At 30.4% G+C, this 72089-nt stretch overlaps 1 protein-coding gene across 1 annotated transcript; it reads left to right on the top strand.

Moving 5' to 3' along the window:
- The first annotated feature begins 13985 nt into the window (after positions 1 to 13985).
- On the top strand, positions 13986 to 68917 carry LOC107439993 (Na(+)/H(+) exchanger beta). The gene is made up of 24 exons (XM_071186107.1): positions 13986 to 14434; positions 17681 to 17956; positions 23372 to 23417; positions 25088 to 25129; positions 26936 to 27004; positions 31280 to 31361; positions 32411 to 32438; positions 32566 to 32675; positions 34490 to 34565; positions 34886 to 34956; positions 36974 to 37085; positions 38203 to 38284; positions 39818 to 39913; positions 41291 to 41412; positions 42444 to 42520; positions 43007 to 43129; positions 51340 to 51432; positions 52890 to 52955; positions 53942 to 54042; positions 55766 to 55834; positions 58758 to 58951; positions 61025 to 61057; positions 64010 to 64152; positions 65548 to 68917. Exons 1-24 carry the CDS (start codon positions 14296 to 14298, stop codon positions 66013 to 66015), a joined length of 2718 nt encoding a protein of 905 aa, XP_071042208.1. The 5' UTR covers positions 13986 to 14295; the 3' UTR covers positions 66016 to 68917.
- Positions 68918 to 72089: the final 3172 nt, after the last annotated feature.

Raw genomic sequence — 72089 nt, 5'->3', positions numbered from 1 at the left:
TGCAATAAATTTTCTCTAGAGTGTAATTAATTTTGTAAGCATTGCAAGTATAAGAAAACATTACTACCAGTAAATAAAACAAAAGAATTTTATCAGATTTTCTATTTTTGATAGTTCATAATATGCAAATAATTTGCCATCGTTTGATAACGCTCAAGCGTCCTACTTAGTAGTTATGACGCTTGAGTTGCGTGTTAAGAAAAGGCTCATTTTCAAGAGAATGTTGTCTTTAGATCTATCTTAATAACCACAACAGTAGAGATGGGCAAAACTGCTACTCTTCAGTCACTGTTACTTCTGCTACTGGGATCCAAAAGTAACAGTGACAAATAGCAGTGACTGTTATTATTTCGATATATAATTAATCGATATCTTTTATCGATTAATCGTTTTTATTAATCAAAACTTTATATAAATTAATCGATTAGATATTTTAATTAATAATCGNACACAGAGATGCAAACTGCTTCTCTTTTAACCCTTTGACGGTTAATGAAATGACCAGTTTTCGTTTCATTAATTCGCGCAGTATTACGAGCAAACAGTAGTCGAAAGAGGCAGCTGTTTCCCCCCGCCGTTCTTTCGAAAATATCACCCTTCTCAGGGAATGCCAACTGCTCCGCTTTCTGGAATTGCTGTAAAGTGGTAGCAAATTAGGCAGTAAAATTCGTTGGAGAAGGACAGTTACGCCTACTTTTAAATAGAGTAAGCTGTAGACTGTTGCTTTAACGTTGCATTTTAAATGATACTTATAATATTTGATATTTAGTGGTAAAAATATTACTTAAAAGAAAAAATACTAAACTGAAAGTAACTTGAATCTCGCTACCACTTGAAAATACTATTTTACAAAACAGAGCCAGTTGGTATCGCCTTTATAAATACAACTTATGTAAAACTTTATGAAGCATTAAAATACAGTAATTACTTAAATACTCAGAGCAAAGTCTTCTTCAGACTCGAAACTTTATAAGCTTTCTGTATCATAATCATCATCATAATTATCTAACTTTCGCTTTTTAGCCATTTTACTTTACAAACACCCTAAAAAACGCGCCAAAATACATCTAAAAGGAGCAAGGTAAAAAAATAAATTCCAGTTTCATTCTAAGAAGAAATTCTTGGAACTCGTACTGTCATCTGTAGTAGTAAAACTAACTACGTTTCGCGAGTAGGATTCGTTTTTAACATAGTCAATGCAGAATAATAATGGCGAACGAGCTCAGTTCGTCAGCGCGCATTGGGAAGAAATTTCACTACGCGAGTAGTGCTCGTTACCATGCTCGTTACTAACCATTACGGTCGAAATCTTGCTCCCGAGCTGAACTCGTTTGCGCGCATTATGAAGCGCGATTCGATTGCGAGGCGAACTCGTTCATAATCGTCAAAGGGTTAATGGAACACATTAAATGGAAAATATGTAAGAATAATTACGCCCACCCTTTAAAAGAGTAATCGTGAAATAAATGCATTACAGTTGCATTTTATATGATGCTTTACGTCTTTGATATGATTTTTGAGGAAAAAATATTCAAAATGAAAAATACTTCACTAAAAATGGCATAAATTTCGTTACAATAAGAAAAGATGTTCTTACAAAACAGAGCAAGTTGACATTTCTGGGAATAGTAGATTTGTGTAAAAGATAGCGTTTCACTGTTAATGTATTAAATATAAGGAATCAAAATGTTGTCCATTTAAATCATTCAACAGAGTTCAATGAAAACAATTTTCATATTTTATTTTAATCATGATCCGAACATAGCATCAACTGCATGTTTAATATATAGTCAAACATTCCCAAAAAATTTTTCATTGCTCACAGCATTTTCTTTAGTGGAATAATGAATAGAGACTTTTTTATTCGATGTCCTAAGATTTTTAAACCATTTAAGTACAAAAAATGCAGTTTTTTTTCTTAAATGTGAACTACTTCTTAAGAAGAGCATCATATTATATTCAATTTCAAACCACATTTTTTAAAAATTCTTTCGAGTGAATGCTAAATGTCTCCATTTCTGTTGTACGCAGGGTGGGTAAGGAAGAAATTGATAATATATTTCAATTATAGACGCGATATTTTAACGTCATATGTTTTTAAATATCCAACCAAAAAGCTAAACAAAAAATAATTTTGATATACATGTGTATTTTCCCGAACGAAATTAGTGTTAAATTTACTATACACACAAACGAAATAGAAAAGATAAAGTAATTTGTATGTAAATGAAAAAGGAAGAAAAAAACATATCCTGATAATTTTCTATATTTATTTAAGTTCAAGCACAAATCCTTTTTTGTTGTAATTAAAGGGACTTAGTCAAAATGCAAGATCTCTAAAAATATTTCAATAATCTCAAAAGAAGAATAATTTATTTTATATTATTTTAAACTATATTTTACTCTGAAAATAAATCCCTCTAAATATTAATCTTCTTTTATGAGGTAAACAGTGTGCGTGAAAATTACACAGTCCTATTGTCTTTTTAAAATTGAANCAAATTGAATAAAACTATTTTTAGGGAAATTAACTCTGTATTTACGTTAATTAGGGTGGAAAATCATGAAAACTGTCCACACTTAACCGTACGATAACAGAACTCTAATATTTTAATTTTGAAACGTTTTAAATAAGATACGATAACAGAGCTGTAATATTTTAACTTTAATTTTGTAGCGTTTAAAATAAGATTTAACAGTTAAAATTAAAGTATGGTCTTGTTGTGGATATATTTTATTTTGTTTTCAAAGCGTTCTATTGCGTTTTTTCATCTAATTTCTCCTAATTTATTAAGATTTGCACAATAGTGAAACTTAAAATTCCCAACTTAGTGATGTGAGCTTAAATTATTTAAAAACTGAATAGAAAAAAAGTATTGAAAGAACGATGATTGCTTTATGAAAGTTTTTATACCGAGAATTTAAGTAACCATATAATTGTAGGGCTCTCTATACATCCTGAATATTAACTAATGAAGATTAACCATCTCTCTTAAAAAATCATCTTTGAATAAATCTTCAACAATCATGGTTGAATAATTCTGATATTGTTGATTCAGAATTTTCTTTCTTTTTATTTATACGAAGAATTTCTAAAAGTATTATAATATAAAAGTTAAGGATTCTCTATAAAATTCAATTTAGTTTTTTAAAAAATACGTCAGCTTTGAGAAAACCTTGGTCTATCTTAGGTGCTATAAAACTAAAGTAATTCAAGCTTTAAAGTTTTTTAATAGTTTGATAGAAGTTTTACTTATTTGTTGAATAGAAGTAATGAGCATTTAAATTTTAACAGAAAATCGATATGGTACATTTGTCGTTCTTATTGATAAATTCTGCATTTTTGTAATAATTGTAAATTTAACCCACGCAAGGCAACTCCTAGCACACGTTCGATTTCGTGAAAAACTAAAAGTATTAAGAAAGTTAAGGATTCTCTGTAAAACTTAACTGAGTATTTCTTTAAAAAAGTACGTCAGCTTTGAGAAAATTTTAATGCGAAGAATGTTAGTGGAGTGGGGGAGAAACAGGATGTCCAGTTACCCATGGAGATAAGAGTTTTGACCTTTTAACCTTTCTTCTTTAGAACTCTTCCCTACCCCACATTCCAAGAACTGTAGTTTGCAATGCAAAGGGGAATCAAATAATTTTGAAGAAATAAGAAAAGCTATCGTATCTTGGTGAAAGTTTCTAATGAATTTCTCCAGTAACAGTAATTAGAAAACAAAATCCCTTATATTATATTTGGAAAGAAAAATGTACATGTTAAAATTGAAACAAAGCTTACATTACTAAAATTTTTGTGCATCAGATACGTTTATTTCACGCGTAAATAAAAAACAAAAATAAAATTTTGTACATGAAGAAATATGAAAAGAAAATTCGCAACAAAAGTAATTTGAAAAATAAGTGTTGAAAATCATAAATGAATGGAAACAAAATATATACATTAAATCTTGTGCAATTAAAAGAAAGAATCTTTATTAAAGATATTTCCGAAGTACTCACCAAATTGTAACAATAGGCTACAATTTGAATGAAATTAACTAAATTATAGACATTTATAATAAAATGTAAGAATACTTTTTATATTTAAGCTATAATAAACCTCTATTTTAAAAGTAATATTTATTGTATTATTGAATAGTTGCGTTTTATGGAATATGTATTGTATTTCTTATAACAGATTATTTTAATGAGTTTTCGGGAATAGTTTTTAAGGATGAATAAGAGACATTTTTAAGGATGAATAAGAGATAATTTAGTTTTGTTTTCTGAAAGATATCTTTTAGCAACTAAAAAAAAAAAAAAAAAATCTGTAAAAATGTTATTGATTATTCGATACACGCAAAGAAACGTAGAATCACAGTTAGGTTCACCAAAATTTTGAATACAACGTCAGCAAAAGGGGAAAAAAAACGGAAATAAAAGTCTTAAACCTATACGATATGATTTGAGCCCGTGAGCCTGAATAAATGCAATTGAATATCCACCTAAATGTTATCAGATAATTTTTAACAAAAATAGATTAATATTGAGTAATTTATTTGAAATTTTTTTTTTATATTTTAATCTGGCATTTCTCATATTGGCTTTATCTAATGAATATACGTTTTTGTTGTATAGTGATTCCTGTTCGTTCTTTTTTTTTTGTTTTTGTCTTGTCTCGTATTATTTAAAAATATTTGTTAAACTCTTAAATTTAAGAAATTCTTTCAACAAATGAGTATAACTTAGTAATTAAATTTACAGTGCAAAAAGACTTATATCTAGAATTAAAATGGATAAAGAAGGTGAAATACTGATATTCAGTATTGAGACATAGCAAAATGAGAATTTTCTTTCCCCCACCAAACGGGTTTAAATGATTTTTTTGTATTTCTTTTCTTTTACTTATTTTTGTTTACAGTGCGCCAAAAACAATTGACCACCTTGAATAACTTTTGATCTAATCATCGGATATTAGACTCAATCTTAATGAATCAAGGGGGTAACCTCACATATGCTATTTAACTCCTTTCGAGTCATATTTTAATTTACGAAATAGAAAAAATGTGAGAATGGAGCTGATTTTTCTTTTGCCTTGCTCTAAAAAGTATACTTGGTTATTTGATGGTACAATATCAAATTCAGTCTCTAAAAGAACTCTCAATCTGAAACAGTCAAGAAATGCAATTGTATGTTCAAACATTAAATTACATAGAATGAATAGATTTAACATTATTCTAAATTCTTTTCTATAATGCATGCATGCATTAAAAATGTGAATTAAAAACAGTTAATGTACTTATCAGCAGCGACTTTATTGTAATAATTAACATCTTTCAGCAAATATCGTTATTTCACTATGCATTATTAAATCACTTTCATGTGTGCGTGGGTGCATACGATGCAGTTGAAATTTTGACAGCTTTACGACTACATAGAGCTCTCATATCTCTACTGCAACTCTGTATCTGACTATTTTTATCCAAATTTATCATATTACCATCAGAATGAATTGACCATCAAACGAAATTCTCCACCTTTCAGACTAGCTAAAGCACCCAAATTTCAACTGCAGCTATTTCTGGAGTATAGTGCAAGTTTCTATCATTTCTTTACCACATCAAACAGATATTATCGCCACAGAGAATTTATTGTCATTTAAATTTCCGACCATTTTCTAACATTTTCTAACCATTTTCAAATTTTAACTGAAGCTACGCTCTGGATGATATCACAACTTGCAATCGCCTTTCCGCCGCTACTAGAAGAATTTATTGTCGTAATATTACAAAATATAGTTTATGATCAATAACAGTTTCAAATTATTTCTTGACAGCTATGAGCAGAATTTATGTCGCTATTTTATCACCAAATAAAATGTTTCGTTAATTGTTGTTTCAACCACTTTCTGACTGGATAGAGAGTCATGTCCTCAACTGCAGCTCCGATCGCGCTGACGATGTAAGTTTCAAGGTTAGAAAGTTACATGTAGTAACGTCGGAACTCACCGGAACGACGTTCCGGAGCTATAATCCGAATATTAAATGTATTTATTGTATTCATATAAGTCTTTATTTTCCTCCAAGGAAGGTTTATTCAGCTAAAGATCTAAGTAGTATTTGCTATATTTCTTCCCTCTAAATAGTTAAGTTCTAACTACACCATTCTAATTGAAACATGGGGAAGTCTTGAAACACCACTAAAATTATATTTTTTAATCATAATTTTAGTGATGTTTCAAGATTTCTTGATAGAATTGACGGAATCGTAAAATAAGTACTTCTAAAAAAATGACAAAAGGTATTGGTACTGGTCAAACAATATATAATTTAATAAGGTATTTATTTTCTCTAAGAAGTTCATCTTTTGTTTTCATAAAAAAAAATAATAAAAAAAAAGGAAATTTTTTCCCCAATAACTTCATAATTTGCCTACTTGAGGACAAATACTGAAAAAGATATATCCGTGGGTTGCTGTAATCACTGCCCTAAATATATACTTTTTGAATCATTGCCAAAAAAGAAATCAAAATTACAGTATATACTTACACAATTACAGAAAAAAAAAACATAATTTAAATCAAACAAATCACTATTTACAAAGACTGGATTGAAAACATCAAAATATGTCTGATTTGACTGATGAAACCGTAGGGATGCTTCTGATAATCTATTTAGATCCACTAGATATTATCCACTAGAGAAATACAGTTTTAAAAATATTTGATATTTATTATAAACTAGCTGAATATTCTTTCACCATAAAAGGGTGACAAAAAAAATCTATGTAAAAGTAAACAATTTTATCTTAATAATATAAAATCCTTCACAAAACTGAAAGACACATACCAATATAATTAATAAAGGTATAATTAATAGGTAATTAATAATTAAAATTTATTTTTCATTATTTTTTGCTCTTGTCTATAGTTTTACGATTAGATTAAAAAAAACACGTTTTTAGTAGTCTAAAGTTTAATTTTTATCAATGGAAAAGGTTGAAACGACGAAAAAATTCCTTTTTCCAAATAATTCTCCCGAACGATAGAATTAAAATTTGATCATTCGAAAATTTGCCCCTTTCATCAACAGTCCAAATTTCAGTACGATGGAACAGTCGGTACCGGAGTTATAAGAGAAATAGACCGAAACACACACAGACTAACTCTTCACTTAATTATTATAGTAGATGCAGTTTATACAGGGGAAAGCAGGCGAGAAAACTAATTCTTGCTCCGGGTTCAAAAAGGCTTAGATCTGTCTCTGTAAAATACTAATACATTATCACAAAACATATTAAATTTCTTTTTCTCAAGCTAGTAACAAAAATCTGATGCAAATAGAACCATAAATTGGGCAGAAATGAAAGATTCAAAGCGGGGAATTCCTATAAGCACAAAAAAGTTGTTTTATATTTTTGTTTTAATTATGTTTCATTATTTACCAGGTAACATAATAATTTGAAGCTAAATTTTAGATTAAATATTATTTAACGCGGGGGAAAGATGGGTTTCATTAGTGGAGGTTCACAAGAAATATATTACTATTTTAGTCAATATCAATTGTTATTAGTATTATTTTAACTTCTGCATACTGCTTCAATTTTTTCTACTTCGTCACTCTAATTTTTTTTTTTCATACTTATTCTTTTAGTCTTTAAACCTAAACAATCCTAAATAAACTGCAAAAGCAGCTCAGGATTTTGGCAAGCGTAGCGAAAAGCAGGGGTTAAAAATTCCTAGAAATTATAAAAATTTGAACTAAGTACTTGCAACTCCTAATCCATAGTGTATTCACTGAAACTTTAAAAATATTATTATCATTCTTCACATGAAATTGAATTTCTTAGATATGAGAATTTGCCTCATGTTTTGTGATGAATTAAACATGATTTTCTAAAAAATTTAAGAATTTAAGGTGCATCAGAAAAAGGTCAGGATTGTATTTTTTTTAACAGTTTCTTTACATCTTGATACACGAAAATTATCAAAATTAATGCGTTATTCTCAATTTTTTTAAAAGCTCAGATAATGCAGAATTGGAATAAGCTCTTAAGTATTAAAAAAAAAAAAAAAAAAAAAAAAAAAAAAAAAAAAAAAAAAAAAANTTTTTATTTTCCAGAAATAGTGGCTTTTCTTCATATTAACGTTTTGTGCCTTTTTTAGAATAAACATAGAGGATGCTGGCTGAAGATAAGTTAAATTTAAATGAACGTGACTGTTTACTGTTATGAGTGACTGTTGCAATTTTGCAGTTAGTTTCGAAAATAGCATATTATTTGCGAAGAGTTTACAGAGCTTTCGAAGAATCACAACGCTATCGAAATGTCTCAACGCCATCTATTGCCTAAGTTTACTTATACACAAAATAAATAAAAATTTTAGTTAGGTAGTGTCGTAGCGCCATCTATCGTCTGCATTTACATTTATAGGGGTTAAGCTTAAATTTACTTAGTTGTTTTCAAAGAGGCTAATTAATTTTTTTATTTGACATTTATTGATTGCAGTCTATATTCTCTTCACGATTTGTACAGTTCTTAAATAAAACAAAAATTAGGATAAAAAGTAAATGTCATCAGTCTATCTCACCCCGTTGTAGTAGAATTACAATAATTTAAATGAAAAAAAAAATGTTATGATAAAAATTACACAGAAATTAACTAACTATACACAGTTATTGGCTGAATTTCGGAAATTACATCTATTTTTTTATTTTTTTCAATTTTATAATATTCAAACAAACTTTTTTCCTCCAATAAAGTAGACATTTTAAAGGATTTCTTGAACCTGATATTTCATCATTTATTTTTTAAAAAATCATAAAATAATTTATTAAAAAAATATTTAAATTTAAATTTTATGTATGCAACTGATATTGACTTGTATTAAGTTGCTTGAATAAATTTAATAGAAAATATTAGCCGAAAAATTTTGATAAGTGTAAAACTATAAATAAAAATGTAAAATTAACACATGGTTACCCGAGGTATCGAACCTCAGACCTTCCATATGCCAGCTCGGCATTGTACCCACTATACACATTCTTTCCCGGTATAAGATAGCTTACAAAAAATTAAATTGTCATTGCGTACTTTTAAATATTTATAGATATTTCTTGAAATTTTTACTTATCATTGTTGACATTGTTGATAACTTGTACTAACTTTTCGATTTAAGGGGGAAAAAAGAAGATAAAATTTTTCCTTTTTTTTTTTCACGCCTTAAGATATAAATAAAAATGTTTGCTGTGTCTGGAAACTTGATGTAAAAAATCCTAGTCTTTAAATAATATTTGTTTCTTGGAACATATTTCATATCTATATACTTTTTTTAATTTTACTTTTTTATATGCTGCATAATTGATATTTATGACCGAAAATTCAGTTTCCTTTAAAGAAGAAAAATGAATAAAAATTATAATTTGTTTTAGATTTCAAGTGTGAATATAAACTAAGCTACGTTTGAATATATACAAAAATTTTATTTATTCGAATTATATCTTGTTCAAATATATAATATTGTATTAAGATTACTATTAAGATTTTTTTATTATCAAACAATTTATCTAACAGTAAATTATAAAAATTATCAAAATAAAAATAGAAATCATGGCTTTTTTTATTTCTTTTTTTTTCAAACTGAAATAGAGACTGAACTCTGTTATGATATTTGATCAAAAATAACAGCAACATTTGTCACAGTGGAGCAGCTTGAATTTAGAAGCAACGAAAATACTTCCATTTGCAGGGTACGAGCTGGAGCATCGGCCGGCATTATTCACTGGTATTTCAGTATGTTTTTTGGAGCAGTGAATATTCCCGTGGCATTTGGAACAGCTAGAGTAGCAGTGATAATTGTCACAGTGACAGTAGCAGTGAAATTTGTCACAGTGAAAGTAGCAGTGAAATTTGTCACTGTGACAGTAGCAGTGAAATCTGCCACAGTCACAGTAGCAGTGATTTTTGTCACAGTGACAGTAGCAGTGACTTGTCACAGTGACTGGAGCAGTCACTGTGACAACTTTTTGGTTGGAACAGGCTGTCACAGTGACTGCTCCAGTCACTGTGACAAGTCACTGTTACGTTACTTTTGACCCATCTCTATTTCGAAGGAGTTGTTTGGAATTCTTCTCTGAAAGAGGAGCGTAGTCCCAGTAGTACAGTAGGTAGCACTTTCGTCCACTGAGGATTATTATGGCACTTGATGCTGTTTTTCAGAGTTCGATGCCATCGCTTTATAAACCCATTGCAAGACCCATTGCATAGACCCATTGCAAGCAGGATTGTAAGATGTAGTTCGCCTTCGCTTAATTCCTAAAGAGATAGGCAAGTTCGGTGAAAAGAGACGACTCGAACTGACTTCCTTGATCTGTAATTATTATTGACGGTGTTCCAAAGCGAGAAATCCAACCACCATCAATTGCTTCTGCAACGGTGTTAGCTTTAATATCAGGCACCGGTATGGCTTCTCGCCAACGAGTAAACCTGTCCATTAGGGTTACACAATATCTTTGTCCTTCGGAAGTTATTAAAGATCCAAATATGTCCAGATAAATTTCGTCAAATCTTTTTGAAGTTGGTACATACTCCCCAACCGGTTTATGTGCAATCTTAATCAATCCTTTTGTGAATATTGAAACAGCAGAGGTTCAGATTCAGGAGGAATTGGTCTAACTTTCAACTAAAGTATCTTTGAAATGGTGATCGTCTCACAGAGCTTTGGCTTCAAGATAACATCAGTCGCCTCTACACTGCACTGAGGATCTTCAAAAAATTTATAATTGGCATTTTTTTGACAATTAGATTTTTTTTTTTTTGGATAGAAATTAAATTTCTGTAACTACCGGTATTTTTTTTTACAATTTTAGCATATATAAAAAATTGCTCTTTTTTCTAATAATAAAGTTTGAAAAAGGAATGGATTTACTCATCCCGAAAAACTAGTTAAAACTGAAATGAAAACACTACAACTTTTTCCTCTTATCCGTCTCGCTATATCCCATGAGATGACTTTTTGTTCACTCGTAATTCCTACTTGCTTGTTTTTTTTATTTTTTAAAAAGATGAATTTTGGGTAAAACAAAGACTTTCTTGAGCACCAAAATATATTAATTATTTCTGAAGCTTTGACCTGTACATAATTTTGATCTAAAGTTAATCAAATGCAGTATTTTTTTTTAAACTAAAATGGTGATCCCATTAGACATTATTAACTTAGCATCGCTGATTACCAACCATTTTTTCTTGAAAAGAAGAGGCACTTATCTTATTACTACTAAGTGCAGGGTTGCTAACTTTCCATGCGTTTGGGGAAAATTTCTTCCAGTAGTAGTTAAGTTTGGGTTTTATTGTAGGATTCTTTGTTTACGACCAGCCCTGCGAAGTGTTGTCAAAGCAATGTCAATGGGTGATGTACTAGCATTACCAAATATGAAAGCTTGCTTAGTTTAGAGCGTAAATTTTTTCTAGTAAGGACAAAACTTTTGCCACCATTGCGTTAAAATAGTTTAAATAAAAAGTGTCACCACTGCTTTAAAATAGTTCAAAGGCTCAAACAAAACTTTAAATGCTGTATAAAATTCTCCTCTCAAAAGCGAAACTTGGTAAATATGTGTATATTTACCAATAATATGAATATGAATACCATGAATATGTAAGGTCGTTAAGGGCCTATGTTTCATAACATAGGCCCTTAATGACTTTAGACTAGCTATTTCTTTTCACAAAAGCTTTATTTTGTTTCATCATCATCATTATTCAAATTGGGGCACCAGTATTTCTATTTAGAAAGGGTTTATAAACCTCCCTTTATCCTACTTCAAAAAAAAAATATTACCAGCTCGTAAATGCATTGGTACCCCATTACTTAAACCGTCACAACAACAACCACATCCCACCTTGCTTTGATTTCAGGAGTATTTATGGTGAACGAGTATTGTCGTTCAATCAAATGCTTTTAAGCTCAGAGGTAGCGGGTTCGATTACCACCGCAGCCGTGTATCTATCTTTGTGATACCTTATATATATTGTTTACTATAAATACTTCCCAATAAAAAGGTATATAAACTGTTCAAGAAGTCTGAAGATTTGTGCAGAAACCGAATATCAAATTTAATACATTAAAAGAAATATCAGATATTTGAATCTAAAATTGAATGCTCACTTGATATTCATGTTAAGGCACTGGGGTTCTTCAATATCTTTTGTAAATAAGCCTACCTTCGTGTTGAGTAATTAAGACTACAAATTTATGAATGTTGTTGTTGTCTTGTCTATGGCGTTACGTTTTCGAAACCTCTATGCTAAATATTTCCATAACTTTGAAGAATGAGTTTTGTGAGTTCTGGCACCTGAAGACTTGACAGAGTGTCCTCTGGTGTTGAGACGAGTTCGAAAAAAAAGAAGAGAAAAAAAAACCCGGCTAGAAAGCTTGACAGTTGAAAATGTCTTCTGGTGTTAATTTGGTTTGAAGGCCAAGGGAAACACAGCGAATAAATGCCTCAAGAAATTAAACACTCTTTGTTAATTATGTATGCACAAATTGGGACTCAAGATCCTCTAAACTGAAAAGCGTGTACTGCAGCGTCATCGGGTCAGTACTAGATTACTCCTCCCCTATCTGGGCATCTGTTTCAGAAACAGTTTTGACCAAGCTTGATTCTATTCAATCTAGAACATCTAAAATTATTATAGACTCTGTTTTTTTTTTTTTTTTTTTTTTTTTTTTTTTTTTTTTTTTTTTTTTTTTTACAAACAAAACTCCGGGCTGAACTAGAAAGTAGTATTCCTGTTGAAAGCAGACGCAGTTGCCACTGTAAGATTTACTAAAAAATTTACGAATAAATTGGATGAAAGATTTTTTTGAGCAAGCAATGCTGCAGATATGCACACTATCTTTTCAGCTATTGATTTACTTTATTAATGGTTTATTACTTTATATTTTATTTTATAACAGTCGTTGGACAGCCGACCCAATTTTGGGTTTACGACTACTAATGTTCAACTCCGTAACCTTGTAAATTTGAACAAAATCCAGAAGACAAGGAAACTCCTGCATCAGTATCCCATGAGGTTATGATTTGTTATGGGAACATGAAGGACTTTGTGACTCGACATTTATTGTGATTTAACTTGCATCAGTCACAATTTACTGCACAATTTACTTCGGTCGGCGGGGATCGAAACCACGACCTCTTGGACATGAGCCCAGTGCCCTACCAACCAAGCTATCCTGACCTTAATTACTTTATTATAAATTTTTATAATAAAATATAGTTAATTAATAATTTATTTAGTTATTTGGATATATATATATATATATATATATATATATATATATATATAAGGGCTTTTGGGCTCAATAAAAACAACGGCCTATAAACCTTTCTCAGAATGAAGATCATGTTTCAAAAATAGGTAAAGGAAACTCCAAGATATATCTAGAATTGGGTGGGATTTGAACCCCATACCTCTATGTTTCATAACATTTGGTGGAATACGCTACTCAGCTTTTGAGTTTGAATCCATTCTTTTGTGTCCACGTAAGCCTACAAACGGGACAGAGGATGCGTGCTGTCTGTCATCATTAAACTGTTCTATCTTAAAGTGCTCGACTTTCACTCCCCAGGCAACCGAGCTACCAAAGCGGGGGAGTGATCCCCTCTGAGGATAACTGAAATTGGAATGACATGTCTTCAGATAATCTTCCAGGAAGGTTTTCAGAACGTCGCCAGTAGCCTACTGTGCAGATGTAGTATATAAAGTACTATTATTACTGTCAGCTGTTAAGTCTCCCTGGTCGAGCGATATCACCCGCCAAACGCTGTGTGAAGCGTGGAGGTGACGGGTTCGAATCCTGTCGTAAAACTGGATGTATTCTTTGTGATTTCCTTCTCTAAATTGTTCTATCTGTCCTTCTACTTGGCAAAGGTTTATAAGCCTAAATTGAGGAAACAAGCCTGCAAATGTATGTAATTTTAATAAAGCAATAAAGTAACCAATTAATTTCTATTAACTGTTATTGATTTCAGTGGTTTTTAATGTTTTAATGTGGTCTGTCTCGCTACTTAATGAAAAAAAAAAATTTATGATTTAGAGGAATTGGAATTCTCAATTATATACGTTTCTTTTATTCTGTTTTTAACCAGAATTATTTTATTTTAAGTGCGATAGTTTTGTGGTAGCTTGAAAAATCACATCAAAGTTGGAATTAAAGAACTTGTAATTTTTACATTGAGTTTCTTTTACAGAGCTGTGTTGGTACATTGAAATTTTAAAAGATCCCGTCCCATTACTATTAAACATCAACGGATGCAGCAGTGTTATATTTTGTTTTTAATTTTTTTAACGAGTCCAAGATGGTTGACAGTCGGAGCTACATCATCCCAAGAATTGAAGCCTTCCAGGATAGTCAAACGAAACAGTTTCCACACAGATGACATTTCTTCAGGTATGTGTTCAGCTATGCGTTCTTTGAAATTTATTTCTTTAATTTTTATTGTATCCATTGTGGAACTCACACTCACATTGTATTTACATTGTAGAACTCACTTACAGGCATTACTAATTAAAATAGCTATTAGAAAGAAATGAAGTATTTTGTTTGGATAGTGTGATAAATTTTATTATTATGAATTTTTTAGCGAGCAATTTTTTTGCATCATAACGAAGATGTTTTTATCGTATTTTTTTTTAAAGAAAATAGTTTTGTATGCTTGAAATTATATCAGAAAATAATAATAATAAGACATACAGTGACTACTAATTGTTAAAATGTATTAGATGTTTTTGATATATAAATATTAAAACGCTGTACTTAAACTTTACTTAGTTTGTAGAGTCACTTAAATTATCGTGAACAACGTTTTGAAAGCAAAAAAACTGCAGATGATGAAAATTATGTATAGAAATTAACCCTTTGACTCAGATTGGTCAGAGGTGTCCCTTTTATCTATTTTTTTATATATATATTTATTAGTATTTTTCAATTATAAAAAACAGTCTAAATGTTACAAAAGCAATTGTTATATTATCAGCATTTTATTTGTACTGAAATATAAAATCCAAAAATTAGTTTGAAATTTTTTTCTTCTTCCATATTTAAAAATTAATCAATAAATGATTTTGTAAATTAAATAAATTTCGATGATGAATATCTGTTTCTCTTAGATTTAAATAACTACAAATAAGTACAAATTTGAGAAATCTTTGTCTGTAAGTGAGCATTGTTTGAAAGGAAAGCAGAACTAGTGTTTCATGTTGTATTCCATAACCCTAAATTATTAAAAAGTTAAATATAACTCCATTCAGGTCAAAGGTTTATTTCTGTGCCAAAGGGTTATTTAAAACGAACTTTTGTAAAGCTTAATAAACAAGCTTTCTAAACATAATTAGAATTAAAAATCTAAACATAATTAGAATTGAAAATCTAAATATAATTAGAATTGAAAATCTAAATATAATAAGAATTGAAAATAACAGTTGAAATATTTCGAGCTCTGATAAATAAGCGCCCATTTTCAAAACTTACCAGACGTTAATGTGAAGAGACAGAAGTGATTTGAAATATAAAAAACGCTAAGTTGCCTACGAGAAAGGGAAACATAAAGGTAGGAAACAAAACTAGAAAAATGACAGTAGCCAAGAGAGATAAAAAGATTTTGAAAAAACAATAAATAAATAAAACACGATGGCCGAGAGGGATAAATCAGGGTAAAATGACTTTCCCCCTGCAACGAAGTGACAACTAATGTCGTTAACAAGGGGATCAGCATTCGTATGAATAAAGCAAGACTCCAGGTTCTTCCATTTTTCGTTGGCAACTTTACGATTTATATTTCAAAACACTTTTGTTTCTTTTTATTCATGTCTGGCAAGTCGTGAAAACGGGTGCTTATTTTAGAGCGCTTGAAACTTGTCTACTGTAATTTCCAATTTACATATTTTTGAAGTGAATGAAGTTTTTAATTAGGTAATATCCAACCGTTTAAGTTTCTTGGGAAAATTTATTTAATGCTATCTACTTATTTGTCGATATCCAGGGGTTCATAAATGATATATAATGGTTCATTAAGAAAAGTGACTTATAAAAATAAATTAAGGTGTTTTTACCAATTTGATATTTGATCATTAATGTTGATTTAGATAGATGATTAATAGAGTTTACTTACGATTTTTTTTTATGTTCAATGCAATATATTTGTATATTGCATGGCATTACATTATTCGATGCGGAAGAAAAAGATTACCTCCTATCTCATGATAAAAGCATATTTAACAGCACCGGAGCAATGTAATAAGTCACAATTTTTAGGAACGGGGACATTTTGGCATCAAACTGTTCCTTAGTATTGTTTGGAGATACAAGTTTTAAATTTTCTAAGAAAAAGCACAATAAATAGAAAAGTGTAATTTCCTACTAAGAAATCGCTATGTTTTCGCCGAAATCTGCAACTTAAACAATTTAAGCATGTGGCTTATTATATAGCTCTCAAGCTCTTCAGTTATTCATTAAATTTCATTATAAACTCCCCACCAACCCTTTGTCAATTCGTTCCTTAAATTTGAATAAGTGTATACTTTCAAAAAATAATACTCGTAGGATTATGATAAAACGATACCAATCAAACGTTCTCAAAGCAAACTAATAGGATTTGTCGAAATTTTAGGTATACGTTATCAAGCAAACTAATAGGATTTGACAAAATTTTAATTATACGTTCTCAAAGCAAACTAATAGGATTTGTCGAAATTTTAGGTATACGTTATCAAGCAAACTAATAGGATTTGACAAAATTTTACAGCTTTTTGCCGACTGATTTACAATTAATATCTTAGAATAATGGGGCTTTTTTCATTGCGTAAAGAAAAAGAGAAAAACAATGTTTAAAATTTATCCTGGTTTGCAGTAAAAAATATAAATAGATAAATAATTTGCATCTTAACTAAACTAAACTCAGCGGCGCGACAGCTCATAGAGGGCTAAGGCCTACTGTGCCCATCTCAGTTTTCTTGACCTTGGACTCTGGGGTGCAGNAAAGGCTGAGTCAACCTTGCCCGGCCAGAGAATCGAACCTAAAAGATAGATAGAATTGTTTTAAGGCATAAGCACCAAAAAAAAAAAAATTAGTTAGAGATTATCCATTATCTGTAAGGCATTTATTCAAAATTTAATAAGCTTAATATATAACTATTTTGAGCTTAATTATAATAAATAATAATTTAAAATAAGCTTAAATTAAGTGAGCAATGTCGGTCATCCGACTAGTGGTCTCTGGTTTTCAAGTGATTCGAAGTTCTAACTATTTTGGGATTCGCCCAATCAATTCTAAAAATGTACCCCTGTGTTTAGGCTTGAATTATCTATTTTTCCCATCAAAAATATAGTTATAATTTAAATCTAAAGTTTAAAGATTTGCATAGTTTTCTGGCCATTGTTGCATGTTCTCTCAAATCTTTTACCGCGGCCAGCGAGATAGCTAGTCTTCCATGACTATTCGCTTCGTTCCATTGCTGTATTTGTGAGTATTGTTATCGATTGAAATTGATTATTATTTTTTAGAGTAAAATAAGTTTAATAGGAATTTGCTTTTTATTTAAGTTTTAGCGATGCAGTGAACTTCTAGAGCAGAGGGTGGAACAAAGGACGCGCCATTGCTGTAATGAGAGTGTTAATTATGTGTTAATTATATTTCAGCCGACAGTGTCCACATACCAAATGAGTTAGAGCTAAATCAACGCCATCCTTTGCAGCCAAATACCAAGGCTGATGTGGAATTCATACAAAGTGACTATAAAACAGCAATTCCGGATGGAGTTTCGGCTCCACCATTCGGGAGTGAACTTCATTCGACGAATCGAACAGAATATGATGAACATTCAGCCATTCACGTAGCATCGTGGCAGTGGGAATATGTTAGGACACCTTTCATTTACACATCGGTTGTCATCGTCGCTGGACTGTGCAAGATCGGTAAGTTTTCTTTCCTTTTTATAAGTTTAAGAAGTAAAACGAGTAATCAGGTGCATTTCAATGCACTCGCTGCATTCACGAAAGACTTTTTTTTTTGTTTTTGTTTGTTTATACTAGAAGGCTCCTCCCTTAGTCGCCCTCCTCCCCAAACCCTGTTATTGCTCCTGACTCATTGTTTTCTTTTCTTAGCACTCAATATTTTCCTAGAAAAAAAAAAATTTGTTAAACTTGTAGCGTATCTACCAATACAAAATTACAACTACAATTCACTAGTATATAAGACATGTTAACTCGGCTGTATGTTGGGGCACCTTTTCATGAATAAAGGCATGGTCTATAATATAAGTTCTACAAACTATGCACTCATTACAGTTTTATGCAAGACCATATTGCCAATATGTAATTCTTAACGAAGTGACGGATTATTTGGATTTGAAAAATATTCTATGAAACATGAAGAAAAATTGTCTTATGGGGTACAAGTTGTGTGGCTTGATAAGAAATAAATAAGAGGCAATTCTACTCGTTAACGAGATTCACATACTGTTCAAATTGGGAATTGGGGTTTTTACTTAATTTTATTTAAAAAAAAATATTTATAAATGATTTATATCTGGCAACATGTAATCTGTTTTTTTTCAATTCCTACTATTAGTTCACACTCTCTCCATATCTTGTTCAAATTTTCAATCGCTAATGAAATTCTTTTTATTCATCCACTCAAGATCAAATAAATTTTCTTAAACTTGTAGTGGATGACAGTTTGTGGATGACTTGTAGTGGATGACAGATGTTAATACAGTTTTTTCAAATATTAATTCATTCATTAAATAGGGATGAGCGAGATGGGTTAAGTGTTAGTCATTGTTTTAAATTTTATTATAAGCGATTCAGTTTTTAACTTATTTTAAAAATAATATCAGCTATAATTTCTAACTTATAGCTCGTTTTGAGCACAAGAAAAAGTTTATTGCACGCATTTAAATATTTAATTATTTTATATTCGCTTCGTCAGACAAATTCAATAAGGAACATTATGCGGTAGCACATGTGGTCCACATCATCACCAAATTTGTACTTTTATATTTGTCTGATACAACACGCTTTTTTTTTTCAATTTCTGCTATTTGTTCACACTTTCCCTATATCTTGTTCAAATTTTCAATCCTTTTTCAATTTCTGCTATTAGTTCACACTTTCCCTATATCTTGTTCAAATTTTCAATCCTTTTTCAATTTCTGCTATTAGTTCACACTTTCCCTATATCTTGTTCAAATTTTCAATCCTTTTTCAATTTCATTTCTACAACATTGAATAAATAGTCAATATTTAAAGCAAAAAATTAAACAATAAAAAATGCTTGAAAAGGCAATAACTGAGAAACAAAATGGAATTTCAAAAAAAAAAAAAAAAAGGAATTTATAAACAAATAAGGCTTTTTCAGCTTTTCAAAATTTAATTCAACAGCTGCATTTCTGTAATCTGTATAGAGTGCAATGCATGTTTCTTTAATAGCTAATAAAACTTGAACTAATTTCTTATTTGACTGTATTTCTATAAACTTTTCTACGTAATTCCAAGTGCATGAATCTTGCGGTTTTTGAGCAGCAAACAATTCGATCAAAACCTTAATTAAAACCTAAATTAAATCAAAATCTTAAAAAAAACAACTTAATACTAAAAATATAATGGATAATTAGTTGGATACAAATCTATAACAGAATTTAAAAAAATCATTACTTTTTTAAAAATAGTCCAAACTCACGGAACCCCCGTGACTTTTCTACTGAATCCCAGGGCCCCAAGGAACTGGAAACCGCAGAACCAATGAAGAAATAGAAGAGTTCGCGCAAGATGATAGATAAAAGATTAAAATAAGATAGATAAAACAGAAAGAAGAATGAAACTGACACATAATTTAGAATAACTGCCATGAAAAGAAACTGGGATATGGACAACCAGCCATTTTTCCATTTTTGGACGTAGAGTTAACTGTTAACCGAGCGTTAAGTCAAAACTTAGATATAAGCTTCAACTTAGATCCAAATACCGAATTAGAACACTGCTTCTTTCTCTTTCACACAGAAACTAATAGGATTTGTCAAGCTAGACTCGTTACGTAACGAAATCAATATCTTTCTTGACTTCGAATTTCTATAAAAGTACAGGTGAATATTCACAGAAAATCTGAAGATAAAGGATGTGTAAAATAAAGCAACTAAAAATACTAAAACTTAAATTTTATTTTAAAAAAAATCTAAATTAGATACCAGTTTCTTAAAAATTATTAAATTTATTAATAATAATTAAAGTTTTATTGGTTGTCAAATGTTGGTTGTGTTCGACTGGATGTTAAAGAAATCGCTAATATATTTTAGCGTGTAATTAGAAACAAAACATTTCATTATGGGTATTTACTCTAGAAAAAGTGGTAGTTTGAGATTTCATCAAATTCCGTTTCAAAAAAATAAACATTGTTTTTTTTTGTTACTTAGATTTTTATTAATTTCTTTTTTTCACTCGCTCGTTGATAATGAATATGAATGACTATAAGAAATTTGTAAAGTACTTGATACCATTTCTGGTGTCTAGATATATTAAAATTTTTTGAAGAGCTTGGAGTCACATTTTTCATTTACTTTTTCGCCTCTACATTTCTTATTTTTATTTATTCATCTTTTGAGTATTTGTTAAACGACAACATATATTTTCACGTGCGTTAGAGTCAATTTAATAACTTCTTTGCAAAAACATTTCGTTATAAAAGTAAATTCTTAATAATATATCCGCACTAATTATTTCAAGCAATTGTTATTTTTTAAATTTTATATAATTTTTTGTACGCTAACTACAGTTCAGTACATAAAAATGTATTTGCTACTAAAAATATAAAATTGTTACAAACACAATCGCAAATATAAAGTTGTTACGAATGCTTTTTTAGGTACCGAACTGCAGTTATCGTGCAAAAAATTGTATAAAATTTACAAGATATAAATTGTTCAACAGGTTCACTAAAAATGTGCTTGTTTATTAAAAGAAATGTTTTTGCATCGAAACTATTAAATTGATTCTAATGTGGATGATGAAATGTGTTTATAAACAAACTCAGAAAAAATTAATAAATATAAAAAAACTGCAACAGTGAAAAAATAAATAAAACCAACTTCAAACGCTGTAAAATTTTTTTAATGTACCTCAGTACCAAAAAAGGTGGAATTACCTTGCCATCACTTTACTCCAAATCCGCCTTATTTCCCGATAGCATCGAATCTTCACATTTTGAGGCTCAAGAATCCAAACCAATCTTGAAAAATTAATTAGTTTAGACCCTTGAACCATTACGATATAATCAAAGGTTATTAAGATGTTCCGTTTTTTTATGCAGCACTTAGTAAGTACTAAGTGCTGAATAAAAAATATTTGTAGTTCTTTTTACATTTTGGGCATTTGTTTCACTCATTTTTCAGACTTTGCTCAACTTTACAGAATTGAATCAAGCAAAGAGCCATTTCTTTCTGAGAGCATCTTTTATCTGAAATTGAATAAAAGCAGCAAATGGGTACTTTTAAGCGATAAACGTCAAAACTTTCCTTTCATCTTATATCTTTTCTTTCAATTTTTTTCTTAAATGTGTTATCCCAAGGAGAAAAACTGCTAGTATAACTAACTAGCAAGAAATAATTTTTAATGAAAGAATCTATATTAAAAAGTATATCCTCTCTATATATATTTAAAACTACTTTGATTTTTTTTCCTACTCCGTTCTCGTAATTTAAGTCTGTTTTTAAATCATTTTATTTTGAAATTAAATTTTTCTCAATGGCTATATTACATGTAATCTATTAGACTGTTTCAGTTCACTAAGAACTGAACTAGCTTCATATGATTTAAGCAACTTAATATGATTTTCGTTAAAATGTAAGTTAGATGAAATTATAACCGAAATTTCACTCGATTCTTAGATAAATATCTCAGTTACAGAATTTTTTTTTATATTTTACTGGTGAGATAGACTAGGATTTTTGCTTCCTGTATTTACTTCCCATTTTGAATAGTTTTAAACCTAGTATTCTTTCTTCCTATTTTGACACCATTTGCACTTATTATCCCTTCACCATTATGAGCTTAGTGTTTCAACTTCCTATTTTGAATTAATTTACTCTGTTTTGGACCTTGTACTCTAATCTTCGTATTTTGAGTAAGCTTTCACCGTTGTACTTATTATTCTACCTATAAATACTAAGTAGGCTTACACCGTTTTGAACCTAGTGTTCTTTCCTCATCTATTGTGTAAACTTCACCGTTTTGAAAATAGAGTTCTTTCGTCTTATTTTGAGCAAGTTTACATCATTTCGTATCTAGTGTTCTTTCTTCCTACTTTGAGTAAGCTTACAACGTTGTACCTAGGTTTTTCTTCCTATTTTGAATCAAGTGTTCTTTCTTCAAATTTTGAGTAAGTTCTCACCATTTAGAGGCCGCACGCTCCTCACCCCTGGTCTAATGTTTAGAGAAATGCAAGTTGGATTATAAAAAAAAATTTAAGATAGCAAGAGTGGCTTATTTTCAAAATAAGCATTTAATGATACAAAGCATTAAACCTCAACCTCAAGATATGAAAGCAGAAAAACTCACTTTATTAAAAAGAAAATGGGCAGTTTTTTTGGAAAATACATAGATTTGAGGTTTTTCAGTTTGGATCACGCATAGATCATACAATTAAAATGGGGTACAAATCTATTAAAATTGAGATTTCGAGAAATGTAAATAGAAAGAATAAAAATAGATTTGCTTGGTATTTTGAAGGGAGGAAAACCTTTAAAAATGACACCAAACTGGACACCAACTCCTTGGAAGTACACAAAGCCTCAAAGTAGAGATCAAATTTTGTATCTGTAGATAATTGTTTCAAATTATTAAGCGGGTCAAGTTTTATTTTTTTTCCAATCCGACATGTATTTTTTGAACTATAAGCAATTTGCACCCCATTTCAATTTCACGATTAGAGAGCCACCTAGTTGCCATAATTTCTAGAAATTGCATGTCAATTTGCGGTGGTTCTCCGGAGAATGTCAATCGTAAAGAAAAGTGGAGTTTTCATTTAAGATTTTGAAGTTGTTCCCACCCGTAGGGAGTAAGCTTGGTGTCTGAACGCCTGTTATGAAAATTTCTGCTTCACGTGTACTTTTATTTTTGATTCAATGCTTATTTCTTGGGATATTGGATGGTATATTTTAAAATTTATATTTTAACAGCTTCGCTCTTCTAGTAAGAATTTTCGAAAATTACTACTCACTTGTATTTGCAAATTTATTCTTTGTGTCATGTTAAAAATAATTTATCATTAAATAAATAATTTCAATTATGTTACTGCTTATTAATTGTTTTATACTCAAAAAATGCATTTTTTTGCAGGTTTCCATCATGCTGAATTCCTATCAACAATCTTGCCGGAATCTTGGTAAATATTTAAATTTGAACATTTAGAAATCTCTCTGTGATCTGTAAAATACCTATCGTTAAATTGGAATCATTCATTAATGACCAAATTCTAGATGCGTACAAAATTAGAGATTTTGCATGCTAATGTTGCACATGATTTATTTCATATTTATTAAACAAATAAAAAAAAGTTTTGTGCATAAACCTTGCACCAATCGGGATAAATCTTTCGATAAAAGCCTAGTTTTTTTTTTTTTGTATTTATTGCTAAATATAGATCATAAAAACTTATACGCTTTCATCGGCAACCTTTTTCAAAGCTGCAAAATTATTTATTTACAATGAAATAAATTGAGAAAAAAAAATTGAAAGCTTAAAATTTTGTTTAGAAACAAATTTGAAGTTGGAAGAGTAGAATTTTTACTCCCTAATTATTTTTTTGTTTCTTTATTTTTACGTGTTTGTCGGAATCATTTTAATTTACGGGAATTATATCATATTACTCGTCTGATTATATCATAATTATATCATTGAACTGACAATGGAATCATAAAACGAGAATTATATTTTAAAGTATTTTATTTTTCGAATGGCAGGCACTGAACTTTATTCGTTTCGCCTTAGAAGATGCCAGAGGTGTTACTCATTTCGCGTTACCCAGTGGGCACCTGTGAACCAAAATCACGGAGGAGACTAACAATTCCCACGCCACACTGCCGCACACCCGTTCATAGGATGGGCCACATTCACACATCGCACACAACAGAGGACAACAAGGGAGAGAGAAAAATCCATGCCCAGAGCGGGATTCGAACCCGCGGCCATTGGCTTCGCAGTCAGGCTCGCTAACCGCTCGGCCACCTGACCGGCATATTTTAAAGTATAAATTTGGTGGAAACCGAGAATTATGTTCAGCGAAACGCGTTAAGGATTACAAACCCCGCATTTCGTATATCCACTTTGCATTATTGTCAAGTTTTAAGAGAAAGTTCGAAAATGCGTCACACAAACATCAGTAAATATATTTTTTAGGCCAAAGAAATATATTTTTTAAGTATTTTTCTTTAGTGTTCTCGAGCAGTGCAACTTCAAATTATACTTTAAAAATTCATGTAAAGTTCATTTAAATTAAGTTGCTATTCACTAATAAATTGAAACTCCATATTATTATAACTCCATATTGTAACTCCATTATTGTTACTCCATATTAAATTAATTAAAAATCTTAATATATTATAATTTTCATTTTAGACATTAAAATTGTTAAATACAGGGATGCCACGTGTGCCTGAACTTGTTAAAAATGGTGTCCAACGAAAAACAGAAATCAAAAGAGATTAAAATAGTAATTTTTTCAAGTATATTTTTTCGTTTACTATTAAAATTGTTAATAAAGAATACTTCCGTTTTAAATGCAAAAAATTTTGCGATCTAAATGTAGATGGTAGTGACGATTGAATCATTATAGATTAAATAAATAAAAAAACCATTTATTACATTTTTAGGTGTACGCGGCATTTCTGTAATTATATAGAAAAAATATAGTCTTCGTAGTTTCTCTTACATTAATTGAAAATGCGAATTGTAGTTTAAACTTTTCTAGATAACGTGCAACTTCTATTTTTAAGTTTCCTATTATGTATATAAATATTCCTTTCATATTTATGAATATATTATCTTCTATTTCAGCATTTTGATTGTTCTAGGCATTATAGTAGGAACAATAGTTCAGTAAGTCTACTTTTTTAATGCAATTTTTATGAATTATAATTTACATTATCTTTGAAATATAAAAGATGTTCCGTAAAAACCGCCCTTAGTTTCCTGAAACGCAAGCTTTAAATAATTTCATTTTTTTCCATTTAAAAATAAGTAATTCAGAAGAAAACTTGATTAGCCTTGATTAATTGAAAGAATTTAATATTTTTTATTACCTTAATTACTACTAAGAAAGAATGAGAAATTTTTTTAGGTTTTAGCTTTTTTTACATATTTAACTTTTAATGATTTTTTTTCTTCACATTTTTGTTATGAAACAAAATCCACTACGATATATATTTCAGATAGAAATGTCCAAATGTTTACGTGACTCAAACATTTTGTCTTTCTTGTATTTTTTTTAAAATTACAATTAAAAATTTCGACTAACGAAAGTAAAACCAATTATATTTTTCCATAGACAATCGCTTTGTTAGGCATTCAAACACAGAAAAAAATCATGAAATATTACTTAAGTAATAAAATAATATTCAATATTGTCCAATATTGGATACTAGGTCTTCGGAGCTTAACATAAATCAAAATAATTCAAATAAATCTTGAAGAAAATTTTTATTTAAGAGATGAAAAAACAAAAAAATTTCATAGAAGTCTAACATCAAAATCTGTGGATGCCGAGGTTTGCAAAACATCAATACCTATTTAATTGCAGGTTAAAATTTGTAAAGAAATCTATTAATCGCATCTATTTTGGTCGTATTGAACAACAGTACAGCACAAAAGTGAAAGACAATTAATAAAGCTAAAATAATAAATTTTTTAAATTCAATATTACATTTTGGTATTCCCAGTGGATTTATGTTTTTATATTTTATAACGGCATTTAAACAGCCGACCAGATTCTGAGATTACAATTGCCAATGTTCAACACCGTTTGTAATTTTGTTCCCAACCCATAAAACAGGGGAACTCTTGTATCAAGCTTTGGGATAAACTAAACTTTGCGGAGGACTTTTTTGGTGGTATTAGCCCATATTTACGTTACATGGAGAGGAAAACCATGAAAACCCTCACTGTTAGCCCGACGACAAGACATTTTAATAGGTTTTGTAAATCACGCTTTAATAGTCATTCAATCTAAATAAAGATTAACTGTATTCAGAATCAACTGAAGCTGTTGTTCGCGGAAAACTCGTATTAGTCTTTTTCTATGGTACTTATTATTTTTTATTTCAATTACTGTTGATTTTAACTTATTTAGGAAAAGCGATTCGCGTTTTTAACGTAATTCTCCAATGCTATCATATTCTTATTGATCAAATTCTGATCATTGCCTTTATCTTACGTAACGAACAAAAAGTAAGTAAACATTAAAGAATGTGCAAAAAACCTTTTTTTTTAAATGAAAACTATAAGCTAGTGAAAAGTGATAAAATGTTGAAAATATTTGAAAGACAGAAAATCGTCTGCAGCAGTTTTATTTTTACCAATGGCAGCGAGCTCTAAGATGATGAAAAGAATTCTATTTTTCAAACCAAACAAAATAATTGAAAATTTCAAGCGAGTTTTAGAATCGGGGGCTAAATTTGTCAATTGCTGCAGTTGTGCAAAAAGTCGATGTCTATAAAAGATTAAAAAATTGTTAAACTAAAGCAAAAAAGTAAGAAAACTTAACCAAACAAATCTCGTCATCATCTCACACGATTATATCCGCAGAATAGTGCTTTCTAATACTGTACTAAGTACAAAAAGATATTTTATTTTTGATATTTTGTATTACTGAAATTACTGCATTGTTTAAAGATGTTTTTATTTTAGCTTCACCCAGTCCAGGGAATTTCTTCCACAGTTTACTCCAAAGGCCTTTTTCCTCTTTTTACTGCCACCGTAAGAATAATTTTCGTTATTAATATTATCAAACATTTGTGTGTTTCCCCTATTATAAGTTCCTTAAGCCCGATGCAAAATTATAATATACAATCTTTTTATTAGGAAATATCTCGGTATCATATCATGTAATTATGCTTGAATATTTAAACGAAAAATATTAAACTTTATTTACAAATCACATGATTCCTCTGTCTCAGTGGAAATTATTAAACTAAATTAATAATTTTCAATTTTTACAATTTTTTAGGACCACACAATGCAGCATTAATGTAAGTTTTCAAATAAGTTTGTATAAAAACTAGATCATAAACTCTTTACATTTTCACAAAATTGGAACTTACCACCGTGTCGACATTTCACACAAACTTTAAAAGTAGCATATCATTCACTAAAACTTCCTTTCTTTTTACAAAAGTTTTCGAAGATCTGCGTTTAATGGTTTTCTATTCACTTGTTCTGAAATAAATAAAAAAAGTGAATTTAAAAAGCATAAAAATTATCTAATGTAGATATATATTTAAATTTTTTTTTAATTCAGAAAAAAATTAATACATAAATCAGGATTCTCACACGCCTGGAAAAAAATTAAATAGTTATAATACTAATAACCTTTTTTTATGTTATGTTTATGGCTACCAGAATGTTTAATTTTCTCTAAATAAATTTGTATACAGCTGAAGGTAGAAAATGTGAAATTTTCAGTTTCTTTGTAACAAAATAGATATCAGTTATGAATTTTTTCAAGGTGCGTGCCAACTTTGATTAATCATCATTTACTTTTTTACACTAGTTAAATATAAATTAATTTTTATTAATAATTTCTTTTATTTAACAAAAAAGTTTGATTGGCTTATCAAAATTTTTTACTACCAACATTTTTCACTTCAAAATATATTTTTTCAGAAAATACGTTTAAATTACAATTGCATTTTGCTTGCAGACAAATTAATTCACTCATACGATTGATTATTTCACTGCCTATTTTCTGTAACCAGTACTTTATTTTTATAAATATGAATATGAAATTATTTTTTTTGAAGGAGAATCTTTTTCATATAAATAAAAACTTTTAGTAAAAGTTGGTAGATTTTAAAATATTTTTATTTATTAAAAATAATTATGAGACTTCCACTATTTTACGATGTCGACAGTGTATCTAAAATGTCTTAGTAGCAAAATTAGAATCAAGGCAAAATCTAATTTTAATACTGTTCAAATGTTTGATTAAAAATATTTCAAACGCTATTCTCTATTGTGTGCAAGAACGTTTAAAAATTTTATTATTGTTACAACCATGATTCTTCTTTTGCTGTATTAGCATAGGTTGTCAAAGTTACCTATATCAAAACAAGATATTTATTTTCAAAATCCTGTTATTTCTATGATTTTTTTGTATCTGCTGAATAATGTAAATAATTCTAGTTCCTAGGAACATATTTCTAAGTCTCACTTGTTTTAAAGGTGATATTTTATCATTCGATACCTTTGTATTGTTTTCAAATTGGTACTCTGCATGTTTTCGAAATTTTAATAAATACCAGCACAAAACACAGAAAAATTTTATTGACTGCATGGATATCTAGTTTTTCCCCAAAAGAGCTCGCCTTATCACGTTGAGCGCCACTCTAATTTTACATAACTACAAATTAAAATTGCAAATATTAGGCGGATTTTGCTATTTTTTTAGATGGTTTACAGGGATGCCGACTGCTCCGCTTTCTGGAATAGTTTTAATAAAGTGGTAGCAAATTATATAGAAAAATTCGTTAAAGAAAGATAGTTGCGCCTTCTTTTTAATACAGTAACCAGTTGATTGATGCTTTGACGTTACATTTAATATCATATTTACAATTTTTGATATTTAGTGGGGAAAAAATTACTTAAAATGAAAAATACTAAACTAAAAGTAGCTTAAATTTCGCTACCACTGGAAAATACTATTTTACAAAGCGGAGCAAGTTGGCATCTCTGGGTTTATCATGACATATCTGACAAAAGTGGTGAATTATATAAGCCTACGAATTGTTCAATTGAATTTATTAAGCCAAGAATCACAATAAGTAAGTAAATTTTTAATGCATTTTCTGCAATTCCATAAGAGAGTGCAAATTTTATAGTTCTATATCATGTTATACGCTGTCAGTCAGCTGTTTTTCGCGGCCTGCCTATGTGAAAGGTCAGTGTCAGCAAGCGGTGGCAGACACAGCCTAAATGTAATTTCAGTGTCAGCCACCGGTGGCTGACGCGGCGCTCAACGTGTTAACAATTTCATTACATTTTTAACTATACAATTGAAAGATTGAAGCAATTTATTTAGAAGCCTCACTGCTAGAAAGCTGTGAAATACTACTTTTAAATCAGTTATATGTTGTTGTGGAAAGCAATTTTAAATCAAATTTACAAACAAAGAATTAGACATTAGAACAAAAACTTAGTTACCACTAGAATTTAACCAAAAACGTAGAAATTTGACAGCCCTGGATTATCAGCATTTTTTTCGAAATGTTAGACTCTATATAGATGAACCACATTTTTTCTAAATGTGAGACAGTATAGCGGTAAGCCATATATTTTCCAAATTCGTAGCAATATAGTAATAAGCCCCACTTTTTCTAAATTCGTAACAGTATAGTTATAAGTCACATTTTTTTCCAAATGTGAGGAAATAAAGTGGTAAGCCACGCATCTTCCAAATGTGAAGCAATATAGAGTGATAAGGCTCACTTTTTCAAAATGGGAGGCAATAATGCGCCATACTTTTTCCGAATGTGAGGTAATATAACAAGCTCACATTTTTTCTAAATGTGAGTTGGCAATATAGTGTTATCCCACATATTTCCGAATTCGTGATAATATAGTGATAACCCACACTTTTTCCAAATGTGAGGAAATAAGGAGGTAAGCCACACATCTTCCAAATGTGAGGCATTTAGGTGGTAAGTCACACATTTTCCAAATGTGAGGTTATTTATAGGGCACATTATAAGGCATATTTTCTCTAAATGTGATGCAATATAGTAGTAAGGCACACTTTTTACACAATCAGTAACGTAGCTGCTGTACTTTTGCTTATTATATAAGTTAATAAAACTTTCTGGTTATTAAATGTTCTACTTATCAAGAGTTACACTTTAATTTAATGCATAGAATTGAGCCATTTATTACCGTAAATTTCTTAAGGTAATGTAATAATCCACATCTAATGTTGTCAAAGAGCGTTTTAGGTGAAAAACAGCACATAGACTGTAAGTTTTCTGTGTAATTTACAGAAATCTATTGGGAGTTTCTGGCTGTATCTATTGTAAGTACCTGGAAACAATGCTAAGATGTAGAAATTTCAAATTTGAAATAAGAGTAATTTATCACTATTGTCTCGAGCACATCGCAATGTATTTTTTGATATTTTATTAAATAGTCCGTACTTCCTGTATTAAAATAGAACGGAAACGCCCTTAATTATACTATAGGAAGTACAACTATCATTTCCCCCCAATTTTTAATATTCCTCCATCCTTTTTATAGTCAGACATGCAAACTGCTCTGGATTCTGTAAAGAGTTTTTGAAACTGTAGAGAGCTATAGAGTAGAATTTACAGAGTATTGGTTAATTTTGCCAACTTGCCAAAAGCTCAACGCGAGACGAAAAGCAGGGATGCCACCATAGAGTTGAGATAGTATTTCAACTCCATGGATGCCACAGAATATTAAAAATGCATAAATTGGTGTCTATTAAAATTAAAAATTCTATTAAAAAGAGATTAAAATTAGCAATTTTTTAAGGCATATTATTTTCAGTTTACTACTGAAAGTGGTTTCTATGAATGATTTAGCTCTAAATATGAATAATTTAAAATGTAAGTTACAGTAGTAGTAACAATTGATTGATTAAAGAAATTCTAAATGAATAAATATTGAGTTTCTACCACTTTTTACATATTTAGTCGTCCGTGGTATCCGTGAAGTGGTATTTTTTATCTAAGGCCTAGAATAATTTTGAATTAGTTGTGAGTGAAAACTTATAAAATCAAAACTAAACCAAGAATTAATCATTAAAATCAACACCAGAATGATGAATTTGTTACCACTAGAAAATATTTATCTGCAATCCAAAGTACGTTGGCATCTCTGTATAATTAATAATACTTATATTAAACTGCAGGAAGGATTAATTAAATACTTTTCTAAGCCTATGATATAAGTGTTATCATTCCTATAATTTTTTTGTCTCACGTAGCAAGTTTTTAAATGGATTGTATCTTTCATCTTTTTTAGGATTGTTCTAGAATCAGCATATTCTCTTCATGATCGAGCATTTTTTAGCAACCTTGGCACAATTGTCTTGTATGCAGTAGTAGTAAGATCTAATTTTTTTCCATATAATACATTAAGGATCAATAAGCAAAACTAATAATATTTTTTTTCCTTATGCCATACTTTTTTTCCTAATTAAGCATAGTTATTCTTGGATTTATTTCCTAGATAACTGCATAACCTTAATTTGAAAGAATATTGTTGGAATTAACCTTCGTATAGTAACAGTTGAAATAAATTTTTTATTTATTTATTTTTAAAAATCCAACATGTCTGTCCAAAACTTTGATACTTAGTGGCAAAGTATATAGAATCTATGTCATTTACTAAAGTCATTGCATTTTATGTCTGTTTATTCAATTGCATATTGCATAACCGTTAATCTTTTTGGAATTTACTACCATTTCAAGTACATAAAAACAAAATGTCTCAAAAAGTTAATGCTTCCCTAATGAATTTTTATATTTATACATTAAATTTAAAATAATTTTGACTACAACTAAGAATAAATAATATATTTTAATAAATAATATTCAATTCAAAAATATTATGTAATTTCTGTCTATTATTCTAGTTAAGCAGATCTCTCACTACCATTTATGACATTGTATTTAGATTCTAGGAGAAAGTTATACATTTATATAGTTAAATGTAAATATGTAAATTACGTCCAAGTCAATCGTTTTTTTCCCTTCAGATGCTAGTTAAAGAAAATAGTTCACATGCTAGTTAAAATCTTAGTTATGATAATTTTCTTTTTCAAGAGTTCCACTGTCTGTTTCATTGATAACGTTGTTTCAAGTAGCATTGGCTTTAACATTAAACAAAATAATACTTGGAAAAGGTACATTAAATTTGCGGCATTGAAACGCAACTTGAATAAGGAAACCTTTCATCATAACTTAGTCTGTTTTAGGTATTCTTAATTCATTTAAGTAAAATGTTTTAAAAAATGAGTTTGCTGAATTATGCATAAAAATTACTATCAAATTGATTTTATTTGAAAATAAATATTTCAATTATATTCCTTTGTTATGTTAAAAGACAAAAAACTCGAACGCATCTCAGATACTAAAATTGTTTTTTTTTCAGGGTACCATAATTAATTGCTTTGTTATTGGTAAGTTCTATATTAGTTTAGCTGAATTAATACTCTAAATCTATATTTTTGACTTAATACAGTTGAATAAAAACCTGAGGAAAATTAACTTTCTTTTTAAATTGTGCTTTCTGATTCTGTTTTCTAGGTCTTTCTCTATATGGTTTAACTTCATATGGGGCTGTAAGTGATATTAAATTGCAAATGGTTGAGTGCCTTGTATTCAGTGCCCTTATATCAGCTGTGGACCCAGTAGCGGTAAGTGCATTATTTTGCATTAGAGGTTTCCTATGACAATCAATTTAATATTTCACAGAGATGCCAACTTGCAAAAATGGGCTTTATTATCTTTATTCTACTAATTTATTAAAAGTTTCGCAGAAAGCGGAGCAGTTGGCATCATTGCTAATATCGGATAGCTATCTCGCATACTACTACCAACATTATTTTATTTTTCTAATTAAAGAGACAATAAAATTTGATTTACATTTATTTCTTGACTTGATAAATTTAATTAAAAATGATTTTGGTAATCCCTGCATATAAATAATTTAAACATGTAAGTGGCAGTATGATAATCTTTAGATGGTGCGTTAAAGATCTTACGAGCCAAAAAATTATATTTCTGCATGACCTTTTACTACCACTAAAGGGGAATCATCCTGGCAAAAATTTGGGCAAAATGCTTGAGCAAATTTTGTATTTATTGCTTAAAAGTTTGCTGCTTTGAGTGAATTTCAATTGCATGGTCAATTGGTTTACTTCAAGATAAGTATAAATCATACGATCCCGAAGCATCCGAGTGATTTTCTCTCTTCTTTTTGTGCTAAAATTTAGTTGGAGTAATGTTTTGTTACATAAATATAAATAATAGTTAGGCGCTGTGCAGCCGTTGTGTCCTTAACTTTTAATGAGGGTTGTATGATCTAAAAACTACTTGTGATCTTTTCTTCGTTCATTTGTACGTTCTTCTGTCTCTTTTTTTTTTCTTTTTTGGGAGACTTTTTGTCTTTTTTCGGAGATTTAAAGATTTTTATACTACTGTTAGAGTGGCGCCATTTCGGCGATGAGATAGGCATTCGATCCTAGAACTGAGAACAATGCCTTGATCATTTTCTCGTTCGGAATTCACTTATTTGTTTTAGTCTTAATGTTTTTTGGTTGTGATGTTGTGAAAATATGTAAACAAAATAAAAACGTAAGTTATTTCCAACCTGGAGTAATTAATCTCAACACATTAACACTATGTATCATATAGCCCTGATTTAGCCACTTCGGATTACGATTTTTTGCTTCTTTGAGGAACTATGGACGAGAAGGGAGTGATTCTTTGGGCTGGTAGGCGCAAGAGCAAGTTACATTTATTCGGTTGAGGCAACCTGTAGCAAAATTTCGTTTAAATATAAATGGTTGATTTTGTACCATGTTGGAGCAAATGTACACTAGTCCCTTTTTTTTGAAAGATAGTGTGAAATTAACTTTTCAAATACAAATGTATCTTTTACATTTATGTATAATAATCTACTTATATATTTAACATATTAAGCCATGATGTATCAACGGTTAAGGTATTGAACAATCACAGCGAAGAACTGTGGTTCGATCCCCAACTGCCCACCCATATTCAGATCGATGGATACAGCTTGTCTGGGAAGTAAATGTGACCTGTGCGCAATGCCCCATTGATGCCGTTGGTCACGGAATCCTTGAGCCTTAACCTCCATGACCCCAAAGCTCTCAAAGGGCTGTAGATTAAATGCTTTTATTTAACATATTAAATTAAATATTTATCATTAATCATAATTATTATGCTAAATCATATTTTCATTATATTAGATTATATATTTATCATATAAAGAAATATTCATATCTGGCCGTTTTTCTACCGATCAAAAATTCATACTTTTTAAATAAATTTTTGTATTCTTTCATTTGCAACACCAACAATGCCAGGAGCAAACAATTTGTTTTTAGAAAATTTTAAATAAATTGTAATGTTATAAGATATACCCTATATCTTTATTTGTAAAAAAAGTGTTCTAAGTTATTTTGAGTTTTAATTTCTTTTTCAGGTTCTAGCCATTTTCCAAGAAGTAGGAGTGAATAAAAATCTATATTTTTTAGTGTTTGGAGAATCTTTACTAAATGGTACTTTGATTTTTCAACAAAATTATTTTTGTGTGCTTTTGCAGTTTTTTTTTAAACACTCTAATAATTTAATTAAGGGGGCTTGGGAGCAATATGATGACAAACAGCATTTTTCCTATTACTCAGTTATTATAGCACTTTCTGTTAAAAAAAAAAAAATTCCAACATCTTATTTTCGTTAACTGGAATATTAAAAAACCTGTTTACCATAAAAATGCCACCATTAGGGAAGAGTGCGGGTTATCACTGTATTGCCCCAAGCCTATCAATTAAGTTCTATTCGTGATTAAAAAAAAAGGAGGTTCTTGTTATAATTTTAGATGCCGTTACCATTGTGCTTTATATGATGATGGTAGGATTCTCAAAAGCGGAATATATAACTGCTGAACAAGTAATTATACATTTTTGTACATTGTATAAAAATTGTATGAATTTGTACATTGTATAAATTTTGTATTTTGTACAATGCATTTTATTCATATGAGACATACATTTTTGAAAACTCATAATTTAATTAACTCCCACTTTAACTATGTGACTGAAACTCATTATATAAAATACTTTCTACGAGGTAACTGGTAACAATAAGTAAGTAAAAATTTGCTTTTTCAATTTCTTAAACCAACTTTCCGGATACCTTTGCCTAGACCAGAGATTTCCAACTTACATGAGGCCGGGACCAGTAACTTCATAAAATTTTTTATATAAGACTCTTTTATGTTTGAAGGAACATTAAATATTACTGTCAGACTTCTATCAAGTTGTACAAAACAAACTTATTGAATTACAAATTAAAATAAGAAGTTAATTTGTAAGCAACACACAGGATTAATTTTGTATTTGATATTTTCCTGGATGCTACAAACTGAGAAATTTTTTTTTGCACCGTTGGTTAATTCACAAAAATTTAACATAATCCTAATTTCTGTCCTAATTTCGAAGAAATTTGTTTTTTTTTTTTTTAAACAAAAGAAAAGTATTTTAAACCCATATGGATTTTTTTAAAATTGTTTGCAAAAAACAACTCATATATCTTAGTTCGCAGGCCGCCTATTGGTATCCATTGCTCTAGAACAGGGGTTTCCAACTTACATGAGGCCGGGGGCCGCAATTAAAAACGCCAGTCAAATGGCGGGCCGCAACTTTATCAAAATTTTATCTAGGACTCTCATGTTTTAAAGAACATTAAATATTACTGTTAGATTTTTATCAAGTTGTACAAAACAAACGTATTGAATTACAAATTGATATCAGAAGTAGATTTTTAAGCAACATACACGATTATTTTTGCATTTGAATAAATATTTTCTGAGTTGCAAAACATGAGAAATAAATTTTTTTGCACCGATGGTATGTTAAATTTCACAGAAACGAATAATTTAAGTTTTTTTTTTTATCGGAAGAAAAGTATTTTAAAACCATATAGATTTGTTACGAAAGTTGTCGCAAAAAATGACAACTAATATATTTCAGTTCGCGGGCCACAAAAAAGGCCTCGCGGGGCCACCAGTGCTCTAGAAGTATGGAAAAATACACAAAAAGCGAAATTAAAACTAAAATTATTTTTATTTATTGTTGGTTTGTTCTGCATTTTACACTACTGATAAACAGTATTGTACTGCTAATAAAGATATTCCTCTGAGAAAACATTAATATCATTCATTTTGATTAAATTTGCTAACACATTTCGGTAGAGAAAGAATAAAATAGCTGTGCGAGTGGTAGCGTACCAACCATACATGCAGAGCTGCCAAGCAACCGGTTTACAGGTGACGTACCTCCTGACAGTCACTTTGCTTCTTATGCACATGTCTTGGATCTTAGTACATATGATGCTCTGTTAAACCTGAGTATGCTGCTCACCCTGTATGTTGTTTTTCTGGAATAGCATACCGAACCGAGCAGTTCCCCGAGTTAGTTGCGTATTCCAAGAGCTGTACTTCTCTTTTCTATATTCTTTGGTACAGCGTCCTCTTAAAAATAGGCACTGAATGTGTTAATAGAGAGAACATTCAGAAATATCTTTCGAAAATCAGCTACTTAAAAGCCTGAAAATCAGCCTGGTCGGTAGGGCGCTGGGCCCATATCCAAGAGGTCGTGGGTTCGATCCTCGCCGGCCGAAGACTCCCCGTGTAGTAAATGGTGACTGATGCACGTTAAATCTGTCGAGTCTCAAAGTCCTCCATGTTCCCATAACAAATCAATACCTCTGGGGGTACTGATCCAGGAGTTTCCTTGTCTTCTGGATTGGTTCAAAATTACAAGGCTCCGGAGTTGAACATTAGTAGTCGTAAACCCATGAAATTGGGTCGGCTGTTCAACGACGGTTATAAAATAAAAATGAAATATTTATTTTAAGTGTTGATACTTTTAAAATGTAACTTTTAATTGTCATTAAATATATTTAGATAGCTGTAGGAATAGCTGCTTTTGTTTGCGTCAGTCTTGGTGGACTTGCTATTGGAATTGCCATGGGAATACTCACCGCGCTGATAACGAAACACACTGAAGACGTCAGAGGTGATTATATTAATATAGCTGAATATCTGTTCTTCGTACGGCCTAAAGCAAGAAGAAAATAAGCAATAAATCTATAAAATTATGACTCCGCAATCCTGCATAACATTGAAAACAATAATCAAACACAATTGAAAAGACTTAAATGAATTTCAATATTTTTTTTATTATTTGTTGGTCTTTTCGTTGACTTTGCGTTATTAGATTAAAGAAAGCACGTTTTACCAAGTAAAACTAATCAAACTACAGATTATCTATCATTAGACACTGAAAATGATGCTATAACTTGCGGCAAACACTAGATTGTCAAAATTTATCACAATCATGCCATTACCCCCTTTAATTTAATCTAGTAGATACCTATATAATTTTTTATTTCAATTACTGTTGATTTTAAATTTGTTTATAGGAAAATGTTTCAAAAAGGTAATATTAAAAAAATTAACACATTGTTTGAGACAATTATCAAACTCCCTGTCATCTCGCGATGATTTTGCTCTTGCTTACCTGAGAATAATAGAACATGATGTAAGATGAATTTTATGAAACATTGGTATTCAAGCATGTGCATTGAACTCACATTGAATGACTTAGTATTGATCAAGCAGAGCTCTAAGCCAGCATCACTACAATTTTTATATTTGGAAAAATAAATCATCAACAGTTTAATTTATAACAATATCTACTTTTAACCCTACAAAGAAATTTTACTTTTCGAACGTCCATTTTGAACTGACTAATTGAATATTTTGAAGTATTTTTAAAATCTGGATCAAAATAAAATACTTACCGTCTTGATACCCTGAGAAAAGAATTTTCAAATATTTCTTATTAATGAGGAATGTTATAATTTTTTGTTTTATTAACTTTATAACGTGACTTTGTTTTATCATTTGCATGTTTGTTTGATAACTTGCTCGCTTTATTGACTTTATTGTACAACTTTTATTAATTTTCTTATTTATTAATTTTTAATTTATTAATTTTTTATCATCTTTTATTAATTTTTAATTAATTTTTTTATTAACTTTAACTAATTTTATTTTCTTAATTTTTTTAAATCGTTAACATGACTTGATAATTTTGCTCTTTTTGATATATCCAATAACCTGCATTTTAGTTGTGGAACCTTTGGCTATGCTGGGAGTTGCCTACTTGTCGTATTTACTCGCAGAAATGGTTCATTTTTCTGGTATTATTAGGTAAATTTTTCACCATTTTGTATTTAGTAAATTGCTATTGTTTCGTTGCAACTTATAATTTATTATTAATTATATGGATGTTCTTTTAACTTTCTTTTTATCTACCAAGTTATTCCTACAGCGCAAGTAATTTGTCAGGAAGCATTGTTTTTTTATATCGTTGTTTAAAGGAAAATTATGTTATGAAGGGATAAAATCGAGTAAAATAATAGTACAACATTACAAGAATTTGCAGGTATTAAAAATACTGATAAACTCTTATGTTTGAAGCAAGACCTTTTAATTTTTTGACACGACAACAATGTCTTGTTAGAGGAACAGTATTTCATACAATGTTATCATTGTTTTGATAACAATGAACGAAACATTGTTTGATAACAATGTACTAAACATTGTTCGTTAACAATCGTTTCTGAAAAGAAACGTTATTACCATATATTATTGTAAAAATGTATAGGAACAATGTCTAAGAACAAGGGAAACAATGTCAGAGAAACAATGTCTTATTAGAGAAACAATATTTCGTACATTATTGTTTTGTTAACAATGATTGGAATATTGTTATCAAACAATGTACGTAGTGTTATTTCAGAACAAACATTGTTTCTGTATATAATTGTAGCACTGTTCAGAAATAATGCTATAGAACAATGTTTGGAAACGTTTTGCTACATGTTTTTTTGCATTTAAACGTCTTTGTTGCATGTCATACGGGTTGTATGTGAATTGATGTCCCATTTTACAAAGCATGATAGGAATAAGAAGTGCTTGTTTAATTTTGTTGCTTCCTGAGATGGGAATAAACATGATTAGAAACTTATAACAATTCATGCAATGTGGTTAACAACAATGTGGTTGGTGTGAGCCAGGTGTGAAATTTGTATCTAGTAGCCATCGCTGGGAGTTGAACCGGTGTCAACTCATTGGGAAGTGAGCACTCTATCCTCTGAGCCATCGCGACTTGTGTTAAGACATTTGTGATATGGGATCTAGTGTTATGAGTGTAAGCCATCAGATTATCTTGCTTTAAATTACGTGACTCTTAAGCACAATTGTGCAATGGTAGTTTTCGTCAAACATGCGATTCCATAAACGTTCTGGCGGAGAGCTGACGGTAGATTGGCGGTAGCCGGCTATCCAACCAGCGTGTATTCGGTGCAAGGGGCACGTTAATTTTGTCGTTGTTGAAAATCGGTTTATTAGTTGTGGTGGGGAAAGTTTTGAGAGAGGAGTTCTAGCTGAAGAGCCACATCGTCTGACTGAGGTCTAAAATACGTGATATTCTTATCACGACCATTAGAAGATTAAATCCTGAAAACTGGTTTAGGTGCCTGGCCATAGTTGAGTGCTTATTTGCATATTGCTTTCAGCAACTCCTAAAATGGAACCTTTTTAAACTCGTTTCAGACTTATCGAACACGCGTTTTTTCATTGAGAACAGAAACACACAATCAGTAATAAGTAATCAGTTTTTTTTCTGTTACAATGTATGAATGCGAATTAAGAAAAAATCCAGTGTCTTTTCTCTTTCAGTATTATTGGTTGTGGTATTGTCCAAGCTCATTATGCTTCCAAGAACATTTCCGATAAATCAAACACAACGGTCAAATATTTCACCAAAATGGTGAGGTAAGTATGTTTTTATTTTAACCCTTTATACTTGGATATCAAAAGTCACCACTCTAAAAGTTATCTGGCTTTATCAAAATCCTAAGTTTAATGTTTTATTCTTGATTTAAAAAATATGAATTGAAATGAATCAAACGAATATGCATGCTAATAGAAGTAAATAATATGTATGATGATCTGATGACGTAGGTAAAGAATCTGACGAAATGAAAAGATTTTTCATCGGAATGGAACAATTATCATATCTATCAATATGATTCTTTTCCGTTGTCAGCTGTCTCAGGCCTACCTTGAAGCAGTAGAACAGAGCTCCTTAAAAATTAAATGTCAAGAACGTTGTTTCAAAATTTGTCTACTGGTTAGAAAATTGATGTAGTTTAATTTGCCTTAACTATTCAAAATTAAAGGACGTATCTTGAGTATTTAAAAATTATGGAAATGATCTTATGCAATCCGCCAAAGAAAATGGTTTAATTAACTTTAAAATCTTAAATATAAACCCCTATTTTTATTGCATACTTGGAGTATCTGCAAAAACAAAATAGTGTTATTGCTCTAGCAGGTCTTTGCATTTTAGTTAACAGATGACTCTGAAAACAAGATAATTGTTTAAGAGAAGAAATCTCTGGAAATATATCTCAGTTAGAAAAAAAGAAAATAGTGGCATTTAATGTTATAAAAAGCCCTTCTATGTAACGCATATATGGCGACATATACGGCCGTTAAGGAAAAATTTTTGCTTCGTTTTTGTTTTAAATTTTAGCGCTTTTGTTTTAAATCTTGATTTTTAAATTTAAAAAAGAAATTGTTTTACCAACCACGAGAGTATGGTATTGTAAAAATAATTTTACTTTACATTATTATTTTGTGTTTGATATCTTACTACAATTATCTACTTTACTGATATTAAATAATAAAAATGGCTACAGCTATTTTACACCAAGTAGTGTAAAATAACATTCTTAGTTCTTAGAGTAGTGAAACTCAAAGAACCAAAAGTTATCTGTGGTGCTTTACAACACCACTTAAGTGTAAAGTAGTTGACACCATTTTTGCTAGTCGGACAGACTAAAAATTTTTACAGTGTTTAATTGAAATGTTAGGATGTATGTCTATTAATTTTAACTTCTCTCTACGCAATGTTCTAGCAAATAATTTTTTTTAAAAAATATTTTATATTTTATATAAACGTTATTAGTTAGCAGCGTTATCTGTAGACAAACTTCGTAATTAATTTCGTCAACTTTTTTGAGAATAAAAAAGCTAGTTTCCTAAGTGGAATGCAGCAAATTGTACATTGCTATAAATTTCTCTAGATTTTCAAATCATTTGTAGTTTTTTGGGACACCCTGTAGATAACATTACCTTTAATTGCAGTGCAGTTTGTGATACCGTCATCTTTCTGTTTCTTGGGATGGTACTTGTTGATGATCAGCATATATGGCACACTGGATTTGTATTCTGGTCAACAGGGCTTTGTTTCTTCGTTCGATTTGCAAGTAAGTTGTGATTTTGAGGAAACAAGACTAAATATTTCTTAATCATAAGTATAATTTAATTCCATGAATATATTATCTAATAATGAAACGCAGTGGTATGCATATGTGTTGGATGCCCCTGATAATAAGAGTAAAGTGCAATTTCTTGAAAGACTAAAATTTCATAAAATAAAATAAAATTAAATTAAAGATTATAGGTTTATTAAAACTTTTTATTCATGTTCATATTAATTTTTACGTAAATGTATATGGTAATTAATCTTTTATAAAACTTCATTATTATATTTGTTTCAAAATTATGAAAAATTTATTCATTATGAAACATTTTTCTTAAACCAAAAAAAATCAACACAATGAACACAAAACACCACCTTAGTGGCGAAAAAAGAATAATTTACTCGTAATGGATTCTTATGAAATTCACAACATTAACACTAGATTGATTGCCAAAAGAAGTCATTTTGACTGCTTTTTAATTTCAATTAGAAAAACAATGATGTATATAAGGACACAATTTCTTAGAATTTTGCGACATTTCGCGCAACATATAATTTTTTATTGTTAATATTTACTAATAACTTGTTAAATAATATTGAAAAAATATTAAAAACTAATTTTAAATGAATTTCTTTACACATTAGCTATTCTTTCACAATCCAGTTATTTTGACTGCTTTTGGGCAATATAGATATATACTAAGTTTCAGTCTTTCTAGTGTTAATGATGCCTCTTTTAAAAGTTGGTCGCACTATTTAGACAAACATATCGAATAAAAATTATAAGTCGCTAAATATATTAAGTTCCATATATTTTCTAGCAGTTTAAAATTTGAATTTTTTTAATAACCCTTCTCTCTCTAGCCATAAAATACTAAATTTCATTATTCGATTGCTGTGTACTCATTTTGTATAAGAAACCGAAATTTTTAGTTTTTAAATTGGTTAAATTTTGTAAAATTATAAGAAGCAATTATGATTTTAAACTTTTTATTCTTTGAAAGAAGTTGTTAAAGGAAATATTTTATCCCTTAGGCGTCTTTCTCCTGACTTACATCGCCAATAAAACAGAAAGGACGCATCGGATCAACACGGAAGAACAATTTATAATGGTAATACATTTTAAAACATTTACATAGCTTTTAAATAAAAGATTAATCTGCTTTATAGCACCAGGGTTGCCAACTACTATGCTCTGAGAAAAATATTTTATAGAGTAGTACAGTGTTTCCCAAAGTGTGGTATTATTGCCTGATCATTTTCAGACTGCATTATACTTTGTAATCCTGCAATAATTTGTTTGTATTTTCAGTTCTCTTTTTCTGCAATTCGAATTTCATAGCTTATTCCAGACTTATCTGAACTAATTTATGCATATTTTAAATTACTTATATAGATGAAAGATAATTTGTCATAAATGGTTTTTCCCTTCATATAGCGTCTTCACAATGTTTGGAATCGCTTTATTTCAATGCAAGTTTTTTAAAAAAAATATAAAATGTTATTTCTATTGTAATTAGAATTAATCTGATATATGCTTATTGTAATTCATGATATTAATGTGTTTGCTGATTTTTATTCAATGCTTGCTCCTCTAGGCTTACGGGGGTCTCCGAGGAGCTGTTGCCTTTTCATTGGTCATCATGTTGGACGATATTGAGCACAAAAATTTATTCACTTCTGCAACACTTTTTATTGTCCTCTTTACTGTCTTTGTTCAGGTAAGATAAATTAAATCTGCGTCAGTTTTTGGAAAAAATACTAAACTTATGTAAGTGAAAGTAAGAGATACTGCAAAAAACCGTAAGTTACAAACTCTAACGTAGTGGAATATCATTTTAAATTCGACCACAAAATCACAACAGACATTTGCAATGAACGTAGACTATTTCTTTAAAGCTGTGTGCATACGATTCAAGATGCTTTGCTGTACGTAAAACTGCGGATATGTGAGCAGAAAAATTTGATGGACTATAGATTTTGTTGAATTTAGCGATANGAGAGGCTCAAAGAAAGACTAAAAAGTTTGAATCCCAGAATTTCGGGGGGGGGGATTTGTCCAGACGTCCCCCCCCCTGGCTACGGGCCTGGCTACAACTATTCAGAATTAAAAGACATATCTTGAGTATTTAAAAGTTATGGAAACGATCTTATACAATCCGCCAAAGGAAATGTCTTAGTTAACATTAAAATCTCAAATATAAACCCCCATTTTTATTGTATACTTGGATTATCTGCAAAAAAATTACTATAATTGCACTAGCAGGTCCTTGCATTTTAGTTAACCAAATGACACTGAAAACGAAATAATTATTTAAAAGGAGAAATCCCGAGAAATAAATCTGTTAGAAAAAATAAAAATAGTGGCATTTAATGTTCTAAAAAAGCCTTTCTATGTAATTTATACATGTCAACATATTCGGCCGTTAAGGAAAAAAAAATTTTAGTGAAAGAAGCTCTTGTGTTTTAAAATTAAACAAAATTGTTTTACCTACCACGAGAGTTTTGCATCGTTAGAATAGTTTTACTGATTATTTTGTGATTAATATCTTACTACAATTATCTCTTTTACTGATATTAAATTATGAAAATAGTCTTAGCTACTTCACACCAAGTAGTGCAAAATAACATTCTTGGTGTTTCACTATCCTTAGTTCTTAGTGCAGTGAAACTCAAAGAACCAATTTTTGATAGTAGGATAGACTAAAACTTTTTTACAGTATTCAGCTGAAATGTTTGAATGTATGTCTGTTAATTTTAATTTCTCTCTACGCAATGTTGTTTTAGCATATAGTTCTTTTAAAAAAATATTTCATACTTTAAATACGCGTTATTGGTTAGCAAAGTTATCTGTTGACGAACTTCTTAATTAATTTTGTCAACTTTCTTAAGAATAAATTACTTAGTTTCCTAAGTGGAATGCAGCAAATTGTACATTGCTATACATTTCTCTAGATTTTTCAAATCATTTGTAGTTTTTTGGGACACCCTGTAGATAATATTACCTTTAATTGCAGTGCAGTTTGTGATACCGTCATCTTTCTGTTTCTTGGGATGGTACTTGTTGATGATCAGCATATATGGCACACTGGATTTGTATTCTGGTCAACAGGGCTTTGTTTCTTTGTTCGATTTGCAAGTAAGTTGTGGTTTTGAGAAAACAAGGAAATATTTCTTAATCATAAGTATAATTTAATTTCATGAATATATTATCTAATAAGAAAAGGCAGTGGTGGGCAGATGTGTAGGAAGCCCGGGGGCAAAGTTGTCGATTAGGTGCTCCTGATAATAAGAATGTAGTGTAATTAATCTCTTGGAAGACTAAAATTTTATAAAATGAAATAAAATAAATGATTATATTTTTTATTCATGTTTAAAATTTTTTTTTACATAAATGTATATGGTTATTACTCTTTTATATAAAACTTCATTATTATGTTTGTTTCATCACTAGATTGCCCAAGGAAGTCATTTTGATTGCTTTTTAATTTCAATTAGAAAAACAATGATGTATATAATGACACAATTTCTTAGAATTTTGTGACTTTTTGTACAACATATAATTCTTTTTATTGTTAATATTTACTAATAACTTGTTATATAACTGTAAAAAATATATTAAAAATTAATTAAAAAAATTTTTTTTTACACATTAGCTATTCTTTCACAATCCAATCTTATGGGCAATAGTATAGGTATATACTAAGTTTGTCTTTCTAGTGTTAATGATGCCTCTTTTCAAAGTTGATCGCACTATTTAGACAAACATATTCAATAAAAATTACAAGTCGCTAAATATATTAAGTTTCATATATTTTCTAGCAGTTAAAAATTTGAATTTTTTTAATAACCCTTCTCTCTCTAGCCTTAAAATACTAAATTTCATTATTCGATTGCTGTGTACTCATTTTGTATAAGAAACCGAAATTTTTAGTTTTTAAATTGGTTAAATTTTGTAAAATTATAAGAAGCAATTATGATTTTAAACTTTTTATTCTTTGAAAGAAGTTGTTAAAGGAAATATTTTATCCCTTAGGCGTCTTTCTCCTGACTTACATCGCCAATAAAACAGAAAGGACGCATCGGATTAACACGGAAGAACAATTTATAATGGTAATACATTTTAAAAAATTTACATAGCTTTTAAATTAAAGATTAATCTGCTTTATAGCACCAGGGTTGTCAACTACTGTGCTCTGAGAAAAATATTTTATAGAGTAGTAGATAATCAAAAACAAAAGCTTACTATATTTTGGGTCATATTGCAAACATTTTTAAAACTTCGTCTTGAAAGAACTATAATAAAATGGCTTTTCATATAACCTTTTTGAATCATATACTTGTAGTAGTGCGGAAAATAATTGTGGATTAAAATTACTGAATTAAGAATCGCACATTTAATCAAAATTTGCTTTCATCAGAAGAAGTTTTCCCACAAAGCGTAGAAAGTTGGCAGCTCTGTTGTATGAACTGGGGTCGAATAAATTTCAATCATTGAGGGTTGTGTCCCACAAAAACAATTATAGCTTCTGCAAAATATATTAGTAAATTTTACTTGTTTCTCCCGCTTGTTTTTATAGACTCTTAAACGAACCCCTTTTTAGAAAAGAGAAGGCCTCAACACGGATCAATTTTGCAGTCTAACGTAACGAGCATCAACTGCGCAGTGGGTGAAAAATAAGAAAAATGTCATTAGTTTCGGACTACTAAAGGATCAAATTTCTTGTTTGCAGTAACCCGTGCTAAGGCCTATCCTCTAGGACAGGGATGGCGAACCAATGGCAAGCGTGCCATATATGGCACGCGACACAATATTTTGGGCACTCCACCGATCACAATTGTTGTTACACTTTGAAGCATATGTAACAATTAAATTAAAATTCACAAAAAAAATAAACAAAATAATAAACAATAATAAAAAAATTAAAAATTAATGCTAAAAAAACAATTAATAACCATAAAAAACAAGCTAACAATAAATAACCAACAAAGAAATTAACAGTCCTGCTTAAAATAACATCTTACAACCTAATATAAGTTATTTGTCATCTAATCTGCAACAGAAGTCATACTGATGTTACTTGAAAGTTGAATTACGAGTGTAACTGAGATATTGCAAAATGTATTTTTTTTTTCAATGTAAATAAAGAGCTTTGAGTTGATAGTATTTAGTATTATTATTTTCTCAATAATCACGAAGTCAAAATTATTTGACGGCACGTCTATAACCTCATTAAGCAATTTTTTTAGAGAAAATGGCACGTTGGTGTAGAAAGGTTCGCCACCCCTGTTCTAGGAGGTATTGCTTAAACCCGGGTTTTTCCGATCAGAATTTAATCAAAATTGGAAAATTTAAAAGAAAAATCATTCTTAAAATTCCTTTCTTATTTCAGATTCCTTCATCGGTTACCTTTTTTAATATGATTAGAGGCAGATATTTGTATATTTAATTATACATTTTTACTTTTGAGTTGCTAGTAGGCACTAAACGCAGCATAAAATCTCTATATTTTATTTTATGACCGTCGTTGAATAGACTACCAGATTTTGGGTTTACGACTACTAATGTTCACCTCCGTATCCTTGAAATTTTGAACCCAATCCAGAAGACAAGGGAACTCTTGGATCAAGTATAGGAAGAAATGTGCCATCGCTGCTCAAAATCTACATATTAAACAAAAAAGGAGTTTGAAGTGCTGCGTTTAAAAGTGTTATCCGAAACAAAAAGCGTTGCGGTATATTAGAAAGAAAGAACTGCTGTCATCGTCATATTCTCATGGAACGTTTGAAAATATGTAACGCTTTGTCATGAAAGAAGTTTCAAGTCTCATATAAGCCCGAATTACATTTTCGTAGTTTATTTTCCCTTTCTTTTTGATAATTTTATTGATTTATCCGTATGGGTGTTTAATTAGTAAGAAGTAATTTTTAAGTCTTGCTACAGCTTTCTTGATTGTTCTACTGACACAATTGATAATTCGTCGAATCAGTAAAGAAATCTGTAATTCTAAAACACGAGATATGAAAAGATAATTTGTTAATTATTTAATTTATATTTAATCTGAAAAGTTCATAGACATGATTCGATATGCCTTTAAGAAATCTGGATATAAATAGGATTGTGCAGAAAATTCTCAAATTAGTGATAGAAATATTTTTACGATAATTGGTTTGTAAAGAGTACAATAAAACTAATAAAAAAAATTTTTTTTACTAGTATCAAACATACAAAGTTTTATCGAAGAATTTTTATTTATTTTAATGGAGTGCAAAAAAATAAGCAGACCACCCGAAATGACTTGTGATCTAATGATCGAATCTTAACGTATAAGGACTTCAAGGGGTTTACCTAAAGTTATGTTAATTAATTAGTGCAGGTAATATTTTAAGTTACGAAATCCAACACAAAAACGCCCTTTCGTACTATTTTTTGAATTTTACGTACTATTTTTTGAATTTTAGCATCCAAATAAGAGTCTCGATGCTGCCATCTAGTGTGGCAGAAACTAGACGTCCAAATTAACATGACCAACGGTATCTCACCCATTGTGGTAGTCCTGAAGGAGTGGATACCACTTCTGGAGAACGCACTAGGTCTGCTCATTTGTGCGCACTTGTGCAGCTCATAGCAAATTCTGTATCCCCTTCACTAATAATTTAAAAGTTTAGAGATAAGAGATTTATAATTTAGAGAAAAGTAGGTGAAGGTAAATCTCGAATAAGCCCTGAATTTTCAAATGATGGAAAAATTCGAAATATGAAAAAAAAGGAAACTAATTATTGCCTGATCATTTTCGGACTGCATAATACTTAGTAATCCTGCAATAATTTGTTTGCATTTTCAGTTCTCTTTTTCTGCAATTCGAATTTTATGGCTTATTCCAGACTTATCTGAACTGACTTATGCATATTTTAAATTACTTATATAGATGAAAGATAATTTCTCATAAATGGTTTCTCCCTCCATATAGCGTCTTCATAATGCTTGGAATCGTTCTATTTCAATGCAAGTTTCTCTTTAAGAAATATAAAATGTTATTTCTATTGTAATTAGAATTAATCTGATATATGCTTATTGTAATTCATGATATTAATGTGTTTGCTGATTTTTATTCAATGCTTGCTCCTCTAGGCTTACGGGGGTCTCCGAGGAGCTGTTGCCTTTTCATTGGTCATCATGTTGGACGATATTGAGCACAAAAATTTATTCACTTCTGCAACACTTTTTATTGTCCTCTTTACTGTCTTTGTTCAGGTAAGATAAATTAAATACAGTTAAACCCCGCTATAGTGAACATGGTTTATAGTGAACTTCCGGATATAAAGAATGAAATTTTCGCTCCCGTGCCTTGCTATACATATGTAATATTATTTTTTGTGAATATAATGAACCAAAAGAAGAGAGGAATTTGGATATTATGAACTTTTTTCTGTCTTCGACTGAGTTTTTTATATTTATTTTTTGTTAATTTTGAAATTTCTACATAAAATACACATACTGATTTTTAAAGTCATCTATAAAATGGAATGCAGCCATAAGCATTTTTTCTTGTTTGCTTCTTCTATCTCAGTTTGTCCATCCCTAAATAATGGCCATCCCTAAATTTTTTGTACGCAAACAAAGAGTAATAAAAAATAAAAGTTAACAAATTTTTGTTACAACATATTGTTTTTTTTAAATAATTTTTGTGTCTATTTTTATTGCTCATTTATTTAAATAATGTGTAATAAAAGGGAACAGTTCGAAAAATCAGTTAAAATTGTTTGCAGGACGGATATAGTGAACTACCGGTTATAGTGAACCGTAATTTCGGTCCCTTGAAGGTTCGCTATAGCGGGGTTTGACCGTATTAGGAAATTTTCACAAAGTTAAGTCAGCTTCCGTACGTAAGATAATTGATTGCGCATGTGCACTTCTAGTGCGCATGCGTCAGTTTTGGGGAAATGCACATGCGCCTGTGAAAAAGTATCAAACTTATGTAAATGAAAATAAGAGATACTGCTAAAAAACCTGAAGTTAAAAACTACAGTACAGAACCCGTTATCCGGAATTCAGAAAACCGGAAAACCAAAAAACCGGAACGAAATTCAATAAATTTTCCCGCAATTTTCAAAAAAATAATTTTTTTTTCCTCATAAGATTTTAGGATTTTTCTTTCTTTTTTGAAAGATGTTTACCTTACCATCATTTTGGAAATAATCATTAGTGTATTACTTCATCTTTTTTTCTTCTTTTTAAGATAATTTCCAAAAAAATTTTTTTCCAGTTGGGTTTAACAATAAAAAAACGGCTTTTTGTAGCTATTCAGAAAACCGGAAAAATCAGTTATCCGGAATAGCGATGGTCCCGGTCGTTCCGGATAATCGATTCCCTACTGTATAAAGTAGCGTAATATTATTTTAACTTCGACTACAAAAACAAAACAAACATTTACAATGAACGTAGACCATCCGTTTGAGGCGGTGGCATACGATTCAAGATGTTTTACTGTACGTAAAACTGTGGATATGTGAGCAGAAAAATTTGATAGACTATAGATTTTGTTGAATTTAGCGATAAAGAATGCAGCTTATTGTGATTATTCTTATTAATATTTGTTGTATACATAATGTTTCTTCCGTTTTAAGTAATTTTTAAAAAATTTAATTATAAAGGCTTGAAAGTTTAGCAGGTCCAATGTTAAGACATCCTTCACTCGAAATTCCTAGGGCTTATTATTTTGGGTTTCACTAAAGGACCGTGGGTCAAGCATGGCTCTGAAATCTTTTGATCAGGTGGTTATTACAAATGTATAAAAAATTTCAGCACTTGTTTTAATTTCGCCATTATTTGTTTGAATTTGCAAGATTTGGGAAAAAAAACTTTATTTTAGTGTGTTCCAGTTTTGATTGTTTTCAATGTACAATGCGCAAAAAAAAAATAATTAAGCACACCACCCTGAATAACTTTTTATCTAACGATTTTTACATCATTCTAAGATTCAAACTAAAAGGTTCCAAGGAGTGACCTAAAATATTAGTGCAAGTGATGATTTAAGTTACAAAATTTGGCACAAAAATGTATTTTCTCTGAATAAAATTACTATTTTTTTGACAGATTCGGATTTCTAACCCCCAAAATATAGGGGTAGCCACTATCTGGGAAACGTAGTTTGGTCAAAATTGTAACCCCCCCCCCCTTTATGCTAAATAAAATTTTTGCATATTTTGCCATATCTGGCTAAATTTAAACCAAAATGAAAAAATTTTGCACTTAATTATAAAAATTTTTTTTTTCAAAGATAAGCCCATGCAAAAAATAACTTTTAGTACATATTTATTATTTTTTATTTTACTTTTTATTATTTTATTTAATAATTATCAATGAAATTTCGAACTCTAACATTTTCTTTACATTATTTTAAAGAAAGCAATTTTAATATGGCAGAATAGAAAATTTGTGCGAAATCGGTTGAATAGTTCCTGAGAAATCGAATTTTAAAAATAAGACTTTTCTAAAATTTGATTGCGGCTACCCCCGTATTTTGGGAATCAAATATCAGAGAAAAAAGTGTGATTATTCAGAAAAAGTACGTTTTTGTGTCTGATTTCATAGCTTAAAATATCGTCCAAACCAATTAATTAGCATACATGATTACTCCCTCGACCCTTTAAATCTGAATCCAGGAACGTGATTATCCGATCATTAAAAAAAATTATTCAAGCAGGTTTGTTTTTTATTTGGCGCACTGAACTATTTTTTGTCTTTGAGATGAGATTACTGTACTATCAAATTAAACACATAATTTTAGTATAGATATTGTTATTTAAAAAAATAAAATAAATAAAAAATCAAATGTTGCATAACAGAATTTACAGTAGATTTCTTTTTATTTTTCACGTCAGTTTATAATAATTTTAAATGTTTATTTTCCTCCTTTGTGTTTTATAGGGAGCAACGATAAAACCTTTAGTCAATCTTTTGAAAATAAGAAGACAAGGTGCAAAAAATAGTACTAGCATGTTCACAGAAGTAAATAAAAAGGTATTTAGTGTAGTATATTTATATTATCTTTTAATTAAGCTTGAATTAGAAATTTTCAATTTTGAATAAATTGTACATGTAATTAGTTCGAATCAGGAAAATTTGAAAAATATGTTTTTAAAGTTTATTTAATTTTGTTTCATGACAAGAATGTAATTTTTGATTTTTATTCCTTTTTTATTATTTTTATTTTTTGCCTCTTATAAAAATGCTTCAATTATAATCAATTTGGGGGTATGTTACAAAAAACTTCATTCTAATACTTTTGTTTTGAAAAATTTATATTTATATTTTTGAAGTTTCCTAACACTAATCTCCATCGTTAGTTTGTAGTTACCTAGTTAGAGAAATGCAAAGCGTAACTAGTTTACAACTTAGAAATTAAAGGAAAGTAGATTTCCAAACATTTGGAAAGGAGTTGCTTGAAAATTTTTTTATTTCCCCCTACATCTTGGAGCATATATGGTTCTCTTCCCGCCTTATTACATTCTCTTCTTATTTCTCTTATTTTACTTATTTATATTGTTAAAATTTGTTCCCATACAATATTAATCAACCCATTTTTCCCTCGTTGTAGATTTTTTGAAATTTTCTTCTGTATCTCTGTTCTTCCCTCTCTTGCTTTCTGTGTTTCGATATTGAAAAAAGTTCATTACAGAACCGTAACTATTGTGCGTTTATATATGGCTTTCATGATGTGAAAAAAAAAAGTGATTTTTACTTCACCCTTTTTGATCTTATTAAATTTATACGTAGTCGGCATATTGATTGGAATTATGCAGAGTAATGAAAAAATAATCCTTTACAGCACGATTAAATTTAAACTTAACTTGCGGACTATTTAGAATTTTATAAATCCCCGAAGCCTTTATGTTTCCAAATAAGTAAGCAGTATAAGATCAGTAAGGTTCCTTGCTGCGATGGCTTAAAGCAGACACAAGACTGGAATGGTAAAAGCTTTGATGGCTGAAATACAATCGCTTTACGTTAGGGGCATTATTCTTTGTTCATTTTACTTTAGGAGCATTATTCTTTGCTCATTTTAATTCAGGAGCATTGTTCTTTGTTCATTATACTTGAGGAGCATTATTCTTTGTCCGTTTTACGTCAGGGGCATTATTCTTTGTTCATTTTACTTAAGGAGCATTATTCTTTGTTTATTTTACTTAAGGAGCATTATTCTTTGTTCATTTTACTTAAGGAGCATTAGTCTTTGTTCATTTTACTTTAGGAGCATTATTCTTTGCTCATTTTACTTAAGGAGCATTATTCTTTGTTCATTTTACTTCAGGAGCATTATTCTTTGTCCGTTTTACGTCAGGGGCATAATTCTTTCTTCGTTTAAGTATAAGTATTATTCTTTGTCTGTTCTATGGCTGGAGCATTATTCTCTTTCGGAAGCAATAAAACGGATTAACAATCTAAACACTCTAAATGTAGTTTATTATTCTTTTCAGCTTCTTGATCACGTGATGGCAGGTGTTGAGGAAGTTACGGGAGATCACGGAGGAAATTATTGGAAGGTTAGAGTTTACTTTAATTATTAAATTAAGCATCTTCATTAATTTTTGTTAAAAATGCATCAGCTTATCCAGTTAATGACATTATTTTTTTTATATATTAATGAAAAGTTTACAGATATATAAACTTAATAATTTTAATAGAACTGTATCTGATGGTAAATATTTTTTCTAAGTTTTTAAGAAATCTCTTCTGCATTATTAGTTTTAGAACTGAGCACATTGACTTAAATAATATTTAGCATTTTTTTCTGTTTAATTATTTGTTTTTATATAGCACTAAAATTGCTGGTATTTCTGAGAACCCGCTTTTTTTTTTTTAAATCTTTTAATGTGTTGGGAATATTAGCCATTTGCTAATATTACCCCATGTTTTTTTTCCTCGTTTTTTTTTTCTTCTAATTTCCTTTATATATATTTTATGCTAATATTATTTTAAAATACTATTCAATCAATTTACCTACAGTACGCAATGCCATTAGAGTTGTCACTGTCGTCGGCCATTAAGGCACTAGAAGTGCGATTGTTTTTGTTTCCAAGTGGTGCCATCTATGGCCAAGAACTCTACTTTTACCACACTCATTCGTCGCACCCGTTAATACGGCTAACCCATTCATTCATTCATCCACAGATCGTGATTTTAAACAGAACCAGTACCCCAAAAAGCATAATTTGTTATGAGAATATGGAGGAATTTGTGACTCGACAGATTTAACTCGCAGCAGTCACCATTCCTGGGAGTCTTCGGCCTGCCGGATTCGAACCCCCGTTCTCACGTGCGTGAGTCCAGCGCCCTATCAACCATGCCTGACATTAGAGTTCAAGGCGTTATAACTGGTTCCATCCCTTTTTCCATTAAACTCAATTTCTTAAGCTGAGATCGTTACTCAGCATATTATTTCGTGTTAAATGCATATTTAATTTTATTTTTCATGTATGATGAAATTTTTTGATTTGTACATTTTTCATGGATTATATTTTTATTACAGCAACTTTTGTTTTACTACAATAATAAATATTTAAAGAAATGGTTACAGTGCAAGAAAGCTGAAAGCAACCTGAGCAGAGTTTATACTCGGATGATGTTAGAGTAAGTAAAGAAGTATTTATATCTGTATGATTTTTATATTCATTATAACATTTCCTGATCTTGTTCCCAGAATTTTAACTTGTCTTAAGAATCTTTACTCATAGTAAAATAATGCACCAGGTATATTTTATTTTTTATAGATGAAATGCACCATCAACATCGTGCGCATAACTTCATTCTGAGGCATTAAATGCAAGATATATTCAATACATTTGGTGAATGATCTAAACTAAAAAAACTTTTAGCGGCATTCAAAGAAATTATCACCTGTTGGACTTTTTTAAAATCTGTGATATAACTGCTGGAAATTGTCAGCAGACCTTTGTTTCGGTATCAATGTATCACCATTCAACTCCAACCAAGATCAACAAAGTCACCTATATTTAACTCCGTAGCCTTGTAATTTTGAATTCTATCCAGAAGACAAGGGAACTCCTGGATCAAGTATTTTTGAGAAGTAGGAAGACTTTTTAATGGAACCTACCCGCATTTGCGTTACATGAAGAGGAAAACCATGAAACCTAGCCTAGCTGCAAGGGGACTCTAGTAGATTTACCGTCTAAAACTGGGGATAATTTATGTCAGCACTGTGGTCGGTGCATCCAGAGTGAGGTATTTGAATCGACCAACCATTGCTGGGATTCGAAACCGGTTCACCTAATTGGAAGGCTAACCACCGCGGCTCAGATATACAAACAGATATAACAATACACAATCAGATATATTTTATTTTTTAAGCGTCGTTAAACAGCAGACCCAGTTTTTGGGTTTACGTCTACTAATTACAAGGCTTCAATTACGTAGCCTTGTAATTTTGAACAAAATCCAGAAGACAAGAGAACTCCTGAATCAAGTATATTTGAGAAATCTTGCCTTCGTGGAGGACTTTTTGATCGAACTAACCCGCATTTGGGTTACACGGAGAGGAAAACCATGAAAACCACCCACGGATAGCCTGACTGCAAGGAGCTCTAACCTGTGATTGGTCTACCACTGTGTATAATTTACGTCGGCAGTATGGTTGGTGCAACTAGAGTGATTCGCATTGACCAGCATTTGCTGGGATTCGAACTCGGTTTACCTCATTGGAAGGCGAACACTCTGTCCTCTAAGCCAACGCTGCTCTCAAGCAGATATATTGTAAGCGTGTATACTCATTTCGATTTATATCTCTTCTAATTATTCGACTTATATTACCGACGAATCGGTAAGTGCGCCTTCTGAGATCTTACAATCTTCGTGAATTTTCTAAAAGAATTTTAAATGTTGGATAAATTTCAACAAAACACTACACACAATCACAGTTTAAATGGTTTTTTCCTAATACTAGGAAAACACTTTTTTGAAAAAGGTAAAAGTTGGCAGGTGCGTAATAGTGCAACAAATAAGAGGAAAATTTGTAAAAATAAATTTCATACCGCAAAAAAAAAATCTTACCAAACCTGTAAACATTTAAGCAGAATCTTAAAACTGGCAACTTCTACTAGCGTTGATGTAAATTTACTACCTCTATTTCATTTTCTAAGCCAAACTGGAATTCTGATGATAGACTAAACCTATTTACTCATATAGCTTTATCATTTGAAATTTTACTTATAAATTTGCAATTGCATTTGATCATTTCTCTTTTAGTATACTAATTGTATCGAATTAATTTCTAATTGTATAAAAAGTAGAATATAGTAATTTTACATTAAATGTTATTGCATGCTGTGTTTTTCAGAGACCATTTTGCTCATCTATATGGACCAGCCGTTGCAATTGAAGACCATAAACCACTTTTATTGAATAAGTAAGTGCATTTGCTGTAATATCTTTTTATTTATTTGGTTTTAATAGCGTCTGCTCATAAATAATAGCACATGCAACAATTGATTTTTAATAGCATTGTGTGCGGATGTTTATCGTAACTTGACATATTTTCGCGTGAAATATGCTTTGTTTGTCAGTACTAGAGTATCTTTACCTAAAATTGTTTGAGAATTACGACGAGCAATGTTAAAATTGTTCGAAATTGACATTGAGGAAGATAACTGAACAGGGTTAAGGGACACTAGGGAAGTGTGACTCGCCAATTTTGAAATAAACAAGTGGGATGCATGCCTTATGAAGAATAATTATGGGGGGCAACATTCGTTTCGGCCCATAGAAGGTCCTATGAGAGATAAAAAATTATTCAATATATAGAAAAATCGGTATTTTATTACTTCAATGCAGACTATTAGTTATCGTAATTATCTCATACTCCTATTAATTCTGTGGTACTTTCACGTACTATAATTATGCATATTTATTGTCAAAATTGATTTCGAAAATTTTATATATCTGTAATTTTTCAGAAAAACCTGTTAGGTTAATTTAGAAAAAAAAAAGGAGTCAAATTTTTTTAATTTAATTTTTTTTTCAAAAAAATTTTCAATATAAAAACAAGTGAACCTATCAACAAGTGAATATTTCATTTATATGAGAGTTGAAATATAAGTCGAAATATAATACGCATTTTCCCAAACTGATTTATAAAAAATTAATTTTTTTCATATTGTTAGATCTTGCAAAAAAATCTGAAATAATTTATGTGATTGCATAAAATTAAATTGCATGTTTAAAAATATTATCAAATTTTTTCGGAGGGAAATTTGAACTTAAAAAAATTCTAATATTTCAATTCGATTTTTTTCATAAAAGATCAACTGTACTGTATACTCAAAATTTGAGGCATTCTCTAATCTTAACGCATTGGTTAGAGTAGCTCCGCCATATAGAATAGTACGGACCAAAAACGTGTAGTCTCTTTTTATATGGTGGCGCTACTCTAACTCTATGTTTCAAGGTAGAAGGATGCCAACTTTTAAAGTTAAATATTTCAAAAATTAGCTAGGATATCAGATATAAAAATAATATTATAAAGATAGCAATGTTTTGACAAAATATTGAACAATTCACAGGACATAGATATCAACGGATTTTCCACTTAAAGTGACATATCACTTCAAATTTTGTGTATACAGTACAGTTGATCTTTTATGAAAAAAATCCGAATTGAAATATTAAACATTTTTTAAGTTCAAATTTCCCGCCNAGTTAAAATTTCCCGCCGAAAAAATTTGATAATATTTTTAAACATGCAATTTAATTTTATACAATCACATAAATTATTTCAGATTTGTTTGCAAGATCTAACAATAAGAAAAAAATTTATTTTTTTATAAATCAGTTTGGGAAAATGCGTATTATATTTCGACTTATATTTCAACTCTCATATAAATGAAATATTCACTTGTTGATATGTTCACTTGTTTTAACATTGAAAATTTTTTTGAAAAAAAATAAATTTAAAAAATTTTATTCCAATTTTTTTTTATTTTAAATTAACCTAACAGGTTTTTCTGAAAAATTACAGATATACAAAATTTTCGAAATCAATTTTGACAATAAATATGCGTAATTATAGTAAGTGAAAGTACCACAAAATTAATTGGAGTATGAGATAATTACGATAGCTAATAGTCTGCATTGAAGTAATAAAATACCGATTTTTCTATATATTGAATTATTTTTTATCTCTCATAGGACCTTCTATGGGCCGAAATGAATGTTGCCCCCTATAATTATTCTTCTTAAGGCATACATCCCACTAGTTTATTTCAAAATTGGCGAGTCACACTTCCCTAGTATCCCTTGTAAGAAGCTTTTCGCTTGCAACTTAAGTTTTCATTGTTATTCTATTACGATTGTTAATATGTTGTATTAAATTTTGTTTTGCAGTTAGAAGCGTAATTTCAAACATATTTCAGCAAAATAATGTCCTTCAACTCCAATTATATGTTTCCAAATTGATCCAAACTTAAAAATTCTCAGCTTCTAGAAGTTCTTGTGCCTGGAACAAAAAGTTGTGCTTCTTAAACTTATTATCTCTTTAAATCTGGTGAAACTGTTCAGCAATAGCCAAAAAACTAATTATAACGAGATTGGAGTGATGGAGTAAGGAGGATAGTAAAACATCCCAAACAAGTTAAACTTGAAGAAGAGTAACTAATATTCTACTTATTATGTATAACTTATTATACTACTAAAGAGGCAATGCAGTTGCAACTGGGATAAGAGCATCTTTGACGTGGTGGCTTGCCCTTCAATTCAAAGTATACATATAGTGCGTCTTTCAAGAGAACTCTCCCAAATATCAGTCTCGCGTCGTGGCGGGTACCATGGTAACGAGGAAAAGTCACTTCGAATAAGAGTGTAAAGTGAATAGTTTTGTCTTGATCTTGACACAGGTCAGCGTGAGTAAACCAATCGACACTTTTATTTCTCTATTGCACTCTCATTAGAAATGTGCTCTGGCTTGTTACCATAGCAGCAGACAGCTCCAGACTTTTAGTCTGGAGGAGTTCTCCTCAAAGCCTAGTACTGAGAGACAAAACATCCATCAGTGGGAGCTTTTTTGGATGTTATATGAAATTGTTGAATTTATACTAACAATGCAATTAACTTTTTAAAGATATTTAATTACCGTTGAAGGGAAAAACGATTTTTTAAACGTGGACACTTTTTTAAATAAAAGGTGTTTACTAATAACCGTCCTTAATATGAATTTTTAAATTCTTCGCAGAGTGTCGATAGAAGATAATAAGATATCAATGGAAAGTGATCAATTTTTTAAATGAAGGGTGTTTACTAATTACTGCCCTTATATGAATTTTTAAATTCTTTTGCAGGGTGTCGATGGAAGATACGGAAGATATCTTGGAGGTCCTCCCACCTGTAACGGAAGAGAATGAGGAAGAGATCGAGATAGAAACCAAGGAAGAGGATGGAGAGAAAGTAATGGATGGGCATAAACTGAGAAGGCAGAGTTGCAAATTTGACCTGCAGGACTCTGAGGAAGGCAAACCATTAAGAAGCAAGAAAAGTAAGTAAATATTTCCTTTTATATTACACTTTAATTATGTATCATATAAAAAAAAAGAAAAATTGCAAAAGCGTAATAGTTTCAATGAAACACCGCTCAGAATAGAAAGAAATAATAAAAAAAAAGGAAAATATATATATACACACATTCGAGAGTAAAGTTGATAATCATAAAGTTTTTCTTATCTTATTCTAATTGATGTGTTTTATAGCTTATGTCTATACGCTGCTAATTTTTTAGCTTTATCAATTTCTGAAAAGGAAAAACATAAAGATCAATAACAGTTTTTAATATGTATAATTAGAAATGAAGGCATTGAAAGTCTAAAACTTAATGTACTTATCATTGTCTAATTTTAGTGGAATAAGGTATGTCGGATAAATTAATAGTGAGTTAACTGCGTAGCAAATATATCTAAACTTCATATAAGTTAATAACCTATGCACAATTTAATGAATAATGTTCAGTATTAATATGGTAAAAGATAATATATTTAATAGTTAAAATATCTTAAGCAGCCTCCATAATTAAGCTAAGAAATTAGTCAGATTGTAATTCATTTATATTTTGGCTATCTTTACATTTTTAAACGACGGTTTTAGCTCTTTCATAACAAATTAAATGTTTTTAAATTTAAAAAAAAATTATTGAGTTTTTGAAAATCCTTAACCATGTAACTGTCATCTTGGATTTTTATTCTTAGTAATTTATACTAGTGAACACATCATATTAAAACAAATTTTTATATGCTAGCATTTTTCATTAAATTTCTGAAAATAACATTTATTTATGTTGATAACATTGAGTATCTAATTTTTTTCTATTTGGTATTACTTAAGTACGTGATACTTACCTAATTTTTAAAGAACATATAAGTATATAAGCTATATCGATAGATTGTCTGCTCCTTGGAAAATACCACTTAGGAGAAAAGAAACAAATAACCTTTACGAACCGAATCATGAAATGAAGTGTATTATCTTATCTTCTTCCTACCATGCCCAACGTGCCAGAGAAGTGGAGAGACTTAATAATCACTCGGGTGAAATTTAAAGATTGTGGTTTGAGCTATACTATTAAATTTCATGGAAAGTGTAGTTTGTAGAAAGAAAGCGATTGAAGATTTGAAATCAAAGAACTATCTAAGATTTATTAAAAAAATCGCGCATATCACACACACACAACCACCCGTACACACCAACCCCACAAACATATCACAATCACGTATTTCACCACCAATAGGTCGTCCCGCAGTGGACTGATCGTTAAGACACGGTTCCCAACAGATCACCGAAGTCAAGCAACACTGGCTGCGGTCAGTGTGCGGGTGGGTGACCACTTGGATCAGTCTGCGTAAGGACCGGTATTGGTCATCGTTAAACTGTTCTACCGTAAAGTGCTCGGCTTCGCGTGCAGGTCGTCGGGCTACCGAAGCGGGGGTGCCACCCCCTCTGCAGAGGATCGAAATTGTGATGGCATGTCTTCGGATCATCCTCAGGGGTGTTTCCTAGACCGTCGCCTATAGCCCATCGTGCAGCTCTAGTGTGACGTAAATTAACTACAACCACCAATAGGTCAAGTAAAAAACTGCTTGCTGACAAAATTATTTTTCATTTTCGAATTTAGGATAGAACATATATTAATTTTCAGCGATTAAAAAAAAATGCTTTCTATGGGGTTGGAAATTCGAGGAAAAAAAACTGACTGAGAAAAGGTTAAACCGCTCTAAATGTTACTTAAAATAGCTGTTAGTTAAAATAAATGTAGTTAAAATAACTGTGGGGAGTGAGTTACAGACAATGTCAACCTTTTTCTATGAACTCACCGTAAAGTTGAGTTAACATGTTTTATATGCTAAAGAATTGGAACTAAATTTTTGTAATGGTAGAAACACTACAATAACCGAAATAAACTTTTAAAGTGTGTCTTTAGTAGTGATAACCACATGCTTTTAAAATACTTTGCATTTTTACTGGCAATGACCCATATAAAAACGGGTTCTGGGTATTTGCGGTAACATCTATGTATATATTAATTCGTGATATATTAATAAATACTTCTTTTATTTAAAAGCTGGGCGTTCACTTGTAAAATTTGCACTGGGTGGTAAGTATTGATTCTAATATCGTGCATGATGTGCCTGATGCATGAAATCAATCAATTAATTTATTTATATGATGACGCGTTAATCTTCTGAGGATGTCTAGTTATTTCTTGATATTGTTTACTTTTTTAGTTGAAACATTTTTGATCAGTTTAAAGTTGAACGACATTTTTTTTATCAGATATGTCCACATAAATATTTTTTTATTTATTTAAAAATATGATATTTTTTATAGTAAGGAAATAAATTATTAAAAGTTTAGTTTATTTAAAACAATATATATACAATATTAGATATTTTTAAAGGCACTAAATTTTTAAACATTACTTTTTTATGCCCTTTACTGCCCAGTCCAGTGCTGGACAAACTTTATGGATCCGACCAAAAAGCAAGTAAGATTTAAAAAAAAGAAAAAAAAGAAACTAGCTATTTACTTCTAGATTGAGAATTTAAAACAATGTTTAAAGTGGGCATTCAAATATTACAATATAGGCGATGAAAAATACAGTTTTATAAGTTTCATGGATTCAGGTTTGAACTGCGATATTCTAATATTGCGAGATGAATTTAAATGCTTATTTGTCAGAAATATTCCTTCTGTACATATTAAGTCACTTGATGAAGTTAAACATAGCAAAATTTTTTTGAGTTAGAGACATTTTAGTCATAATTTTTCTTACCTTAAATTTTTAAGAAATGCATTAACCCACAAATCATAACTTTGTTATAATTGGGGAAAATACTCTGGAGCCCCGACGGAAATTTTTGTAAAATGGTAGATTTGTAGAATTTTAACATTATTATAAAGATATGGTAAAATTCGTGAGAAAAAAAGCACAAAAAATGGTGCGAATCAGTCACTGTTATATATCTGTGCTTGCTTCAAACTGCCTGTACCACGCTAGCTTTATTAATTATTGCTTCGTTATTGTTCCAGCATGATGTATGATTTTGTCTAATTAATATTTTGATGTTCTGTTAATTATCTCATTTTGTTATGAAATAATGTATTAGCTGTGCTATTATTATAGTAGCAAACAGTAAAAAAATAAATTCTAATTCTTTTCAGTGTGATGTTTGAAAACGATAATTTTCGAACATTCCTGTATTATCAAATTATTTTTTGCCTTTATCTTCGTGAAATTTAAAAAAAAAATTCTTTTAGTGCATTTTAATTAAGGATCTAATTAGGATTTTTTTTCAAATCCAGAAATTAATCCGTGATTGTTTTTTAATTTGGACCGTTAGCTCAGTGTAAATGAACATAATTGAAAATACCCTTTAAAAAATAACTAACATGAGTTGAAATGCGTGTTACAATTTATTTTATGACCGGCGATGAACAGACGACCCCAATTTGAGTTTACGACGGTCCTCCTGGATCAAATAAGCTTTCAACTACCCTTCGTGGATGACTTTTTAATGGAACTGAACGGCATTTGCGCTACATGGTGAGGAAAACCACGAAAACCACCTACGGATAGCTTGACGGAAAGGAGAGTTTAACCCATGATTCGTCTACCACTGAGGATAATTCACGTCAATACTGTGATCAACGCAATCAGAGTGCAGTATTCGAATCTACCAGTCATCGCTGGAATTTGAACCCTGTTCACCTCATTGGGAGGCGAGAGTTCTATCCCCTAAGCCACTACAGCTCAAACAGATATATTTTATAATCATCACTGAACAGCCGACCCAATTTTGGGTTTAAGACCACCAATGTTCAGCTTCATAGCCTTGTAATTTTGAATCCTATCCAGAAGACAAGGGAACTCCTGAATTAAGTATTTTTGAGAAATTTACCCTTCGTGGAGGACTTTTTAATGGAACTAAACGGCATTTGTGCTACATAAAGTATTTCCACGGAAACCTCCCATGATTAACCAAACTGTAAGGGAACTCGTTCCCATAATCCGTCTACCACTTGAGGATATTTTACGTCAGCACTGTGATAAGTGCGAGATGGGAGCAGATTTCTTGTCAACTAGCCACCACTGGGATTCGAACCATTGAGGTCAATGGACAATCTTGGGAGGCGAAGAAAATTAACATAACTCTAAATGCGCGATTGCAAACTAGAAATTATTGCTTCCACAAATATTTTAATGAAACTAGGCATAGCACAAATTTTCGCTTTTTCAATGTTGAATGTTTTACTTATTGAAGCATAGAGTATAAGCACAGCACAAATTTTCGCTTTTTCAATGTTGAATGTTTCACTTATTGAAGCATAGAGTATAGGCATAGCACAAAATACGCTTCATCGGTGTTGAATGTTTTACTTATTGAAGCATAGGGTATAGGCATAGCACAAATTTTCACTTTCTCAATGTTGAATGTTCTACTTTATTGAAGCATAGGGTATGTAATTATGAAAAAGAAGAAACTAAATTTTTGTTTTATAAGAACACGTTCACCGTAATTTTTAGATTAATTTAAATTGAGAAAATAAATGTGTTTCTGAAAAAGGATGATGACAATTTTTATTGTATTTGAACTTGTAAAAACTTGCATTTTGTTTTATAAATTATGAATACATTTACTTTTTAAGCTGCTAAACATTTTCGGAGGACTCTTCCTGGTAAGTTAAGTGAAATATAAAACAATTTTGCACAAATAAATAATAGAAAAAATAACAATTTGCTTTTTACAACCACTGCTAACTGGTATTTATTAAGACCAATGCATATTGATATTTGTTCAAATTATTGCTCATTAGTTTTGCTGAAATCAGTGCTTATTGGTTTTTGGTATTAGTGCTTACTATTTTTTTTTCATTTGGACTATTAATTTACGTTTGTATAGTTGCTCATTGGTCTAAAATCATTGCTTTGTAGTATTTACTAAGAACATAGTCTATAAGTATTAAAAACGTTGCTTATTGATATTAAGTGAATATTCACTTCTTTAACATACTTCGCTGCTCAACAAGTTTTCTTGAATTGTTCTAGAGAGGAATTCTGACTCTGCTGCGACACCTGAACGACCACCCCTATTTAAGACTCAGACAACCCTGGCTTTGTTTACAAAGTCTCCAGAGGACGACGCTTCTAAGTTGCTACAAAAAGCTTTCTCTGATAACCCGTACAACAAGGTAAATGTTTTATTTTATAAATGACACATTTTATGGGTTCAATGTTCAACCTCATAGCCTTGTAATTTTGAACGCAACAATGGAACCTCTCTTCGAATATTGCGACTAACTAGCCTCCTTGGAGTACTTTTAAATTATACTGACTCCTATTTCAGTTACATGTAAGACGAAAACCATGGAAATCCGCCATGGTTAGACAGACATCAAGGAGATTCTATCCCATGATCCGTATATCACAGAGAATGTTATACGTCAGCACTATGGACTTGAAATGTACACAGAAGACTTATTCGTTTAGATCAGTGTTTCCCAAAGTGTGGTACACGTTCCCCCAGGGGTACGGGAACAATTTAGAGGGTCGCACGCGTTCTTATGCAAAATATCTTGCAACAAACGAAAATTTTAAAAAATTTGATTCAAAAACAAAGCTAGCCATGAAAATTTACGATTACATATTTTTCTATTGGCTATTTCTTGCAGAGTTAACAGTTAGTATTTAGTGGTGTCAACAGCCAGTTAAGATTTTTTAACTTTTGTGCAATCTTTATATAGTAAAAAATAAATTCATTTTTTTTATCAGTCGTACACAGAGATACGAAAAATTTAAAAGAGGTACACAAAAGTCATAAGTTTGAGAAACACTGGTTTAGATCAACCACCTCTGGAATGCGAATCTAAGTCACCTCTTTAGGAGGCGAGCACTTTATTCCATAAGTCACCATGACTCAAAGTAAATGAGGTTATAAAACCAACGTTGAACAGCAGACAAAATTCTGAGTTTACAGTGCTACGCAGTTAAACAAAGATAAACGTAAAGTTTTAACCCAACCCAGAAAACAATATTATTAGATCAAGCATTGGGAGAAACTAGGCTTCATGGAAGACTTCGTGAAAGTAATTAGTTCGTATTTGTCTTAGTTACATGTAGAAGAAATCCCGAAAATCTCCCATGGTTAGCCAGTTGGCAAAAGGGTTATTACACACGTTCTGTCTATCACTGATAATATTTTACGTTACGTTCGGTGAACAGTGCCTTACTATCACTCTATTGTTGAACTATAGATTTAAAAGTATATAGCCTCTTTAGTCAACACCTCCTACAAGAAGGAAGGCCTCTGCGCGAATTAATTTAGTAGTCCGATGTAACGAAGTTAAACTGCGCAGTAGATGAAAAATAAGAAAGATGTCATTACGTTCGGGGTACTAAGCTGCGCAGTGGTGGAATTTACGAAAAATGTCATTACGTTTGGACTACTAAAGGATCGACATCCTTATTTATGGTAACCTGTGCTGAGGCCTGCTCTTTTCTAGGAGGTGTTGCTTTAGTGCGAATCCTAGTTACAAGAATGTTAAGGGTGGTTATTACAAAACACTAAATTTTTTTGTTCTTTTCAGCTACACCAGAAGTACAATCCTAACTTGGTGAGTGATGAGAGTAGAGACATGGCGGCACTCCTAAAAATCAGGCGCCTGCGTGCAAGAAGATTGACGCTCCTCGCTATGCACAAAAAAGATTCAGAGACACCCATTGCTCGTAGACCCTCTGTGACGGAAGAACAGATTCAGATGAACAATCCCATGGTACCACTAGCGGCTTCTTTCTTCCTGGAGAAGGCTCAGCGTCGCCGAATGCTCAAAAGAGAATCTGTGTCCTCTCAGGAAGGAGAAGGCGCTTCGTCCTCACCTCCCACAAATAGCAAGTCCACCAAACTAGAGAGACAGTGTGCGATCACGACACAACGAGGATCTAGTGCAACTTTTTCCATCGCAGAAGAAGAGAGTGAGGTTAACGTTATCAGAAGGTCGTCTAAAGATAGTGCTGTTAAAGTTGACGTTCGAAATTCCAATGAGTCGATGGTGTGATAAATGTTTGAAATCAGTATTTTTGAAATGGAACTGCGAGTTACTTTATTAAAATGTGTTGGGAATTGATCAACTTCATTTGTATTGCAATATTTGTGTTTGTCGAATAAATAAATGACATTACAGTCATTAGAAAGACACCAAGAGCGTTGTTCAAATCGAGCATTCTGAATTCAATGCGTTCTTGGTGTGATAAATGTTTGAAATAATTAGTTTCGAATTGGAACTGCGAGTTACTTTTGCATTTTTAACAAGAAATATAATTTCTGGTAATTCACCAACATTTCTATTGCAGTATTTGTATTGTCTAATGGAGAAAAAAAAAGTGACACTTATGTCATTAAGAGGCCATCTAAGGAAAGTGTTTTAAAAATAAAGCATTCTAAATCCAATGTGGTTAAGAATAAGATAAAAGATAAGATAATAAGATAAGAATTGAAATAAGTTAAAAAGAATGAAATAATTATTTTTGAACTGGAATTGCGAGTTACTATTTCGTTTTATTTTTCAAGAACTTTTATGTAAGGTATTGATAAACCAGCATTTCTATTGCAGTATTTGTATATTCTAACAGAAGAGAAGAAAGTGCCATTTGAGAAGGCCCTCTAGAGAAAGTTTTCTTAAAACTCAGCTTTGGGAATCCATTGAGTCGCTTGGTGCGATTAATGTGTGAAATAAGCATTTTCAAATTATAAGTAACTTTTTCGTTTAGAAAAAGTAACTTATAAGTAGAAAGAAATGTAACTCATGAGAATTGAATCGACTCAGATTTGTATTGCAAACAATGAATGTATTTTCTAAACTAGACTTTCTTTTTAGAAGCATAGGGTCCAAAAATAGAAAACTGCCTCTCGAAAGGGTATGTTATTTTTGGAGCATCGATTCTGTGAAAATATTGCATCAAACATCTATTTTCATAACTTTTATTATAAATTAGATATCAAATTTTGAAAACATTACTATGTTTGGAATATGGTGAATAATTTATTACCGTTTGCTGACAACATACCATTTTTAGTTTCATAGCGTATCATTTGTATATTACTTTCATGTTAAGATTTAATACTTATTTTATTTTATTATATATGATGGTGTACCATTTATTATACAAATTGTTCATTGCCTATCAATTAGAATACATTCAAGTAGAAATTGTTTCCTGTTTTTAAGTTGTGAATTTTCCTTGTTGTACTTCAGTCGAATATATTAATTTAGTTAATCTCAAAAGAACTGAAAATCATGTTCCAAATAGCAGTAACTAAATAAACCTGAAGAATTATTTTCAACAAAAAAAAGTATTTTTAAAAATGTTTAAGGCTTAGGCACATAAAGAAATATATATTAGTTGGTTTCTTGATTTTCTGTTACATTATTTTGTTGAGTTATATTATTTATTTGCGCTTAATGCTAATTAATATAAAATGTTCATTTCAAATTCACCTCTAAATATTTAAAACCAGAGTTCTTCAGTCAATGTATTTCTTTTTTTCTTAATGTTTTGAAGGAGATTCATCCTTGTTATTTAATGCATTTTAAGAACATTTTCATCGCATTTTTTTAAAAAAAAAATTTTGAGGGAATTTCTTTTTAGCAAATTCTTCTTTAAATGCTTTTACAGACTCAGTTCGATTTTTTTTAATCTTCTTTTTAATATCAATTTCTATGCAAACTTTTAATCGCTCTTTTAAAATAATAAAGCGCATCCCTCGAAAGTCAAATTTAAACTCGAATTAAATCATTTAACCCCTTCAGGACCAGCAAAAAGAGAAAGTAGTATCTCCTCAGGTCCGAGCTTATTGCTAATGGATGTGTTTTCCTGCTAAGTAATTTCATTTAAATTAACATATAAAATCCACACTGAATCACAGCTACTGTCTCATAGCCTGTACTGTCACATAACATAACTGTCACGACTGCCACATACAACTGTAATAAAATATTTGTTTTAAAAAAAACTGCGAAACTGACTGAAAAATAAAACATTATCAAGCGAACCCCAAACTGCCAACCCCATAAACATTAATTCATTTTCCCACTCCTGCTAAATATAGACAAACCAGAGAGCAGTCTGATTCACTAATCCTTACGAAAGAGCCGAACACGTGCGTTCATTTGTTTAAATATCTCGTATCAAATTTTTAAAAGAATATTTGAAACCGAAATGTTGATAATTAAACAGTTAAACTGTTCGAAATAACAATAAATTTCGAATTACAATGAACTTTACGAGGAACTTCGAACTACAAACTGGCATTTAGTATTATTTAAAAATTGAAATTAAACGTTCCAAATTGAAGTAATGTCAGTGTGATCATGGACTGGAGTCAGAAATGCTCATTATATGTATGATATTTGGAGCCTTGAAAAGGTTTAAAGATTTCATTGTCTTTAATCCTGAAGGGGGTTAAAGACAACGAAACATGTTTTTTATTTGTTTTAGCTAATTTAGTTTTTAATGCTCAAATATTGTAATTCTGTTCATTTTAGTTTTATTAACATTCTGAACATCTTCTCTCAATTCGTGTACAAGTAGATATTTTTATTCACCTACTAAAATTGTTAATGGTTGTTTTAGCTTGAAACGTTTCAGTCTGTTTTGACACCTATGTAATGAATTTTTTTAAAAAAAATAGTTCGAAAAATTGTGTTTAAAGTAAATATTGGTAAATATTTTGTTTTAAATGTTTACCTTGCTAGAATGGCAAAACAGAAAAAATATCTATTAAAATTCAAAATTTTGGCTGTGCTTCACCAAATATTTTTATTGCTTTGTACTAAATGCATGTGTTTACGTTATGTGTGCAAATATATGTGTACAGTATTTCAAGTTATACAATATGTTTTGGAGAAGAAAATCGTGGAATGAAGTTATTTTTAAAAAATAAAATACATTTTGAAAGAATTGTTGTCTTTGAATGTTCAATAATGTGTACTTTATGTGTGCGTAACTGTTGAACGTGAAACCTTTGGATAGAAAAAAAAATTTAGACCCCATTATCCTACCCTACTTAGATAGTCCGTGGCAAACTTCGAGAAAAGTTTAATATTAGCAATTATAATAGTAAAATAAATAAATGAAATAAAAATAAATGAAATTTTGAAAAAATTAAATAAAAATAAGAGAACAAAATGAAAGCTAATGAATCAATAGATTGACGGTGAGCTTCTTATTCCAGACACAGCTCAAAATCTGTATACAAAACTGGACACAGCTCAAAATGTCTGTTTATAAAAACGGACACAGCTCAAATTGCCTTTTCGCAAAACTGGACACATCTCACAATGCCTGTTTACAAAAATGGATGCTGCTCACAATTAATGTTTACAAAAATGGACACATCTCACAATGCCTGTTTACAAAAATGAACGCAAAATTAGTTTTTCCATAAAAGGTCACAGCTGAAAATGCGTGTTTAAGAAAATTCATGCAACTTGAAATGCGCCTTATCAATATTTAAACTAAATTTGACAACTGAACGCGGGAGTTTTGTGCTTCTTAATTATTTAAACAATTAGCGTAACCATTACGGGGCGCAATCTCAGTCAGGGAGGCTATGTATATTAGTTATAATTTCTCAAGTGATATCTTCGTATTCAGATCGTCGAATGTTAAAGTCAGTCTTAAAAATCCAGAAACCAACAACTTAATTTTACTATCACTACTATAAATTTGAGAGATTCATAGCAGATATGTGAAAACAATTGTTGGTGTTTCCTTAACAATTTTTACAATTAAAATAGTACAGACTACAGTTAGTTTACCACTAATTGTAGCCTGTAAAAAAATTAATATTAGAAAGAATAGTTTTAAGATATTTTAACACTAAATATCGTTGAATTTTTTATTTCAATTTACCACTGTTTATTACAGCTGGTCCACTTATTGTACCAGGCGTAAGCAAAAAGTTATTTTATCGAAAAGCCAACTCAACTTTGGGTTTAACACTACTAATGTTCAACTACATAGCCTTGTAATTGCGAAGCCAATCCAGAAGACAAGGGAACTCCTGGATCAAGTATTGGGAGAAATTTGCCTTCTTGGAGGACTTTTTGATTGAACTAATTCGCATTTGCGTTACATGGAAAGCAAGACCACGAGAACCTCCCATGGTTGGCCTAACGGCAAGGGGGATTTAACCCATGATCCGTCTACCAGTGAGGATATTTCACGTCAGCACTGTGGTCGGTGCAAAGCAAATGGCTAAACCAAAACATCAAAAGATTCCAAACTATAATACCTATAGATGTGATTGAATTACAGAGGAAGTTTAGTTACAGTTCTCGCCAAAAATATCTATATATATATTTCTCTTACACGGCGATAAAAAAAAAGCCTCATTACAACTCCCCGAATGGCAACGCTAGAAAATAGACCCATGATTGCCGNCAATAACAGCAACAAAGATGGTAACGAGCAATTCCCAAAGACATAATCTTACTCAAAATGATATTTTTAAATCTGTTTCTTTTTTATCTTAAAACCATTGTGGTTGGCTATTTTAATTCGAAACATACTTCATGGGGTCTTTTTTTTTAATACGAACAAAAATGGCAAACTTCTAAAGACCAAATAGATCATTTATCCCTCAATGACCTCTCATGGCTACCTTCTGAACCAACTCCTTTTCCACAAAATCAAAACCGTAGACCTGACATTCTTGACTTAGCTATTTCAATTGCCGATATCCCAATAGCTTGTCTGTGTACTTGATGAACTGTCTTCTGATCATCATCCAGTTTTGCATACAGTTGGCACTTGCTTGGTTAAGGAAAAAAGGAAAATTTAAAAAAAAATAAAATTGTCGATTATACCGTAATATCATCCAAAGAGACGAGCAAACTATTGCCACTCATGAACTTAATAACCTAACCTTATTTGATAACTGAATTTCTAATCTTCAGTCAATAATTATGGATGTCTGTAATAAACGAAGCAACCAATTCATTCCCAATTATCCGAAACTTTCACAAACATCAAAAATTTATCATTCACGGAAAAAATTTTTTAAAGAACTATCATAAGCCAGGCAACTAAAAACTCCAAATTGGAGAAACATTAAATAGTATCATTGGAACTTCAAGACAAATCATCTAATCCAGTGTTTCCCAAACTTATACCTTTTGTGTACGCTTTCTGAATTTTTCGTTACGCTGTGTAACACTAATAATAAAATAAATGCATTTTTTGCTTTTGAAAAATTGCACAAAAGTTAAAAATCACAACTGGCTGTTGATACCACTAATTATTAACAGTCAACTCTGCAAAAAATAGCCAATGGAAAATTAAAAAAAAAATGTTTTTTTTAAAAATTTTTTTTGTTGCAAGTTTTTTCGCATAAGAACGAGTACCCCCGCTGAACGTACCCCTGGGGTACGCGTGCCACACTTTGGGAAACACTGAGGTAATCATTAGACTTTTATGTTCTACGAATCATTCTTAAACGTTTGAAAAGGTGACCTCATATATGCTAGAAGTGCAGACGATATTTTAAGTTAGGATATCAGACACAAAAACATACTTTCTCTGAATAAACATACCTTTTTTCCCCCATGGATTCGGATTTCTGATCATCAAAATATAGGGGGTGGCAGCAATCTGGAAAATATGGTCCCCATATATTGATCAGGAGGAAGATACGTATTGTATTTCGCCATATCTTGATAAATTTTTATGCAAATTGAAAAATTTTTGCAGTGAATTAAAAAATATGTTTATCCAAAGATAATGATATGCAAAAAAAACTTTATATTTATTATTCTTTTATTATCCGAAAACTTTTTGCATTGTTAGGCATATATATATTTTTTTGCATCCTTTTAAATTATACAAGTTTACATTGGATTCTGAGAAATCGAATTTTAAATATACGACTTCTTTAAAATTCTACTTCTAAGGAACTATTAGACCGATATCGGTACAAATTTGTATTTTGCTATGCAAAATTACATTCTTTAGGATGATGTAAAAAATTATATACCTTGCAATTCAAAATTTTTCTACTTTATTAAGTAACATAATAAATCTATACCAAAATTAATTTTTTTTTGCATGGAATTATCCTAGGATGAACGAA

The sequence above is a fragment of the Parasteatoda tepidariorum genome, chromosome 10, assembly GCF_043381705.1.
Source record: "Parasteatoda tepidariorum isolate YZ-2023 chromosome 10, CAS_Ptep_4.0, whole genome shotgun sequence".
NCBI lineage: Eukaryota > Metazoa > Arthropoda > Arachnida > Araneae > Theridiidae > Parasteatoda > Parasteatoda tepidariorum.
This window is presented reverse-complemented; position numbering and strand designations above follow the sequence as displayed.

What these genes read in the sequence shown, in the direction of transcription:
- LOC107439993 (XM_071186107.1), top strand. Translation starts at nt 14,296, where the DNA reads ATGCAGCAGTGTTATATTTTGTTTTTAATTTTTTTAACGAGTCCAAGA. An exon ending in ACACACTGAAGACGTCAGAG is followed by an intron (nt 37,086 to 38,202) that starts GTGATTATATTA and finishes CCTGCATTTTAG; the next exon opens with TTGTGGAACCTTTGGCTATG. An exon ending in TCTTTACTGTCTTTGTTCAG is followed by an intron (nt 43,130 to 51,339) that starts GTAAGATAAATT and finishes TGTGTTTTATAG; the next exon opens with GGAGCAACGATAAAACCTTT.